Here is a 72089-nt window from a genome sequence, read left to right as displayed (position 1 = left end):
TGTGGGCAGTGGCGAAGCCAAGAATTTTCGGGAGGAAGGACGAAAAAAAGTGTAAAAGGTTAGAAAAAAATTGTAGGCAACAAAATCTTTTTAGATAGTAAACAATATTAATGTTGTTCATAATTTATCAATACAAACAAGTTATAATTGTTACCAGCGTGGTTTCATGTCTTAAAAACATGGTATAGTACCTATGTAATTAAACAATCACAATGATTAGTCCTTAATTATATATTTTAAGGCATTACACCACAACCATCTTGTAATGCATTGTTAACTTCTACTGAATTTCTTCAACAAAACAATTCCACTTAGAATTTCTCTTTAACTTGACACTCTAACCTAATATAGAAAATATATTCTGAAAGATTTTATTAATAGCACAAAGAGTTATATTTACAAAATTTTACGACTTAGCACAGAAAAATAAAAAATGATTTTACCACTTAGCACAAAAAATATATTCCAAAGGCTTATGTTCATTGAAAACCTTTACCAATTAGCACAGAAAAATAAAAAATGAAATAAAAAATTTTATATTTCTCCTAGTTTAAATAAAAAATTCTATTTAACTTTACAATAATTTTTTTATATTTATTTTCTTATAGTTTTCTTTTTAGATGAGACTAGAAGAAAAAATTGATTATATCATGCACAATACAATCAATATAGTTTTTCCGCGTGAAATTTCAATAGATGGTCCTTACAAGGCTACAATCCAATCTGATGGGCACCGTTCCCACTAGCCCGCACCGTATGTTTATTTTTTATTTTTTGTTTTACCATGAATCCATTTTTTTCCCTTTGACTCACACTATGCTGCCTGTGTCACAAACTTTGGCCTCTGTTTATTTTATAAATTTAATTTTGCTTTCTATGTATCTCGTGATAACTCATTACAATCTTCGAATTTTTAATGATCTATGCATGATTATAAGTCGAGAAGAGTGAGCATGAGAAGAATCTAGATTCAACAATTTATAGTGAGTTAAATTTAAATAAATTTGAACATGCGCAATAGTTGGTTAATTGTGGATGCATGGAATGGGAATAATGGATTGGGCTATCTTGCATGTAATTTTGTTCAAACATTGAACACATGGTTAACAACGAATTTTCATTCTCCTTCATCGCATGTAGAAATGAACTAAATTATGTGATTTTTCTTCTCAATAAGGCTATGTTTTATTTGTCAACATAATGCTACTTAAACGCAAAGACTCAACTACGCACATTACTTACCACATATCTCATAGATTCATAGTGGTAAACTTTATCGTTATATACGAGACTCACTTTTCTTAAAATGTTACTAGCGTAATTAGTTTTATGTTTCTAACTATAAATAACAATAGTCTCTCTTGTTTTATGTTTCCATTTTTCTAATTATTTATATACTTTTGTTTATAATCATTATTTGTATACTTGTACTGTTTATGAAGTGTGAGTCTATGCGACATATGAGCTGAAGGTTATAGCTTTATTGGTAAAACACTTATCTTCGCACATTTATAATATAGTATAAATTTCTGATCTAGATATGATAAAAGCTGTAATGCTCTCTTAAGGACCTAAAAATGAGGTCCGGTGAGGAACATTTTAATGAAGGCAGTTAGATTAATTTAAGGGTAAATAAAAAGGAAAACTAATGAAAATGGCTTAAAAACTTTGAGTTTTAATGATAAGGACAAAATAAAGGGTAAAGTGAATAGTACCAGGATTGACTTTTTAGTGTAAAAATATGGTTTTTCGTTAAAGTGAACAGTACCAGGAGCTTTTCGTTAAAGTTCCCTAAATAAAATCATGAAATAAAAATATTCCCTTATGCAGTTCACGTAATAGGAAGGGAAATAACAATACGAAAGCTAGGCAAAAGAGAAGCTGCAGGAATCTAATTCAATGGAGATAAAATTATAAACAAACTTATTCTTTTCATTTTGCATTTGGGTGGGAGATGAATGACAAACTGCTTATTTCTTCTTAATTTTTTCTATGATTAATTCACGTGGCGATATTTAAATAGACTTGTGGGACTTAAATATATGTCACATTAGCACATAACAGAATTTTTGATAGAATTGTGACGGAAGACTACATTGATTTGCAGCACCCAAATTCAAGGGTTACATTTATTTTCGATATAAAGAATCATTTTGACGAGTTGGGTCAGTTTCATGGATCATTTGTAATAAAAATCTTTTAATAAAGTTAATATGTCAACAAGGATTTGCATGCTTTAGAACAACGCAGGTAGGACTCTGAAACTCAAAGTGACAAACAATTCCAAACCGCATGGGCTCTAATTAAGCAGTTACATTTCCTGCATGCAGAAACTAATGTTTCAACTAACATTCAGAAAACCAAAGAATTTCTCCACACACGTGGATATCGGGGATGGTCAATGAATTGGGCCGCACATCGAGGTTGGGCCCATTAGTCTTCTAACCCAAGAATAAGCAAAGCCTAGAAGCCTAGTAAAGGGAAGAAGAGATTGAAAGACAAGTTTTCTGGACAGGAATCATTGAGACCCATTAAAACTCTTTTGGACAATGGCCACAATCATTGAGGCTCAAGAATCATTGGGCTCGTTAACATTAACATCAACTGTTGAGGTTTATCTAACGGCTACAAAAAATGTGAGTGAATTTACACATGTGCACTTGAGATGCACCCTCTATTTTGGAACTCATTGTTTTGGGTTGGCAAAACTTGTACAGTTTACTTACTAAAAAGTGAAAATGATGAAGTATGGGCTAACTTGAGAATGAACAAAATGAAGGAATTGGTAAGGGAAGAAGTCATTCAGATTAAACTATGTCATGTTTACTAACCATCCATACGGCACATTTTAGGTTCGATTTCTGACACTGGTGAATTACACGATGGTGGCCAGAGAGAGACTGAAATACTTCTGTGAGCCTTCTTGGCTCCTAGAAAGGTGGACTGCCGTGTAAAAACCACTAGCTGGTCATTTTAAAAAAAAATAAAAAACCATCTACAACAAAAATAGGAATGAAGTGAATTCTTATCATTATTTACTAAATCTAGTGAATCAGAATCAAAACAACTTGATCGCGAAAATGCAAGTATCAGATAGGAACGAAAAAAATCAATTGCATGTTTTTATTTTTTTATTTTTTGGCTTAACTCATCTGCAGTAAAGCTCATACCGGCAGGTTTAAAAGACTTGTTTTCTCCATCCAAATGAATTACGTAGTAACAAATTGACTAAAAGAAAAAAGAATTACGTAACATACATACTAAGACTACATAAAAATAAGGACTAAGTTAAAGAACCTAAGGCCATCTCCAACCGAAGGGTCCAGAGGGCCAGAGGGCCGAAAATAGCCCTAAAACCGTCTCCAACCGAGGGCTAGGCCAGAGGGCTCTGGAATCTGGGAGGGCCCCACGGGATCGGAGAGGGCTGGAGGGCTGGCTGCTTTCGGCCAGCCAGCCAGCCCCGGGGCTGGCTATTTTTTTTTTAATGTTTCCTATTGCTGTCGGTTAAAACCGACAGCATTAAAGAGCTTTTTTTTTTTTTTAAATAGTTCTACTATTATAACCGACACTAATAGTTTGAAATGTTTTTGAATGTAACGGCTAGTAGCCGTTGGATTATTAGGCCTCTTTTTTTTTTTTTTTTTTTTTAATTAATTTAAACTTCTTTTTTTCCCTTTTTTTTTCCTTTTCATATGAATCAAATTTTTTTTCATATTTTTTTTCCTATAACTTCTATTTCACAAAATTTGTTTCATATTTTTTTTCAATTCTATTTTTTTCGTATAACTTCCTAGGCCATTTATACAACATTAAATTGTAGTTTTTAAATAATAAATTATGTTTTGCCCTATGGCCCTTTGGCCCTCGGTTGGATACGGTTTTTTGTGACAGGGCTAAAACGAGCCCTTTGGCCCTCTGGCCCTCGGTTGGAGACGGAGGCAAATATGGCCCTGTACTGTTCATTAAAATATTAATATCTTGGGGAATCTTGGAGGGCCAGAGGGCTCAAACGAGCCATCTGGCCAGCCCTCGGTTGGAGATGGCCTAATGGCGATGGAATAAAAAGGCAGATGACCACTTATTCTTCGCTTCACTACTCAACAAATTTTGTTTGGTTAGTACTCATGTTATTCAATTGACCAGAAGCCTTTTGTTTATCTAAAATCATTTTTTTCATTATTTAAATAGATTAAAATAAAAAAGTGAGCGACTACTATTTTTTTGAACAGAAAAGTGAATAAACAACACATACAAATAATAAACCTATTTGCTTTTACTCTTGCGAATCCAAAGGTAAAAAGTACAGGAACATCTGAGTTTAAAAGACTTGAGATTCGCATGTAGATGCACAAAAATATTCCTGGAGGATCTGGTAGCTGGCTAGGGTTAGGTACAAGAACACCAGACATGGCCACATGCAAGGGATGGCCCACCATTTCTGACTACTGTCTCTACTAATATCATTATCTTTACAATGTGAGTCTGCAGATCTCCCTCTGGTTTTATCCTTTCTCAAAGTGTTTGAGTGTTGCCTCCACCAAACAACCTAACCCTAGAAATCTACTTAGTTATCAAGATAGTAGCCAGCTTTGCTAGGCCAAAAAAGATTAGCAGTTCAGCTTAAGTTCAGGCCACGTATCGCTAGAAAGAGAAGCCTCGGCGACGATGAAGTCGATGTATTCCATTGGTAAATATATTTGATGTGTAAATTCTGAGAAGCATTGTGATTTGAATTTCTTGTAGCCAGCAAGAAGAGGCATCGAGTTAAAATGAACCCATCATATGTTTGGTAGATGATCTTGTACTCTAGATTCAACATTGTAGTTATTTTAAAATACTTGCATAAGAAACGGTGAATGACAAATTAAGAGTGTGAATAGCATTTCTCTTTCTATATTTTTAACCCAACTACATGAAAAAGGGCATGCATGCTTCTCAACTACAAAGAAAAAACACAAAAAATTCATTGATGTTGTGTATAGAATATATAGTTTGGTTTTTAATTATTAAATTTTAATTTTGTAATTGTAATAAAAAATTTAACAGTTCAAAGTTCAAAGTATTTAATACTCCAAAGCAACATAATAAATCTGAAAGTGAAAGCAATATGATAGAATTAGCATGGGAGAACAGTGAACAATGTGATGATTGCAGATATCTAATTAACATAGAATTCATGATGAGCAAAGTGACATTGAGTGAGAAAAACAAACCGAAAGCGAGAGGTATAGCATTCGCGTATATATAAAATACAAGGGTAATTTTTATTTTATTACTCTCAAGTTTTATAAAAATTGTACTTAAAAACTTTTATACTAAAAATTTGTTTTTTTCTGATACTTTCGTACTCTGGTTAGTTTTCTTAACCCATCAAAATTTGTGGCACTTGGAATAAAAAAAAAATCGAAATCTTAATTGAAAAAAATAAAATCAAAACTAAAATAAAAAAAATATAAACAGAGAAAGAAAGAACAAACCCCACCCCAGCAACCAAGAAATCCATCTCCACCTCTGTCTCATCGCCAGCGTCGGCCTAGGGCTGAGAAATATCAGACCTTAAACCTTCCTTATCCTTCACCACTTCCTCTGATTATTTTCGATCTTCTTATCCCTCATCTCGTCACATTGGAAATAAGTGAAATCAATTTTGTTCCATCCTACTAGGGTTTAGTTTTTCTGGTGAAAGTTTTAGTTTTGCCGATAAATTCAAAGAGTTTCTGACGAAATTTGAATGGAATAGAGCACAATTTCCTCGGATAATTTCGAAAATCGAGCTCATTTCCCTGCAAATCGATTGAAAATTTATCCCTCTGCTGCAAAACTTCAACTAATTGAACTAAGCTTCCTTCACTAAAGCAGCACTAAAACGAAGCACTATTGCCACCCGTCATACACTAAACACTTTATGAGTAGTTAAAGTAGAAGTAGGTTGCATACAGTAGCAAACTTTTAGCCAAGGGGGCGAAACTAAGGCCATCTCTAACCGAAGAAGCTATGTTTAGCTCCTGTCTAGATTATAGCCCTACAATAAATTATTTTTTAATTAACAGTAACAAACCATATTTATATACCATCTCTAATCAAAGGGAGCTATTTTTTATCCCCCTCAATAATTTATTATTTTAAGTTTGTTCTTTAATTTTATTGGTTAATTGAATTAAACTACCATGCTAAAATAAGTTTTCCGAACATATTTTTAGTGCCACTTGAAGATGTGGCCATTTGAAAATTATTGAAAAAATTAAAGGAAAAATTATTAGAAGATGTAAGAGAAGTGCGTGTATGAAAAGAGTGTTTGAGGTAGATAGAATGTGAAGAATTGAAATTAAATAAGGTAAGATAGTATGTAAGGGTGACAAGGATGAGAGACATGGCATAGAAATGTCTTAGGTATTTAAAGGAAAAAAAAATTAGAATTTTAATTTTTTTTAATTTCATCTTAAAAAAATAAAAAATTCAATTGGACCCAACTGAAAGGGCTGGTTGGCTAGCTAAAGATGGCCAGCCCGCTGGCCATATGGCTAGATTTTGGCGAGTGAATCCCAAGAATTTTTGGCCTAAACCTCCATTGGAGATGAGTTTTGTAATACCTTGCCTTGAAATATTTATTTTGGAAAATAATTTCGGTAATAGGCCCAAACTAAACTCTTGTTTATTTAACTACCATTAGTCGCAATTCTTTAATTAAATTCCTTAATCCCTCATATGATCTATAACCATAATTCTCTTACCAACACATACAATTATATTTTCAATTTATCACCACTTTCTTCTCTTAGATCAAAATTCCAACTAAAGATTTATTTTCGATTAATTAACCTCATTTATTTTATGGATGCATCTAACTTTTCGTTAGACTACCTACGTACCCTCGATAAGAATCAAGCCGTTCGTAGTTCACCAGTTCTAATTCAATCAAATTTCAAAATTCATACAAGTGAATCACACCAAATGCTTATCAAATTTGGTTTCAGAACATTAAAATTAGCTTAAAAAGACGGCATCGGCTTACTGGCCACGCGTAGCCGCACGTGCCACCGCCGGTGGCGGTCGGCAGCCCAGGCTTGCAGGAAAAATCCACTATTTCCAAAAATTACCACATTTTACAGAAATATAGATCTCGATGAGTGGAGCAAGTTTCATACCTATGGCCAAGGCCAATTTAGCCGAGAAAAGCCTCAAATCGCCATGAACCCGCCGGAACCCTAGAATTTGGGTGTCCTCAATTCGACTCCTTAATAGCTCCGCCACCCCTAAACTTGTTTAGGCTTTGTTCCAGGCCTCAAGAGGATGCTATAGGTGATGGTGATCGAAGGAATTTGTTTCAGATTTGGTGGATTAACACCTATGAACTCGTGCACCCACCAATGCGGTTTGCACAATTTCAAGGCCAATTTCATCTAATTTATGGTGGAATAGGTAGAGGGAAGGTCATGGAACATTTTTTTAGGTGGTTTGGTTACATAGTTCGCCTGAAAACCAACGAAAAACCATTGGAGGAGGTGAAGAAGGCCGGATTGGGTCAGAACAACAGAATCAGGTCGAAAGGGGTCCAGTTCCCCTCATTTTCCCCTCCCTCATTTCCCCTCCTTTCTTTTGTTTCCCATTCGTACTACCCCCATCCTTTCTCTCCTTTCTCTTTTTTTTTTCATCTCAGTCGTCCATGTGTCATCACAGATAATGGCTTCAGAAATCTGGAGCCTTCTATATCAAGCCAAAATTACAAAAATGTCCCTAATTTTAAACGTTAATTTTCGTTATAACTCCGTTTTACGAACGGTTTTCGTCTACGCGTTCATGAGATTGAGCTCTATTCGAAAATATAAATTGTGACCTCGAACGGTGTAAGAATTTTAAATAATTAATTTCCAAACTTCACTCTTCGTAACTAGTTTAATTAAAATCTAAATTCAAATAAATTAATCTAAATTCAAATAAATTTATATAAATTCTCAAAAAATGATATAAAATCTCAATAATACAAATACGTAAATTATAATAATTTTCGGATACAAAACTTTAAAAGTTCTCAATTCAATTTTTCCATACCCATAAATCGATTTATTTTTTATTTTTCTCCTCATATTCATATATTTAAATTTTCAGGGTATTACAAGTTTTGTGTCAAAAAAAGCTATTCTTTGGCCTATGATGACCTTATGGTTGGCCCGTTTGTAGATGGCCTAAGGGTTTAGCAAGGCCACTCATTTCAGATGTGCATTTTGGCCTATTTTGTTTATTTATAAAAAAAAAATTACTAAATTATCTAACTAACTTTTCATTGGTGTATTGTTTCATCGAGATACAGCCTCAATCGCGATATAATTTTCTTATATCCCTACGAGAAATTATTTTCTAACGGCAATGGAATAAAAAGGTAGATGACCACCACTTATTCTTCGCTTCACTACTCAACAAGTTTTGTTTGGTTAGTACTCAAGTTATCCAATTGATTAGGTGTATTAAAATCGAACAGTGAATAATCACTATGTTTTTTTATCTCAGGAGGGAAAGTGAATAAACAACACGTACAAATAATAAACCTATTTGCTTTTACTCTTGTGAATCTAAAGGTAAAAGTACCAAATATATAGTTTGGTTTTTAATTATTAAATTTTAATTTTTTATTTGTAATAAAAAATTTAACAGTTAAAAGTTCAAAATATTTAATACTCCGGAGTAACATAATAAATCTATGATGTTGAGTATAGAATATATAGTTTGGTTTTTAATGATTAAATTTTAATTTTGTATTTGTAATAAAAAAAATTAACAGTTAAAAGTTCAAAATATTTAATACTCCGGAGCAACATAATAAATTTGAAAGTGAGAGTTATAAGATAGAATTAACATAGGAGAACAGTGAACAATGTGATGATTGCGGATATCTAATTAACATAGAATTCATGATGAGCAAAGTGACATTGAGTGAGAAAAACAAACCAAAATCGAGAGCTATAGCATTCGCGTATATATAAAATAAAAGGGTTATTTTTGTTTATTACCCTCAAGTTTTATAAAAATTGTACTTAACACTTTTATAGTAAAAATTTGTTTTTTCTAACACTTTCGTACTTCTGTTAGTTTTCTTAACCCACCAAAATTTGTGGCACGTGGAATGCAAAACTAGAAATCTTAATTGAAAAAAAAAAGAAAATCAAAACTAAAAAACTAAAACAAAAATAAATAATAAAAACAGAGAAAGAAAGAACAAACCCCACCCCAGCAACCAAGAAATCCATCTCCACCTCTGAGTCTCATCGCCAGCGTCGGCCTAGGGCTGATAAACATAAGACCTTAAACATTCCTTATCCTTCACCATTTCCTCTGATTATTTTCGATCTTCTTATCCCTCATCTCGTCACATTACACTAGTAGAAAAACCCATTTACGCGAACAAACTTTATGCGACGACATAAAACTCATCGCGCAAACTCGTCGGAAATAATTTAATGGGACAAACATCTTGAGCGACGCCATGTTTCGTCGTGTGAATTAGGATATCAGAAGTCGGATATGGTGAACAAGTTTAGGGGTGACGTAGGGGTATTGGTGCGTGACAGATGTGGGATGGATTTGGAGTCTTGAAGAGATGTCCCCTAGGGGATAAAGGTGGTCATGATCGATGCATTAACCACACATGTAAATTATTAATTACTTAAATAATAATTTAATTCTTTAGATAAAATATAATAGTGATATGTGTGGATGCAAATTTTTTCCTCCTCGATCTTGGACGATTTTGCACCTACAAAACAATTAACACCTTAGGTTAAGGCCAAGAACCTCACGCGCCCACGATGAATGGGGGGGGGGCTTTGGCCGAAGAACCTCCGATGCCAAAGTTAGAATTTAGAGAGAAAGAGTGTTTAGAGAATTTTGGGATTTTTGCCAAAGTGTTGGCATTAGCTTTTTGGTGAGAATGGGAGTATATTTATAGGGATAGGAGGTGGTTAGGGTTTTTAGGTTTAATTTAGGTTTAATTAGCCAATTTATTTGGCTATTAAACATAAGATGAATGTTTTGGTGGTTTTTGAATTTATTGGGTAATAAAAAGGAAGAAATGGTGAAAAAGGTAGAAAAAAGTGATGGATTAGGTTTTGAAATGGGGATAGCCGGCCATGTGGTGTTTTAGGGTTGAATTGGATGTATTTTGTAGTTATTTGGATATAATGGATGGTTTAATTGACAATTAATGGGTTAATTAGGCAATAAACCCATTAATTAGCCAATTAACATAATTTAAAAGGAATGTGTTTGGGAATTACCTTGTAGAAAGGATTTGATGAGATGGACTTTGAATTGTTACCTATTTTGGGCACTTCTGTCTTGGTTGAAAGAGGGTTGCCCGCTGCTTGCGCGTAGGAACCTCGTTGTACTACAAGGGTATTTTTGTCATTTTTGTCCAAAAATCCACGTGTCGCCCTGTGAATATTTTTGGCTCCACAAATGCCCCCACACCTGTTGGGCTGCTCGCAAAAAAGGGCAGCAGGTGTAGAGATCTTCTTGCTTTAGGAAACTTAGGACTGCTTCCTATTTTGATGTAGATTCTCTCTTTAATAGGAAATTAGATCCTTCTAGGAAAGGGAAATAAATTTCTCTCAAAGCCTATTTAAATCCACCTTAAGTGGGTTATTAAATCAACTTTGGAGAGCGATTTATTCTACCCTACAAGAGAGAGATAGCTTAGAGGATATTTGTTCCCCCTCATCTAGCAATCTTCTACATCTTGCCCGTGCAAAGGATCGTCTTTCGTTAATTTCTTCGTCTTCTTCGTGGATAGTGCTACCGCGGGGCAGCCGTCGGGGTGGTGCGGCACGTCGACTGGCATGGGCCAAGAGTCGACTCGGCATGGGCCGATGAGGTATTGTGGCAGGGACCACTACTTTAAGCTGCTCGACTTGGCTAGAACCAAGGGCAGCTTGTGTGGCTGGGACCTCGGATTGTGGCACTGGGGCGCAGTGTTAGGCAAGTCACATGGCTCATGTCTTTTTAGGCTTTTGGACATGACTCGAGCTAGGCTGGTGATTGAGAGAAATGAAGAGGTTGCGAACCTCATGAACTGCTGGAATGTTGGGTTGAACTTCCCTGCTAGGTACCACGAATGACGTTGGCTACTTTAACTTTTTTCGTCAGGAGAAACGTGGGCTGTTCCCAAAAGATGAGGGGAATATGATCAAAGCGGATGCACTGGCTCGTCCAATCACTGTTGTGGATCCTGCTGCAAGTGAAGGTAGGAAAATGGATCTTCTCTGCTTGCTCAAGAGATGCCGACTGAGAAAAAACCAAAGACTTCTTTCGCTGCTCATAAGGGTCCGCTTGCTACCAAGAGGTATGTGATTGACATGACTTCTTCCAATGGGAAGAAATGTAAGGCTGCTAGATCTGAGCATGTGGTGTCTTCCATGTTGAGAATGGCTAGTACAATTGTGGATAAGATTACTCAGCGTAAAGGTTTTATCATGCCCCCAGTGCCGAAGTCTGTACCAGGACGTTCTTTGGGAGCTAAGTCCGGTTCACCTTTGTAGAGACTTGCTATTATGAAGAGTGGTAAGGTGGACTCTGCTGCTAAAGTGGCGCCAAAGCCTGCTCCCTTTGCTGCTGAGATTGATTCGCCTCAGATTCAAGATCTTAAGCTTGCAATTTCTGAGCTTCGTTTCGCTACTTATGCTAAGAAGAGAGTGGATGAGCTGCAGCGCATCCGTGTTAGTCTGCTTAAGAAGAATGAGCAACTGAAGGGTGAGAAGGATGGGCTTGAGGTTTTAAGACCTTCTCTATTTCTCCGGAAGACTTGCTTGCTTTTACTTTTAAGGCTTCCATTGGTGAAGTAGTTGGAGAAGTTAGTGCCCAGACTAGGGCAGCCAGGGGTGAAGCGTCGGATGATGCCGCTGCTAAGAGCGTTACGGCTGTTGAAGGTGTGGCGACCGAGTAGTCGTGGGATGTCCAAGCTGCTGTAGTGTAGTATTTTAGGTAGCCTTTAGGATTTTCTTTGTTTTTCCTTGTAGCTTTTGTTTTGCTTGAACTCCTTCGGCCTTTGCTAGTTGTTTATAAACATGTTTTCCTTCGTTTTTCTTCATCTTCACTTCTTTTGTTCATGCCCTAACCTTTAGACTTGATAGACCAGTGGCAGGCATGCAACTTTTTTATAAGCAGACAAACTCGCGTAGCCTATGCAGCCGTAGGTGTTGGTGTAGAACTTTGCAAAGTTGTTAGCCATAGGGTTGGCAGCCGGATGCCTTACTTACAGAAGCAGACAAGTCCACGTAACCACTAGGCTGTTAACCTTGACTTTCTTCAATTCCGTAGGTTGCGTAGCAAGTATCACAACACTTTAGGACTTGGTGTAGGTTGTTCCGCGCTTGGCAGAGGTGAAGCTTATCGACTACGTAGCATGTCGGCAGTGGATAAAACTTCGTATATGCGCGCTAGCTTGTTTAACCTTTCACAAGAATGTGCGGTTGTATAAGTCTAGTGCAGCTTCACTGCTCGAAGGGCAAGGCGTAGGCAGTCTTCCGGAATCCGTAGGCTACCTTAGTGCACTCGGTAGCAGCTTTAGGATTCCAGGGCAGCCGTCCATCGGATGTACTGCGTAATGTGCCCTCTCCGTCTCTAGGGCCCGGTTCCCCATGGATTAGGCCAAGAGACCCAAATCCTTCAATTAGCTAAGCCTTGAAAAAGACCATTGCGGCTACTTCTAGGAATCCCGGCGCAAGCCATCGTGCATCTAGTTATACTAGGGCAGCCAGGCTCATCCACGTCTGGATATTCGGAGTGTAAAGTTTATCCTCCCGTCTTGGAGAGCTGACCCATATGGATGTCGGAGAATTGGTTTACCCTCTCGCACTGGAGAGCATGGTTGGTCCCTCGGGGGGCGCAATTCCTGCGATGAGTCCCTAAGAAGGGCGCAGTCTTCTTTTGAAGTGCAGGAGTGATTAGTTGTTGTAAGCATGCAGCCAAGCCAAGTTGTGATTACTTCTAAATTCCTCATTGAAAAACGAGTGAAACGAACGAGAACTTTAGCTGTAAGGTAAGAACTGCATAACAACTGGATAGTCCTCAGCTTGTGAGGTGGTGCCCGTCGAGCTTATTGAGTCTTCGGGTTTTGATGTAGCGGGATGTCACACATGGTACTTCTTCAGATTGTAGGCCATCCATTTCTTTTCAATCTTTTTGCCGCTTCATGGTGGTGAAGGTGTAATTACTCTTGCCCCCTACTCTGCTGTTCTTGTACGGACCTTCCTAGATGGGATCCATCTTTTTGGAGCCTTCTCTGCCGGCAGTGATGAAGGTTTTTCTGCGTCGTCAACATGCAAATGCCAGAAGTCTCCATCGGGTGGAGTAGGCGCAGCTAGAGTGTGCTCGGCTACTTCTAAGGCATTGTTGGGCCGCTCTGTTGCGTCACCTAGGCTCGGCGTGAAGACGCAGTAGGGAGCTGTGGAGATGGGGCCATGTCATACGTAACAGGAGATGTTCAACTGCCGGTATTGGGCCACTCTAGAGTTGAATCATTGAGCAAGGGTCGGCTAGGGCCGTGTGATGCGCAGCAAGAAATGGTACTCAACTGCCGGTACATGTTGCTCCTATGTAGAATCTTTTAGGGTGACGAGGACAAAACTTGCTTTCGAGTGTGTCCTTCCAGTGTTGCGTTCGTCAGAAAACTTTACATCCGCCAGGGTCTACGCCTTTATCGTCGCGCGTCTGGATTGGGCAAAATAGTACGTCATTAGGATGATTGCATGCGTTTGAAAGTAAAACTTGTGCTTCTGGGTTGCAACAACTATCGCCAAGTTAGCTTTTGAATTTTTAATAACATCGAGGAGAGCTTTTGAACTGTAGAATACAGGTAACTGTGGAATACAAGTAGTCGGGCCCCCATCTCTTCTCGCATGATGGTAAAGCTTATTGCTACTTTAGATACCGTCAAACATGTTAATAAGTCCTCCGCTGCTTCTAGGGAGGTGATGTCAGGTACTTCTTCAAGTCATTGAATGTGCATTGGCGAGCCTCATCCCAAAGTGCATACTTCTCTGCCAAAGCAAAAGAGTCTGCCAGAGTTAGATCTTCTTTCATGATCAATTTTCTGAATAGCGGGTGGTCTGCTGGAAGTCCTTTTTGGAAGGCTGCTCTAGCTATCGAGTCGTTGCATCCGACTATTTTTACCTTCTCTACTTTGAACCTCCTCACATAGTCGCGAAGTGACTCCTTTGGGTTCTTCTTGACGTTGAACAAATGATCAGATTTCTTTTTGATCGAGCGATAGGATGAATATTCTTTGGTGAAAACCAAAGAAAGTTCGTAGAAATTCCGGATGGATTGTGGCGGCAGGGTGCAGAACCAATCTTACGCCTCGCCTTGTAGAGTAGTGGTGAATATCTTGCACATAAGCTCATCGTTGTTTCGATAAAGGATCATTGCGCTTCGGTAGCGCTTTAAGTGTCTCTCCGGGTCTTCATCCCCTTTGAAAGATGTGAAATGTGGCATGCTGAACTCTCGTGGAGGCTCTGCCTGCTCGATCTCGCCCGTGAAGGGTGACCTGCTTATGTTGGTCATGTTCCGTCGTAGTGCCTCGTCGGTGACCTCGTTGCGTTGGAAATCATGCAATCGCTTGGTCAAGAGTCTCTCTACTTCTTCCTGAATTTGCCTTTGTTGGGGTAGCGGAGCTCTCGGCTGCCCCCAGCCATGACTTGCTGGTCTAGGCTGCTCTTCTATGTGTTTGGCTCGTCTACGCCGCAGATGCAGTGCATGTGGTGTGTTCCTAGCAGGCGAACGAGTTCTTCGCAGGCTGCTGGTTGAACTTGAGCTGGATTGAGTGACTGCTTCTCTCCGTCCGTCGTGCTGCCTACTCTGATGTGAGGTGGATGATGCTCTTTGTGGGCTTAGCGGCGAATGAACACTTTGTCCAGAAGGTTGCTCATGTTGACTATCGGAATGTGACCCCAACCGTGAATGTATGCTCATCCGTGGGCCTAGTCGAGAGTACACGCTCATCCGCGCGCTAAGACGGGAGTATACGCTATCTCGGGGGCCCAATCGGGAATGTACACTGCCTGAACGTTCGGCTTGTGGCTGGTCGAATGGCTGCTTGCCGGGACGCTGCTGGAAAGGTTTGTCTGCCCTTGTCCTACTTCGAGATACCTCGTCCGGGGCACGTTGGATCCCGATGCGTTGCAAAAGTTAATTCACCAAAGTTGTATGTTGTGCAAGGGCGCTCGTCAACTCTATGACTTGTCGAGACAAGTGTTGTTCGCCATTTGGATTGGAAGAGCTTGGAAGGAATGCGTCTCCTTGGGCAGTGGAAATGTGGTAGACTCCGAGCGCGAGATTTGAATTGGGAAATGTCAAATCCGCGAAAAAATATGGTGAGAATGCCCCCGGCTCGATGGTAGGTCCGGATGGTTGAGATAGTCTTGGGTCGACTTGGGCTACTTGGAAAGCCACTGGAGCATGATGGGCCGTGAGAGTGAGCTGCTCGTCGGGAGCAGGCTGGGTCACGAGAGCAGGCTGCTCTGCAGGAGCAGGTTGGGCCGTGAGAGTGGGCTGCTAGACGGAAGCAGGCTGGACCACGGGAGTGAGCTGCTAGTCGGGAGCAGGCTGGGTCACAAGAGCAGGCTGCTTGGCAGGAGCAGGCTGGGCCACAGGAGTGGACTGCTCGACGGAAGCAGGCTGGACCACGGGAGTGGGCTGCTCGTCGGGAGCAGGCTGGGTCACGAGAGCATGCTGCTTGGCAGGAGCAGGCTGGGCCACGGGAGTGGGCTGCTCGACGGAAGCAGGCTGGACCACAGGAGTGGGCTGCTCGTTGGGAGCAGGCTGGGTCACGAGAGCAGGCTGCTTGGCAGGAGCAGGCTGGGCTACGAGAGTGGGCTGCTCAACGGAAGCAGGCTGCTCAACGCGCGGGTGCGTGTGAATGCGAGGCTTGGGCTTGGGTCCATGTAAACTTGGATGGCACGGCTTGGGTTATGGTCTTGGTACCGTGAGCCTTGGATGGCACGGCTCGGGCCGTGGTGAAAGCTCCATGGACCTCGCCACGAATGGCTACCGAAGTAGCCACCGCGGTGGTTCCCATGGTGGCCGTGGTGAAGGCACCATGGACCTCGCCGTGGGTGGCTACCGAGGTAGCCACCGCGGTGGTTCCCATGGTGGAAACTCGTGGTGGTGATGCTGCTCCCCTTATTGTCGCATTTTGCCTCACGGATCTCCGCACTCCCATTTCTTGAACATTAGAATTTTCACTTATGGAATTTTCTAAATTTCTAGCCGTTATATTTTGCTTATACGTTTTATCAAAGAACCTTTGCAAATAAAAAATTCTAATAATAAGAACGTATGAAAAATATTCAAATGGACTAGAAAATAAAGAAAAAACATTTTTTGTGCGAGAGTCTTCTACGAGTATGGATTTCAACTCTCAATGAAAGCACCAATTTGTGCGTAGGAACCTCCGATGCCAAAGTTAGAATTTAGAGAGAAAGAGTGTTTAGAGAATTTTGGGATTTTTGCCAAAGTGTTGGCATTAGCTTTTTGGTGAGAATGGGAGTATATTTATAGGGATAGGAGGTGGTTAGGGTTTTTAGGTTTAATTTAGGTTTAATTAGCCAATTTATTTGGCTATTAAACATAAGATGAATGTTTTGGTGGTTTTTGAATTTATTGGGTAATAAAAAGGAAGAAATGGTGAAAAAGGTAGAAAAAAGTGATGGATTAGGTTTTGAAATGGGGATAGCCGGCCATGTGGTGTTTTAGGGTTGAATTGGATGTATTTTGTAGTTATTTGGATATAATGGATGGTTTAATTGACAATTAATGGGTTAATTAGGCAATAAACCCATTAATTAGCCAATTAACATAATTTAAAAGGAATGTGTTTGGGAATTACCTTGTAGAAAGGATTTGATGAGATGGACTTTGAATTGTTACCTATTTTGGGCACTTCTGTCTTGGTTGAAAGAGGGTTGCCCGCTGCTTGCGCGTAGGAACCTCGTTGTACTACAAGGGTATTTTTGTCATTTTTGTCCAAAAATCCACGTGTCGCCCTGTGAATATTTTTGGCTCCACAATATGTATAATTTATTTATTTTGGCATATCAGCTTGATTGGGACATTGACAAAAGTGATGCAAATCTGATGAAGTTCATCGTCGTCGTGTTCAAGTATCGTTTTTAGGAGTTGAAATTTGATGTTGAACGTGACGCAAAGTGGCACGGATAGTTTTTTTGGGATAGTTTTTTTTTATTAGTCTATTTATGGTTTATTAAATAATGACACTAAATTATTATTAATATGGAAGAATAAATTTATATGGACTATATTTATTTTTTTTCGTTTCGAGAACAGATTTCAAAAATATTATAATATTGACATTATTTTGTTGAGAAACTGTTTTCAGGACGAGATAAAATAAATATTTTCAGTTAATCGCGCAAGGCTTTACTTGACAAAACTTTTGTTGCTAAAACCTTTCCGGGATGAGATTTCATCGCTAAAAAATATTGTGAAACAGTTGGTATTTACTGTGTATTACCATTTAATTACGCGACAAAATTTTGTTTGCGCATAATGTTGAGGGACGAGACTTTGTCGCGCAAAGCAATGGTCGGTGGCGTTGAAATTGTGGCATTTATTACATATTTATTTCATACTTTGCACGACGAAGGTTTTGTAGCTCAAGGATTATGCGCGATGAAGGCTTCGTCGAGTAAAGTGTTACGTGTTCTTTATAAGCACATATTGTTTTGTATATCTGATTGCCGATAATAGGGATACTAAGAGAGCGTCGGTCCGGAATCAAATGGTGGAAAGAAACAGCACGCCCCTGAGCCCCTTGATATAATACAATATGTGGAGTTTTCGCATTTGATTCGTTCAGCAATGCAGAACAATTGTCTTAGTGCTGAGTAGCGCTCTTGGAAATTTATGCCCGAGGACGTGAAGAAGGCGGTGATGGATCAACTATTAGTAAGTGTGACAAATGTTGAAAATAATTAATTTTGTGAAATTGTATTTTTATATGTTGTAAATAATTATTTGCATATATGTGTAACAGTGTAACTATACTCTTGATGATACGAATGAAGAGTTGATTAAGTTGATGGACGAGGCATTGAAGAGGGGTTACAAGCAGTCGGGTTATAACGTGGAGCGGAATGGAAGACTAGCGGAGTAGTTTTAAATTTATATTTTTAAGGTTTTATTTTAAGTTATGTATTTGGACTAAATTAGCGTTTAAGTCATGTTTTGTTGTTTAAATAATTGAATTGGTTAATTTACTTTATTTAAGTTTTCTATTATTTTTAGAATAAATATTATAATTGAATAAGTCTTTGTAATTATGAAATTTACGTAAATATAGATTATAAAGATCTATGTTTACGTAAATTTCATAATTATAATCAATTACGTATTTGTTCATCACTAAACATTTTGCGCCACAAAATATTTGACGCAATAAGTACGTGCGATGAATTACTTATTTGTCTCGCATATTTCCTTCTGGGACGAAGTATTCGTTGCATAAAGGCCGTAAAAAGTGCGGTTAAATTTATCGTCAAATTTCGAGTTTGTACGTTTTGAGTGGCGAAACGTTCGTCACATAAGGGTGAAATCAAAGGACGACGATGCCGAAGTTTTGTGCAACAAACTTTTGTTGCGCAAGATTTTTACTCCGGATGGTCAGTCATTTGAGTTAGAGGATTCAATGCTATTGAAGAGAATTGAGTTTTGCGCGACGAAGCTTTCGTTGCGCAAGGTGGCCAAGGTTCCTATAAATAACCAGTTTCGGTTTCCATATTTCTGAAACATTTTTCCAGATTACAATTCTAATTATTATTCAAATTTAAGCACGATTGCTGACTCAGGTGCTCGTTCGTCGAAGAGGATGGAGGGCGAGAGTTCTGGAAAAGGTAATACCCACTAAATTAATAATGTGTTTTCTATACAATTTATACTTTGCATTATTATTTTTAATATAATTTTTTTTTAGTAGACAAGAAAAAAAAAAAAGCTGCACCCATGGTCTGATACAATTTTGGAGAGAACTGCTACCGAATCAATTATGAAGAATTGATGGGAATTCAGAAGTCGGATATGCACAAAAGTTTATGGCAATGTGCAGGTATTAATGCGTGACAAATGTAGTGCAGATTGGGAGTCTTGGTGAGTCGTCCCTGAGGAGATAAAGACACACTTGGTCGATGAGTTAGAGCTTGATTAGGACATTGACCAAAGTGACCCAAATTTTATGAAGTGCATTGACAACATATTCAAATCATCTTTCCGAGAGTGGAAGTTTGATGTTGAACGTGAGACAGAATTGAACCGAATACCAGAACCATTAGTGGCGGAATAGAATTTTATTTATGTTTTTTTTAATGTTTAATTAAATAATAACATTTGGGTTTTAAGTTTTTATTTATGAACATTACTTTTTAATATGCAATTTTAAAGTTTTTGTTGAATAAAATATTATTGTAATAAATGATTATATTAATTAAATATGCATGACTGTTTAATTAATTTAAATATTTGTAGCTTTGTTTGGGTGTAATTTAATACTTTGTTTATTAGGTGTGTATGTGATTTAAAATGAATAAAGTAATAAATGAAAAAAAGCATTTAAAAAAAAACAAATAGTGATGAAATTACTTTTTTGTCACTCAAAGTGGAATTGTACGACACTACACCATTGGCACGCAAAGGTTATTAGAAAATGCGGGACTGTCCATGAATTGGCCCCATAATGTGGAACGCATATGTTTTACGCACATGGTGGGTAAAAAAAGGCGGTAAAGGAGAACAGATTTAGTGCCATATATTCGAATGCATAGATTTTGCAGGAAGAATGCTTTGTCGCGCAAGAGTGTGAAATTGGAAATTCATTGCAGCTTTGTCTCTTATCCCTCAGCTCACTGTCTCTCCTCTCCCTTAGCTCGATCACTCGGTCTCGTACTCCCGCTCTTCATTACCTATATATCATTTGGTAAGCAAATTTGTTGTCAATATTTTTTTTTTGAAATTACGCAATGAAACTAACAAAATTAAATTTGTTGTGTGTAGATGCTATTATTAACGACTATCGGCGAGGAACGCATAAGGAGGTATATTTTCTTTGACTATTTCATTAACATTAAATGTAGTTTATTTCTGAAAATTGTTATTGGCACTCCAAAAATCTCATTTTGCACTCCAAACTTTCTATAATTAGTAAGAAAATTACACATGTGAGAAGTGTAGAATGAGATTTTTGGAGTGCTAATAACAATTCCCTAATTTATTTATTTTTTAGTATTTATGTGATACAATTTATTTGTATGCAAACATTTTTGTACGAAGTTAAGTATTAACTTCATACGTTATTTTCATGAAAACTTAGTTTCCTGTTTGAGAATTAGTTGGATTTAGTGCACGGATGCGAAATCATGACTGCGGTCCAATTAATTCTTGAATTGTCTCAATTTTTGGACAATTTGGAAATGCACAGTTATGTGTTGTAGTTTGCGGTTCACGGATTAGATTTCGATAAGGAGAAATTTGGTAGCATGTATGTGCGTTCTTCGAGTGTTGCACAAGTATTTAGTACACACATGCTGCGCTTGAAGAACTGCAGGGATATGATGCCAAATTTTTCAACATCAAAATCTAATCTGATAGAGCCGTAAAATACGACATGTAGCCATGCATTCCTGAATGGGATATGACCCTTACTAGAGGCTTAAGGTGGCATGTTATAATTCAAGTGTTTGTAACCATTGTGATTTTGTTTTTTTTGCAGGTGATATGGATAAATAGTGGATATAGAATCCTAATAGATGTGCAGATGAATACTTGGATGGAATAAATTAGTTCATTAATTTTGCAATGGCACATAACCAGGGTTCACCTCCAATTCGGTGTCTGTGTAGGAGCAGTAACAATTCAATGGTTAAGTATTATGAAAATGTTCGATACCTATGACATGGTATGATGGAGACGTATACCACTTGGAAAAATCATGGGGAACGATGAGTACATCCTTCATCTTCATTTGTGACCCCATTAGTTGAGGCAGTTAAATCGGATGTTGATCTAAACGAACAAATTATTGATATCCTAAATGATGCTTTTCCAGACGCCTTTACCAATTTTGATCAAGAAGGGGGAGATGACGTCCCTCGAAGCATGGATAGTGGAAGCTTTAAAAATTATGAAAAACTATTAAAAATGGCAAAAAAAATAAAATTATACTCTAGTTGCGAGGCTTTTTCAGTAATGGAGGCTATTGTGGAGCTAATGCATGGAAAAATAAAATTTTGTATGTCCAATAAGTGCTTTGATAATTTTTTGGTCTGAATGCTTCCAAAGGACAATTGTTTGCCTAAAGATCACAAAAGTGCAAAGAAGGTGTTGAATGGTCTGGGATTGGGCTATGAAAAAATTCACGTGTGTAAAAATAATTGTGTATTGTTCTATAAGGAGAATGAAGAGGTAGATATATGTCGTATATGCAAAGAGTCGAGGTTTAAAATGACAGCTCAAAACAGAATGACAAAGATTCCACAAAAAGTTATGCGTTACCTTCCAATAAAGCCTAGGTTTTAGCGTTTGTATATGTCGATGAACACTACTAGCGACATGACATGGCATAAGGACAGATGGGTGGATGACGTTTTGATGGGGCATCCAGCTGATGGTGAGGCATGGAAAGAGTTTGATCGTTTATACACCAATTTTGCGTGAGAGCTGCAAAACATAAGATTGAGGCTGCCCACAAACGGATTTAATCTGTTCGGGGTATTAAACCAAAACCACAACAGTTGGCCAATCTTCGCAATTCCATATAATTTTCCACCTTGGAAATACATGAAGAAAGAATATATGATGATGACTATATTGAAAACCGAGGATTTGGGCAAGTCTATCGATGTTTAGTTGAAAGATTTGTGGGAAAACAGAGTTTCGAAATACGATAAATCAATTGGACTGATGTTCACCTTGTGAGCAACACTGATGTGGACTATAAACGATTTTTTTGCGTATGCTATGATGTCCGGGTGGAGTGCTAAGAGTTATCTGGCATGCCCAGTTTGCAAGCAGAACACAACACCCGGGAAAGTTTGTTACCTAGGGCATCGTAGATGGTTGCCGTGGGACCACAAATGGCATTTTAATGAGACAACATCTTCGACGGAATAGAGATTCAGCCAAGACTTGGGGAATGGTCTGGAGAAAATATTTTAGCGCAATTGAATCGTTTGGAGACACAAGAGTATGTTGTTTGAGCTACCGTACTGGTCCAAATTGAAACTGTGCCACAACTTCAATGTTATGGATATTGAGAATAACATGTTTAATACGCTGGTTAGAACTATATTAGACATTGAGGGAAAGACAAAGGACACGATCAAAGCTCGCATCGATTTGGAGCAAATGGGAATAAGGCCATGTTTATAGATGATGAGGGAAGGTGCGATAGCCAGAAAGGGGCTAGCTCATTTTTTTCAGTAAAACTGGAGAAGAGGAAAAAGTTTTTAAGGTTTCTATCCTGCGTAAAGTTTCCAGATGGGTATGCTTTAAATATTGAACGATGTGCAAACGTAGATGGGGGAAATTTTTCTGGGCTTAAGACTCACAATTGTCATGTCATACTGCAACGCTTGCTCCTGATTAGTATTTGACACCTATTGCCAGAAGATGTGGTGGAGTCAATTCTATCGTTGACAATATTTTATTCTCAATTATATGCTAGGACGTTGCGAAAGTGTGATGTACAACAATTACGCACTCACATTGTTGAAGTCCTATACATGTTTGAACAAATATTTCCTCCTTCTTTCTTTACAAGCATGATCCACGTGATGATTCACTTGCCTGATGAGGCATTACTTGTCGAACCTGTCAACTATTGATGGATGTATCCAATTGAAAGGTATAAAGTCCTTAGTCATTAATTAATTTCTGATTAATTGATGATTTAACTTATTTGAATCACCACAATTTTATTTTTGCAGATTACTGGGTGAGTTAAAAAAGAGTGTAAGGAACAGGGCTAAGCTCGAATGATCAATTGTGGAGGCTTGGGTGGCATTTGAGACGAATATGTTTTGTGCTATGTACTTACAAGACGTTGAGACGACATTCAATCGACCACACTGTAATAATGACGGTGCTGTGAGAAGGTAAAAACTATCTGTGTTTGCCTAAATCGCCCGACCATATAGCAAACCAGTACGAGGCAATTCGTTCTCTGAAAGGGACATGCAAGTAGCTCATTGGTTCGTAGTTAACAATTGCGACAAGATAATTGAGTACCTATATGAGCATGAAGAGTTAATGAAGCAGGAACATCCTTCGCATTTATATGCCATGAAGCACCGTGACCTGTTTCCTCGTTGGTTTTGCGAACAATTAAGTTGTTTAGGTTTTTTTTTTGTTGGTTTTGTCCTAAATCATAATTGCATGTTAGTTGTCTTAAATTTTGGTAAAACAAACATCTCAATTTTTTGGTATAAATTAGGTGAAAAAAAAACTAAAGGAAACCAATTCTCCCGTGTATACTGATGAATTATACAACTTGGCTATTAGACCTCTATGATTGGAACTGTACTCAGGGTGTCATGTGAACGGCATAAAGTTCTTGGGAGCTGAGCGTGATGACAAGCTTTGTACTCAAAATTGCAGTGTACATGTCCCAGAAGCGGAAGATATTGCATATATTGATTTCTATGGCAAACTAACAAAAGTGTGGTCAATTGCTTTACAAAGATTGTTGCCAAGTCATCGTTTTTAAGTGTCGTTGGTTCGATACAGACTCTAGTAGAAATGGGAGTATTAAGCGGGATGATGGTTTACAATCGGTGAACACTACCCGATGTTGGTACAGTGAAGACCCGTACATTTTGGCAACTATGGCCAATCAAATTTTCTACATCGATGATCCAAAGGTTGGGAGGGGATGGAAAGTTGTTCAGAGAATTGATCACAGAAAGGTGTATGATATTCCAGACCAAGATCCTGACGACAACGATGATGACAACAACTTTGTAGACCAACTCCTCGAAACTTTGACACAAATTGGTGCAGAAACGCTTCGGGATACTAATATTGTCCAAGAGCCATTTCAGGTAGATTGAGGTTTTCAAAACAAAATTCCTATAGATTCAATTACAATTGATCTTGGAAGTCTCCCAAGATACAATCTACCTTAGGGCGTGGATGATGTTGTTGATGTACCAACAGATGAGGATGAATGATAGACTAAAAGTGATCAAAGTGAAGATAGTGAGATTTATTGTACCGATGACGAGGATTAAGGACTTTTAACTTATGTGCAATGCAATTAAGTGTATTTAATTTTTTGTATATAAACAAATTTTAATTTATTAAATCTGTAATTGGATAAAGGATTAAAAAAAATAATTAAAGTCAATTCAAAGTGACGAACACTACAAAGTCATCGCACATAACGTAATAACACGACGAAAACAAGAAAATTTGTTGCTCAAGGTAGGTTTGCACGATGCAAGGGACACATTTGTCGCATTTGGTGGTTTGCGCAACACAAAAGTCTTCAAAATTTGCCCAACGCATATGGGCACCTTTTTTTTAATTGTTCATTAAACATTGGGTGATGAATGAGGGTGAATCGTTGCGTAATACTGTATTACGTGATGTATGGGATAACTTCGTCGCTACAGGTCCTTCAAATTTTTCAAATTAAAATGTAGGCACCTTTTAAAATAAAATTCATTAAATATTGCGCGACGAAATGTGCTATATTTATCACGCTTTTTACTTATACACGACGAATGTTTTCCTTCTGTCACACATTGTTCTCAAATTAACCAAAAATAAGGGTTTATTTATTTATTTTTAAATTCATTACAACTGAGTGACGAATGTGTTCATTGTGCAAAGTCCTTCGCATTATTAGTTCCAAAAAGCCTTTCTTTCTCTCATTTTCCAAAACCTCTCTCCCTCGAACTCTTTCACTCGAATCGTCTCTCTGCAACTCTCTTGCTCCCTGCAAGTCTCTCTCTCTCTCAACTATAAGGTAATTCATTTTTTTTTCTTCATTTGTTAATTATTTTAGATGTATGGTTTTTGTGGATTGATTACATATTAGGGTATTAGGCATTAGGGGTTATAGATTTATGGATTTTGTCAATTTGGGGATTTAGGGTTTATCTCATTTTGGCGATTTAGGATTTATCTCAATTTGGGGATTCAAGGATTTTGAAATTGGGGATTTAGGGATTTCAAAAATAGGGAATTTAGGGATTTCGAAATTTGGGAAGTAGGGATCAGGTGGGCATAAGGGATGGATGGTGAGGGTGGGGGTTGGGTTGGGGTGGCGGTGCTTGAGTCATTGAGGGTTGGGTCAGGGTGGCGCGGGGATGGGTGGTGCGGGGTGGGGGTTGGGTAGGGTTAAAATTTTATAATTTTTATGCAAATTTCATTTAATTTTCAATTTATTCAATATGTTAACAAATTTCATTTAAATTACTTAAATTTGTTAAGTTGTTAAGTTTATAATTTTTTTGTTTGAATTTTGTAACTTTAGGGTTTTTTTTATAATGTTAGGATTAACATATTAGTGTTAGGGATTATTTTATAACTTTACAATTATGGGTGTAGAATTATTTTATATTTTGTAAGTTTACTTGTTCATTTGTTAACTTTAAAATCATAGGTTTAGAGGTTTAGTTATATTTTTTAATTTTGAGAATTAAGATTTTAGTTATAGATATAATATTATTAATGTAGGGTTAAAATAAATAAAAAAATTGCATGAAGTATTTTTTGTTGGGATTAATTTGTTAAATTAGTTAAATTTGTTAACTTAAACATTTGTAGGTTTACACTTTTAATTTAATTTTATAAATTTAGGATTAATATTTAGGTTGTAGGTATAAATTTGAAATTTTTTGTATTAATTAATTAATTTTATGGTTACTTTTGCAAGTTCATAAATTTTGTGTTACTTGTAGAATTATAAGGTTAAATTTTAGGCTTTTGTATTGATTATATAAATTGGTATTAATAACATAGTTTTAAATGTTGGTCGTTCAATTAGATTTTGTAGATGCCGTAGTTGATTAGGCAGTGTAGGTCAGTCAATGGATCCCCTCGACACCTCCACCTCATATTACTACTGCCGCTACCGCTCCACCAGCACTAGCCTCGACGTCGAAGGCTGTCGTATATCCGCCCCAGGCCACAATGTCGGCAATGCCTGAGTTATCGACTTCTTTGGTGACTCATCCGCTACTGAGCGCTCGACGCTCTCATCGACGGCCCTGGCCTATCGACGAGGTTGATGAGTCTGCATTGGCTTCCACCGCAGTAGGAGAGAGAGCCGACGCAGGTAATATATTGTTTTCTGCAAATTTTTAATTTAATAAATTTAATATACTTTTTTTTCAGTCTCTCTATATGTGAATTGTTGTGTACTTGTGTAGGTTGTGTTGCTTATTTGTTTGTAGGTTACGGGAAATGTTGTATTTTTAGGGGAAGTTCTGTCAAATTTTCTGCAAATTATTCAAATTCTTTTTACACTAACTTATTTCATTTTATAGGTTGTAAACAAACTAGAGGTCCATGCAGACTCATGGGCACATCACATCTCACCTGCACCACCTAAGAGTGTATAAAGATTTCGTGGGATGAACGACATCGAGCGGCAACAACAAAGGAGCAACACAACCGTTTAGTCCACGATGTTGGCTTCATTGTGCGTCACCACTGCCACATGCAATGGGAGTCTTGGAGACTTGTCCCACAGGAGACCAAGGACTCCGTTTTTCATGAGCTAACGGTTAGTAAAGTTTTTTTTTTCATTATTTTGTAAGTTGTGAAATTTAATAACTGTTAACTTTGATTAATTTGTTTCGTATTTGCAGCATCACTATGACCTCGAGGACCTTGATGCCAATCTAGCCAAGTACATCCAAGAACTCTTCATTGGCTGGTTCACTCAGTGAAAGAGAGATCTCCACAAGTATTTTGAGAGATTCGATGATCCGGCTGACGCTCTAGCACGCGGGTGCCCATTCGAGTTGGTGAAGCGCCCTGAAAATTTGGCTATGCACGCATTTTCAGGACGAAAAATACTTGTTAAGCGAATTATATAAATTGTTATGGATTAATAATATTTTATTAATACTTCAATTCCGTTTATTAACTTATTTTAATACTTTATAATTAATATCGGCATTAATACGGTTGATTTCTTTTTAACAGAAAAGAGCCAAGGCCAATATAATAAATAGGTTGAGGAAGAAGCTTCTCCATAACTCCGGCTCCCAACGCTTTTCATATAGAATGGAGGAACAACGTTGGATAACCACATTTTGTTTCAAAAAAAAGTTATTACTCTTACTCTAAATTAAAGAACTAATAACTAATTTTTATTATTTTTTAATATGCAAGGGGGTCGAAGTTTCTGGAGATTAACACGTTCAAGGAAGTGTAAGTGTGGCCTGGGGATGTGTTCACATAGGGGCTCCATGTAAGTTTTTGTAATTTTTAAATTTATAATTCTTATTCATTTTAAATAAATATATAAATTTTAATTAACTTGCGTTTATAATTATCGACTACTATGATGGAGAGGAGCCAGACTATCCTTAAGGAAATGGCTTCCCAACTTCCCCTTGACACCCCGATGAAGGAGGGTCCCCCCCTGGGAGGATGCCGGTCTCCGTATCATGGAAGACACCCTGGACCAGAGACTCGATCCTAGGCCAGGGAAGGTGTATCGGGGTATGGAAAATGCCTGTCATTGTGAGACGGGAGTCTTCTCTTCCACCTTTACCTTGGAACAGGTCGCATCATTCACGGAGAAAGTAGCGGAACTCGAGCAGCAGGTGGCGGTTCAACATAAACACATTGCGATGTTGTTTGCCCGCATCACCACCCAGGAAACTCATATTGCTGCCCAAAAGTCTAAGATGGCCCAAATCATTGCCACGCTTCAGCTGTCTGGCTTTAACATCCCTGCCGCTACATCTCATTTTACTGCTTCAACCTCCCAGGCCCCCGACCCAGCACAGCTGACCGCAGAAGTTGACTCTGATGACTTTTTATTGTAGTTTTTTTTTTAATTAAACATTCGTACATTTTAAATTTTCCTCACTTGTAAATACATTTTCCATATTTATTTTAAATTAATATTCTTCTTTATCAATAAAGCAGCACTAAAAGGAAGCACTATTGCCACTCGTCATACACTAAACACTTTATGAGTAGTTAAAGTAGAAGTAGGCTGCATGCCATAGCAAACTTTTAGCCAAGGGGGCACAACTAAAGCCATCTCCAACCGAAGAGAATATGTTTAGCCCTCGTCTAGATTATAGCCCTGCAAGAAATTATTTTTTAATGAACAATGACATGTCGTATTTATATACCATCTCCAACTAAAGGGAGCTATTTTTTTTTATCCCCTGCATAATTTATTATTTTAAGTTTGTTCTTTAATTTTATTGGTTAGTTGAATTAAATTACCATACTAAAATAAGGTTTCTGGAAATATTTTGATTGCCACTTCTCACTAAATGAATAAGCCTTTAGACATATTTTGAGTGCCACTTGAAGATGTGGCTATTTGAAAATTATTGAAAAAATTAAAGGAAAAATTATTGGAAGAGGTAAGAAATGAGTGTGTTTGAAAAGAGTGTTTGAGGTAGATAGTGTGAAGAATTGAAATAAAATGAAGTAAGATTGTATGGAAAGGTGAAAAAGGATGTGAGACATGGCGTATAAATGTCTTAGGTATTTATAGGTAAAAAATTGGGATTTTTAATTTTTTTAATTTCATTTAAAAAATAAATAAAAAATTCAGCAGGGCCCAATTAATGGGGCTGGCTAGCTGGATTTTGGTGTAGTAGTTATATTTCGATTCGTCCTCTTATTTAGGGGTTTCATAATTAGACATTGAACCCATTTCATATGATTGGAGTTGCTATGATTTTGGGCACTGCTATGTTATGCGCTATTCATGGTGTACGTAGAAAATACTTTATTTGAAGATAGTGATGGTGCAAATAAATTTCTCCCTTTACCGCAAAACTTCAACTGATTGAACTAAGCTTTTAGTTGAAGGAGACATCTCATTCGCCTCGGAAAAACGTCGAGGAGATTTGACATCTAAACCAGGTAATGTTGAATTTGAGAAGGGTAACGCAAGTGAGGTGGAGATCGAGAGAAATAGAAAAAGCGGGGGACGAGAAGAAAGAGAGAAAGGAAAGAATATCGGGATGTTTACGCCGAAGTTGGGGCGAATATCAGCGATAAGGAGGTTGCATGGTAACGTCAGTGGAGTTACGCAACCATTGTGCACGAATATGAGTGATTTCTCATTTGAACAATATGACGACGAAACGAGTTTATTTTGACGAGTTCATTTTGAAGATAAGATGAGTGTTTAAGAGACAGAGGGGGATGGGTTAGAGAGGTAGTGGGAGTCGAAGAGAGAGACAGAAGGCTGAAAGAGAATTAAGAAAAGGATAATGTGCTTATGTCCTCCATGGAGACTTATTTGTCCTTCTACTTACGATTAACAAGTCTTTACAGTTCAAACATCATAATCGAAATTGTTCATTCTCTTTATCCCATCTAAAGATCATAAATGCAAAAGATCATTCAACCTTGAGATTGTTTAGCCATCCATAAAAGTTGAACCAATCAATGGTTTTGATATCAAGTAGCATTCTCATGATGAACCGTTTATTTGTTTATGCATATGAATATCTAAAAGATCCCCAAATTGAATAATTTTTTACACATATGATCTTTAGATAATGATGAAGACAATTAACAATTATGATGTTGGGATTGTAAAACTTCGTTAATCGTAAATAGTAAATAGAGATACAAATAAGTCCTCATGAGGGTGACACAAGTATTATCCCTAAAAAAAATTATCATTTAATATTTATTTCCATGTGGCAAATTTGGTGGATCAAATCAAGGCCACATCATCACTTAATAGACTGCTTGACAGGAAAATTAATGAAGGTATGAAAGTGTTAGAAAAACTAAATTTTAGATATGAAAGTACGAGAAAAAAAATAATTATAGTAAAGTGCGATATTGACGAAACTTAGAGGTAAAAATTAGAAGATGAAAGCTCACTCATTATGGTAACTAAAGACAATACCGAACTGCAGGCCATAAAATTTAGTAACACCCAAACTTATAGCCCGGGTTCCTTCTGCAAGAAATTTTTCTACTTAAATTTAGAGGAATTGTTTTGTTCCACAAGCAAATCGTGGGTATACAGTTTAGAGCAGTGAGCCACACCTCTGTCTTTTATAATTAACCAGACTAGTGCAGGCCAGTAAAAGGTTGTTAAGCTAACTAGCTGGAGGTAAAAAAAGATTTAAATATAAGAATTAAGATTAGTGGTTTATCACCAAATATAATCATCATCATGCCCTCACATGTCGAAAGTATAGCTTGACCTTGGAGACCATTTTGCAATTTGCCTTACAATTAATGCAAGTGGTTGCTAATTTTCCCATTAAATATGTGTTAATTCTGTGTTAGTCTCAAGAGATTGATATGAATCTTAAGACAATATCTGACAAGCAAGGTTGGATATGGAATTTGATCTTTTAGCTTGCCAGCAGACAAGTTGCGATGCTTGGTTAGACCTAACGGCAGGCAATTCCTGCATAGATTATCGTAGTTTTCATATATATTATGAAGCAAGATTTGGCACTAAGCCCGTACAAATCATGCTTTTTAAACATGCTCCCTGACTGATTAAATTAAAATAATATGCAAGATGGTACAGTCTTTGCTTGAATGTACAAGATGCTTAGAGAATTAAATAATTTAATCATGGTTGGATTAGCTGGCCTACCTGTACGTTAATCTGATCCTATTAGGGCCAAATAAATGCCAGTGAGCGAGCTCACCAAATTGCCTACTACTATTAGTTAGTGCTTCAATTCATTAAGTTTTCCCTAATCAAGTTGCACCTTCAACTTTAAGAATTAGGCCTTAAGGTTAAAAGTTGAAACGTGCATGAAAAGTAAAGCAATATAAAACGAGGTTGCAAAAAGCAATATATATCGACAAATTAACTTCAATAATTGGGTGTAGATTTTTATATCTTTCATGAAGAATGAAGTTCCAAAGGCATGCCTAGCACCGGATATAGTCCATGAAGGTAGTCACAGCTTATTATTTAAAAGAACAATGACATAGTTGTGGCACGAAGATAAATATATCTGAAAGGGATATCTGCATGGATGATTTCGCAATAAAAGTGAGCATGAAACAAGCTAATTTCAGACGTTCTAGGTTTGCAGACTCATGCAACTGTTGAGAGTCAAACTTTGCTCTCGAATATACAAAACTTTGAGTCTCTCCATGAATGTATAGAATAAAGCTATTCCATCCAATAGATAAAGATTTTGAGTTTTTATAAGGGTAATGCTAAGGAGACTAAATTTGGAAATAAAATTTACAAACTAAATGATGTGTTATTAATAGGAATGAGCACGTTTATTACCACTTAAGTAATAACAAATCATCACTTTTCATGTCCTTTAGTTTCTAAAATTTAGTTTCCTTAGCATTACCTTCTTTAAAATTTAATCTACAAATTTAGTTTTTAAAATTTAGTCTACAAATTTGGTAATTTATTTTAAAATAAATGCGCACGATACTTTTCAGTGAGGACCGAGGACACCCTCATCTAGCTCGTACATAACACGAATGATTTATCATTGAGATGTAAGATCATAATCACAAGCAAATTATAAGCCCAGTCTTTGTGTATCTGATAATAGACAGATGGTGAGCAAGGTCAATGTGATTGTGATATGGCCTAGGACTGAAAGGCATGTTTGGATGCAAAGACAGAGAGTGAGACAAATGAAGGGGGTGGTGACTTGGTGTCGGGGTGAGTGAGGAGGGTTTGGCCCCTACCCTCTCTCTCTCTCTCCCTCTGCAAATGAATATATACGAATTGAAGAAGATGATGGGTGGCATATGGAGCTTTGGCTGTGTGTGTCAGTGTGTCTGTTGGGCCAGACGTGTCTTGGATGCATCAGACACATGTCAGAGGCAGTTTGACAAAGAACACCTCGGTGCACACCCCCACCCACTTGGGCTCAAATGTTGCCACCCCTCCTTTTTCTCTCAGCTGCATCTAAACCAGATTCCAGCCCATCCTGCTTGGCTGGTTGCATCAGCCTCGCCACCATCCTCCCCCAACTCTCTTTGTCAGATCGTTTGTCCTCTCTCTCTCTCTCTCTCTCTCTCTCTCTCTCTCTCTCTCTCACACACACACACACATACACACACACACGAAAGAGTTTTCCATATCATTTTATAAATGATTGGTCCCTCCAACCAATTATTTACTAACTTGGTATTATAGGCCTGACAGCGATCAAGGAACCAATATGGAATTTGACAGGGTAATATTTCTGCCAAAAATCTTTTTCTTTTCCTATGTTTAACCTCATTAAAGATTTTGTTAACCAAACCCTAAGGGAGAGAAACTTAGATTTGTCAAGGTGATGACTACCCTTTTGATTCCTTTAGCACGTCATGTTTCTTCTGTTTTAAAAGTATTGACTAAAAGATAATATTTGACTCCTTATCTACGTCTAATACATGATTAAAAGAATGAACGGTTCAAATTATGCGTTTATATCATACAATAATGTCACGGCGTTGTGTAAGAAGAAATGACTTATAAAGAGTCCATCAATGTCCTTGCCTAAATACCAAATATATCCTACAATCATCTATTAAATATACGTGTGTCGAATGTATATATACTTTTTGTCCAATTTATTTGAGTTTATATAATGCGTTTTATGTGAGATTAAAGAAAATTCATCCTCTAAGAATTCTTATTAATATTCTACTAGTTGTATATAACTACATTTATATAGAATTAGTCCATCAAGAGTTAGTCTATTACCTATATGGTGGATGGGTGTGCATTTATGTGTGTGGACGTGAGGAGATAAAAAGAAAGTGATGGTTACCTTAAGGTTGTCTCAAGTCAAAATCACAAGGCCATATTATATGTTAGTGGTGCCCCCATTTAACATCCCATTTAAGATGGGACAATGACACTATGATTTGTGAAATTATTCACCACTACTAGTCATGAGACTCATGACTAAACACTTCTTATCCTGATTCACTTGATCTATTTATCCTTAATGTCTACATTAGCCCCACTTCATGTCTGTAGCATTTGAGCACCATGATTTCCTTTCCCTTTTTGGCCCATTACTAATAATTCTTTGATATGATCCCCCTAATCATCAACCATCAAACCATTTTAATAATGATTTTTTTAATATTATACAACAATATATTTACATTAGGAGATAAGAGAATAAATTAGTATCGAACCTACCATCCACAAATTTTAAACTGAAAACATCTCATTTACAACTAAAAAAGAATATCACTAAACTATATAGTACTAAGTGATTTTAATGGCTTTAACTTTTAATTATTACTACATATGGCTTTACTATTACTTAGTTAAGCCAGAAAAAAGGTTTAATTATCACTAACTTCATTTTGAAAAATGGTTTATCCATTATTAAACTATGAACCCTATCGAAAACATTGATACTTAGCTATTCATAGACACAATTTATATCACCCTTCAATTCGAATTAGCAAAGCAAAGTCTCCTTGCATAAATATGGATTCCAAAACATTGTTTTTTTGTGATAATACTGTATGATCACTTTTATGAGTTAGGGGAGCCGACACTATGTTTCATGGAAATGCCTCTTTCAAATCGTAGGATTTGCGACTCATGTGTAATCATAAAAGGCAAGTAGTGGTAGTGCCTTGTTCCTTATTCCTTGTACTTAAAGGCTTTATAAGTTATAATTGCACATTGTTTTAATCTTCTAATATAAATCATAATTGTACATTGTTCATTGTTTATATCTCTCGAGTACCTCAATGTATAGGATCCTCAACTAATTCACTTCACTAGCAAATTATTTCTAGCACTTAAGTTTTTTTATTTCTTTGTTTGTCAAAACACAAGTAAGTTGTTGGCTCCAACTATTTTGTGAGAGTAGAATTTGACAAAACAGGACCAAATATAGAACGAATATAATTGTAGCTTTAAACTTGTGAAGAATTCTCTCCATTGCAATCTTGTTTTTCTTTTGTTCAATGAAAAAATACTACACTTTGCACCCATATTAAGTTCAAAATTCTTGTTCAAAAAAAAAAAAAAAAAAGGTTCAAAATTCAATCTTAGTATCATGAGCAATTATTATCTTCAGATTGTTTTACCGCTAGATTCTTCTGTCACTATGTCATGTGTTGATCACATTATAAATGATTCCAAAGTTTTGTAGTCATCATTTGTGGAGAGGAATACCAATGATTTAGTAATAATGTAGTTCAAATTCACTTTTGACGAAAATCGAACCTAAGACCTCTCACTTACAAGTGAAGAAGAATATTACTAAACTGTTAACTTAATTAGTCTTTCATGAATTAATAAGAAATTATTAAGATGGTACTACAGTCTAGCGGTACGGTATTCCTTTTCACCTATAAGTGAAAGGTTTTATGTTCAATTTTCGCCTAAGGCAAATTTGAACCATATTATATGGCTCGCCTATTGTAAGGTTTAGACAACTCTCTCATTTCTTAGTGTAAATAATATCGATTGTTAAAAAAAATAAAAAAATAAGGAGAGGTGTAAACAAAAGGCAAAAAGCTATTTTAACGTCTACTATATGTACAAAATACAAACGTGAAAATTGAATACAATTTTGGTGGTGTGGTATTTTGCGCAAAGTTGAAGGGCATTAATGCCATTTTACACATCGTCAGACCCTCTCCATCTCATCCTTGGCTTTATAAAACCATCCTCTTCTACTCTCCACATCCTGTCTCTTACTCTTCCCCTCCCCCTCTCTCTCTCTCTCTCTCTCTCTCCCTCCCCTTCTTTCTCTCTACAAAATACACAGATTTAAACAAAAACCCAGTTCGTATCTCGAAACTCCACAGCCAAATCACAACCCAAAACATCAAAGCTCGAAGCTTTCCAATGGGGTTTCCAGTTGGGTACACAGAGCTTCTGCTCCCAAAGCTCTTCATCCACACACTCACTCTGCTGGGTCTAATCCGAAAGCTCATCTCCACCTTCTTCTCCCTGCTGGGTCTCCAAGATTTCATCGAGCCCGACAATGCCTGGTCCGATCCGCCAATCCGATTCCCGGAGTTCCACTCTGTCTCCGCCGTTCTGATCCGGGAAATCCTTCCCCTGGCGAAGTTCTCGGACCTGGTCGACCCGCCCGAGTCGTGCGCTGTGTGCCTGTACGAGTTCGAGAGCGAGGACGAGATACGACGGCTCACGAACTGTTGTCACGTCTTCCACAAAAGGTGCGTGGACCGGTGGGTCGGGTACGACCAGAAGACGTGCCCGCTGTGTCGTACGCCGTTCATATCGGAAGATATGCAGGGCGATTTCAATGAGAGACTTTGGGCCGCTTCTGGGATCCCCGATTTTTACGACGATTATTCTCACACTAATCTTGGTTTTGAATTGTAGCACTTCCAAATTCAAAGTCTTTTACTTTTCTTTTTACTTTGAAGACAGAAATTTACGAGAGGATTACTAGAATCCAACTCATGGTCTTATTGTGAATGTAGATTCTACCACGGAGTTAGTTACCGGAGCTATAGGAAACTCCGAAGTTGATGTTAATATGTAAATATAGGATATTGTTGGATGAAAAAGAAAAAAAAAAGAGAATTGAGTGCAAATGAGATGATTTTGTATAGTTTTTGTTTTCTTTGGTGTGGAAAATGAGAATTTGGGGATGGCAAATTTGTGTTCTATGTCGTAACTTAGATTCCCAAAAAAAAAAAAAAACCCCAATTAGTTCTTGATCTCATGATATTCACAATTAGTTCTTGATCTCATGATATTCATCTGCCTAATGTTGGAAGAGATTCAGATCCTTGTGAAATGTTAACATTTCGGTTTTGGAACCTAATTTTTTGAGTGATGGTAACTGTTGTGAAGTATTATTACGTGTAGTTTTGTTTCACAAGACAGTATTCTGTATTTAAATCTAAATGGATAGAGTTATGCCAGACTGTTCTAATTAACTGATGTATGCCTACAATTATGAATAGTAACTAAATTAACTAACTGACTTAATCGACATATACGACTATTATGCAAATATTATCATTACCTAAATCAAAATTAATTGACTTAATCTACATCCACGAATATTAGGCTTATTAGGTAAGTTAAATGTGATAAAATTGGTGTAGGGTTGGTTTGGCTTTTGGCATCTATTGTAACTTGTAAGGTTGGTGATCAACGGGTTATTATTTAATTATGAAATGGAGCGTGACATTGTCAGTTGGTGGGTTCACATTGGACAAATTTTTGGTCATTGAAGACATTGTTGGAAAATATTACTATTTATGTTTATTTTAGTATTTGAGTTTTCCTTGTTAGTTTAGGAATTGGGTTTAGTCTATCCGAGTTAGGGTTTCTTAGGTTTAGTTTCTATAAATATTGCTTTTAATTTAGTTTGAGAAATAAGTGAGTCAATATGTAGCATTTTCAGTTCATGTAGCCTTCTTGACAATTCCGTTTAATAAAGTTTTGTATTCAGTTAGTTCGTTTGTTCGTGGCGTACTTTGATATCCAACTTGGTATCAGAGCAGGTTGGATCCTTCGGGATTTAATCTGTTGTTGATGGGTGTCAATTTGTTTGTATTAGTTTTGGTTTCGTCATCTTCCGCTGTTTGTGTTTCCGTTTTAGATTCATCTAGGAAATTGTCGTTGTTCATTGTGGTAAAAATCTGTTTGCTTGTTTGTCGTGCAAAGCATCCATAGTCGAATCCGTTCTTGTCGCCACCACCACCCTGCACGAACCATCTGTTGCAATCCCTTTATGTTGCTTGACTTGGTTGCTGCATGAATTGAAGAAAGCATGAGTAAAGAAGGAAAAGAGGGAGGAAAAAAAAAATGAAAAAAGAGGGAAAATAAAGGACAAAGGAAAAAAAAAAGTTTTTGAAAAAAAATTTGTTAGGTTTTGAGGCCCACACAACCAAGGAGAAAAGATTTACTTTTTTTTTTTAAGTCTCTGAAGCACACATAGAGGCTGTTGGTTTATCTGAATGATTTGGAGTCTGTTGTTGTCCTCTATGGCGATTGCTCGAGTGTTTGGACTTGTGACTACTCGAGTGACGTTGTGAAAGTTGGGTTTTTTGCTTGTTTGTTCAGGTTTGTTCGGAGGCTCGCAATTGGCATGGAAATCTTGCACAGGCACTGGAATTTGGAATCTTGCACTTGCACCGATGGAATTTCGTATTGAAATTGGCATCGGAAATTAGCATAACAAGCTTGTATTCACATCGTCTCTTGGCAAACTCATGTTGTGTACCGACATGAGTTTGACGGGGGGGTGTTAGAAAATATTAGTATTTATGTCTATTTTAGTATTTGGGTTTTTCTTGTTAGTTTAGGAATTGGGTCTAACACATCCGAGTTAAGGTTTCTTAGGTTTAGTTCTCTATAAATATTGCTTGTAATTTAGTTTGACAAATAAGTGAGTCAAGATGTAGCATCTTTGGTTCATGCAACCTTCTTGACAATTCCGTTTAATAAAGTTTTATATTCAATTAGTTCGTTTGTTCCTTGTATACTCTAACATTCAACTGACATGAATGTATTTGCAGTCCTCCAAGCATTTCAAATGCGATTAAATCAAATGGGATCTACCAACTTGAAAAAAGAAAAGAGTGCAATAAATAAAAAAACAAGTGGAGAGGGTGCAATTTGACATGAAGAGAAATTTTGATAAGATAACTCTCAAATGTACGGAATATGATACACGTAAATGAGTGGTCCTTTACATATCGCACACTCAATTGGGTCTACTAACTTGAAAAAGAAAAACAGCAGAAAAAAAAAGAAAAAAGAAAAAAGAGGATGAGATGATGTAGTTTTGTATTAAAAAAAAATTTGGTACATCAGTTCTCACACGTACGAAATTATATACACATAAGTAACAGGTCGCCTACATATTATGGGGTCGTCGCTTTTACTCATTTTTTTTTCTCTTTTTATTATGGATGGGTGTATGTGAACTACACTTGTCAGTATACACGAGAAAAATGAAGACTTTTAAAAGATGAAAACATCATCAGTTTGGACTTCAAGGGCTTTACTACTAAAAAGAAATATCCAGGTTTCCGGGATCTTTTTTTCTTTTTGTTTCCCGGGAATCTTCTCTTTTCTCCCCTTTTATTTCCAATAACATCAAGCATGAAGCATCAATGGCCAGCCTCAAATTAATTTAGGAAATGCATGCTTCGTTCAAAATATATACATGCAGTGAAATAGTTTATGCCCTAATACCAAGCACATCCAAGATTATAAAATGAAATAGCTTATGGCACTTTGCAACAAACTTTTGCCGGCACCAACAAATATGGTTTAAAATTTGGCCGAGTAATGCTACACGTACTTTCCTTTTATTTGTATCATCTCTCTAATAGAGTTAAGGTCCGTAAATGCAATTGGGTCCTATCTCTACTAGAGATATGGTACAAATGACAGTATAAGTAGGGGGTAAAAGTTGTTGAATATATCACTGCCAACTCATTTCTGCCAGCTCATCAAAACAGTTGTAAATGATAACTTTTTTGAATTTAGTCAAGATATGTCATGCTTTGATTTCGAGATACGCCAAAAATCGACATGTATCAGCTGAAAGTAATAGTGCAATAATTACATAGAGTCAACTGGGACTCATACATAATATATATCAAATATTTTGTGAAAATGAAAACTACAATAAAGGGCACAAATCCTACTTTCGAGTGCCTCTTTCTTTAACTGCTACTTGTACTATGTAAGAAACAGCCCTACACTGGGCAAAGCAAAAACCTGGATACGCTACAAAGCTCTTGTGTGTGACAATAATACGATATGAGTTATGGTAGGTAGACTAAATTTGTAGAGTATATTTGCAAACTAAATGATGTGTCACCAATAAGAAATAAGCACATTAATCAACACTTAAATAATAATCCAATCATTAACGTGTATGTCATTTAATTTACAAAATTTATTCTACACATTTAGTCTCTTTAGCATTATCCATACAACATATGTGATTTAAAAGTTTGATCTCAGTTATAAAATATTTCACAATCCTTTTCATATATAAGATAACCTCACTCACAAATCTCAATTGAATACCACACATAAATTCAAATGACTTTTCATGATTGATCCCTACAAGCACTCAATCACCTCTTTCAAATATTGAATAAAATAACATGGCTATAGTGAAAGAGTCCATAAGTTCTGCATTCCAGACCTACTCATTGAATCGGATAACGGGAACAAGCACAAGGTTCCAGACTTGCTCATGGATCTAGAAAGAAATAAGTAGATATTAGATTTCACATTTTCTCATGCCAGACTTTCTCATGGCTACATAAAGAATTATAGGCCCAGACTTTCTCATGGCATACCTAGAATGAAGATATTAGCAGGGTTTTCAAATCAACTCATGAAACCAGAAAGAATATAGAATCTATGGTTCCAGACACACTTATGGAACTAGAAAGAAAGCATAAAAAGATAATAGTTTATTATATAATATTAAAATCACTCACCTGAAGTCAAAGATACTACAACTCTAGCACGAAGATCAAAGCACTCAGACACGACCAACACCTAAGGAAACACACAAGTCTTAACTCATAATTCTATAGATAAACGAGAAATTGGAAATGTGTCATAAAGCCAATCATGGGATGATACTTTATGAACATTTCACATATTAAACTAATCTAGTTTAATGTAAGGGCAAAAATTATTGTTTAAAGCCGTCTCATTAAATGTTAGACGCTTAAACAATAAGTCCATGGAATATGTAATTAACAAAATGTAATCTAAAGAAGTTAGATTCATAAATGTAATCTAAAGAAGTTAGATTCATAAATGTAATCTAAAGAAGTTTGATTCATAAGACCATTCTCTTTTATGCACATATTCTAAATGTTCTTGATTGTAAGACTACCAATTAGGTATTGACAATTAGTAGATCAATATATACTATGTCTTTCTCCCTGAAGAGCGACTGGTCTTCAGTCATTGGTGTGAAAGGCACCAAGATAAGTATGTAAGTGCTCAATCAAAGTGAGTCCACTGAATGCGGCCGACCAGGTGTTCTCATACTCATGTCATACAAGAACTCACTAGTTGGATAATGCAAAGTAGTCATTTGACCTGAGACATCATAGTTGTCTTGTGGTTGCGACCTTAATCTTTAATTATGTGAAAGGCATTCTATTAGAGAGTGTCCACGCAATAGTTGTTGTTAAGCTACTTAACCATGTAGACATGTGAATGCACAACAATGGATCTCTAACCTTCAAACCATTGATGGAGAATACTCTATGATATGATTAAGAATCTCTAGCCAAAAGTATGAATGAGATATAGGAGGTACGTTCCAAATCACATTCAAGGTAACTATATAGACAAGAGAATCACATTGGATAGTATGCATGAATAAACTATCACCTAAGCAATGTGATCAAGAGTATTGATCTAGAGAAAGACCGTATTGCATTGTAATCCCTAACTGATTAGGTTCTCCAACCTTTTCTGCTTAGCTTGAGTAGCCATGACATATTACTACGTGTTACTCATGATTTGTGGAAGCCCTGATAATTAACAATCACTAAGAGATAATTAGAAGTATTATGTTCACCAATCAATTGGTAGCAGTTCTAACCGCCTACTACCTCGCTAACTAGAACCTAATGGATCATACACTGTGTAAGGTAATGGTTGAAGAATACAACGTAATGGTTGAAGAATACAACGAAGTTGAGTAAGGACAATTAAATGGTTTAATTGTTTTATGACCATGATTAATTAATATGTTAATTCATCAAACAAATAAGTTCATTTTAGACCTTGAGTTAGTGTTAAGCGCAATGGGATTTGAATAGTCAAGCCCATTAACTTAAGTTGTGTGACAACTTAAACCACAATGAGACTCAAGGCCCAAATAGGTTTCGAAGAGTCAAGCCCATTAACTTAAGTTGTATGACAAACTTAACAACTAAAACTCAAGATACATAAAAAGGGTTTTGGGAAGAAGGCTACAGAAAGAGAGGGAAGGGTTTCACTTAAGTGTGAACCCTTTATAAATAACTTTATAACCTTTCCCTCACTAAGGGATTTTTTATATAAGGAAATATGAGAGAGCAAAATTCTCTCTTCTCACTCTAGGAGGCAAACTGCATTGGAGAAGATAACTAGTAATATTCTTCTCTCATGTCACTCATCTTCTTCCTCAATTATCATTGGTGTCGAAAGTTAAAGGTCTTCTACTTTGGGGGCTTTTGGAGAATCCATTCAAGCATCCCAATCCAAGAACCCAAAGATCAAAGTGATGGAGATAAAGTTATAAAGTGTAACTCAAGGAGAGGAATGAAGGCCCTCACTTTGGGTAATGATCCATTTCAAGGCAAAGAAGATCTTTAAAGGTATAAAAAAATATCAACTCTCTTTGTGAATTTGAGTTGGGTCTTTGGTTCACAACTATTAGGCTTTGAGTTTCTTGGTTAAGTTTTGTTTTTAAGTGCATACAAGTATGTTTCTGCCATGAATTAGCATATTCAAAAGTTTTCCTTCACGAGACACCAAAATAATTTAGGGCACGTTGACTAAAAAGTTACTCTTTGGTTAATGTGGAAGATCTAAAGGTCAGATTTGCTTGACAATCTAACAGTCGGATTGTAGTCAATTACGAAAATTGAACGACAATACAATTATCTCAAAAATTGAATAATCAAACAATCGTATCGAGTTTCAACAAACGGGCCTCGAATATGGGCTCATGGCATCAAGAATATCTTTATGCTTGAAATCCATGTCACTAAATTTTCCCACACATTGCCACACGCACCGCATTGCGCGGTGGTTTCTAGCGAATGGAAACTTAAGTTTTTGACTAACTCCAAATTTCACCAAATTTTATATGCTAATAGATTTCAACACGAGGAACAACTTTTATAACTACCACGAAGTCTAAAAGTTGACGGAAGATGGTTGATTTCGCCTATAAAGACCATGGGGTGCCCTTAACATGACAACGGTGATCCATCTCTTATAATGGTCCAACGAGGCCAAGTTTGGTTGTATTTTACTCATGGGATAATGAGATAAAAAACTCAAGTGGTTGTGTCGGTCTCCACTTAGCCAATCCACTGAAAAAAGGAATAGGGTCGGCGGAACCCTAGAACTTTGCAGCCTCGCACCGCCATGTGTCATGATCTATCGAGGTGATTGTTGGGTGGGTTTCGTAGAGGCAAGTGAGGCTTCAATTCTAGGTAAGTGGTGCCCGTTAATTCCACTAGAGATGACCATAATTCACGTCGTAAATTTTTGAAGGGAATAGGTCAGTAGGCCAGTGAGTCTAGTTTTCTAGGTCGATGCTATCTGGATTGGGTTTCTAGAAATGAAAACTTTCTATTTTGGAAATCTTTAGGTTTCCCAAAAAAGAAACCTTCTATTTGTAGTAAGTGCAATTTGAGCAAAATGCCATTCACTTTCAAGGCTCATAACTTCTTCGTTCTAACTTTAGGTGTTGCTTTGCGCTTATGCGCTCGTGGGATTCAACTCTATTCATCTATTCTAAACCCACCTCCAAACAAGAAAGTAAAATTTAAAATGACCAAAACGCTCGTAAAATGTTTTTCCCGGAACTGTAGAATAAATAAATCAATAAATTTCGAGACGTGATATCAAAAGTTATCTAGAGTAATATGTTTCACCTTCTGTATCCAAGTTTGAAATCTCTATCTTATTAAGTTCACTTATCAATAATAGGAAAGTAAGGAATCAAATAATTTAGGAATGACAGAAAACAAATAATTAAAAAATGGAACTTTCATGAAAAGGGCTTGGGCAAAGTTTATTTTAATAAAAAAAAACCATGCTATAATTTTATTTAATTAAAAAGACTTAAAATTTAATGAAAAACCCTTAAATTTTAATAAAAAGGACAAAAGAACTTAAATTTTAATGAAAAAGACATAATTTTAATATTAAAAAAAAATCTAATGCGCGCACAAACTGTTTATGAAACTTTCTACATTATTTATGAAACTTACGACACTATTTATGAAACTTACTACACTGTTTATGAAAACTTACGACATTGTTTATAAAACTTACTACACTGTTTATAAAAATACAGTCAGAGTTACCAACCATCTAGAACCTGTGATACCATGGATTATCAGAATTTGCAATTTTCTCAAACAGTTCACTTTGTATTGAAAAAGGCAGTTAATGGACTTGATTTTATTTGATATTGTTCCCTTCTATTATTGGCAAACCTTCCCTTATGCAACCTTGTTCCATCAAGCTAAAGCTTTCAAAAAAATGAGGCACGGAGGAAACTGGGTTTGATTTGAAGGTTAGGCAATTAAGGTATAGGTTTGCTAGGCTTTGTCTTGGAAGGAGGCGTGGAGACAGAGAGGATGGTGCGTTGGTGGATGGAGCTGACGATGAAGTGTTGGGAGGATGGGTCGTAGGCGAAGCTTTATGTAAAGGCTGGGGGATCGAAAATTGATGATGGCGAGGAGTAACAAGCGACGGGCATGGAGGATGGGGGTGATCTCATAGCGGAAATAGTGGTATTAGTGAAGAAGGGATAGACGATACATACTGTGGGAGAGGGGATTGTTATGGGGTTTATAGAGGAGGGTGAGTTGGTGTTAAAGAGGGGGGAGGGGATGTGAGGGACGTGCGCTCAGCGCACTTGGATTTTTTTAAGTTTATTTATTTATTTTTATTTTTTTGTCCTTATCATTAAATAAAATTTAGTGTATGATTTTTTTATTAAAATGTAAAGATTTAAAGTCATTTTCATTAGTTTTTCTTATAAAAAAATTAAATGTGTGAAATTGAATGTATGCTTATGTGTTATTGATAAATGTACGGGACACATACGTATTTCAGAAATACTAGTCATCAAAGCTTTTGACTCTTGAGGTGGTTTTAGACACAATATATTATAGGTTGTTGGTAAGATTATTTTTTGAAAAGCTTAGATAGAACCACTATAATGGTAATTTGTTCGAATTCTTCTATGGATTTACAAGAAGCGTTTACGGAAGGGCAAATAGTGCTATCTAGAGTTTTCTCAATTTTACTGACCAAATTATTTACATATTATAGTTTGACGTACGACGTTTTCTGCATTTTGTCGTATGCGTGCAAAAAAACCTGTTCAATCTTATATACATCATTTTTTGCATTTCATCGAATTCATACGCATGCAACCTTCTACGAAATTATAAAATACAACAGATTGTATCATATTAATTAACGTCTGATTCATGTTACACTGTTATTACATGGTATTTTCATTTTCTGGAAGAAGAGGAAACCTACACGAAAACTATTAGTTGACAAATTGATCACAACGACAATGAAATCTGCACGCTAAAAATTTAATAAGAAAACAGTCAAAAAGTGAGAAATATAATCAAAACATATACGTACGTACGCAGGACTGCCAAGACTAAGTAGTTAAATTATATTATTTGATCCGAGGAAATTTCAAGGTGGTTAAAGCTAATATAGTTTAATTATTTGGTCACGATGCGACGAGGTATAGTTCGTACTTGAGAGACTAGATTAAACGTAAAGCATGAGCTAAAACGATGGATTTGGTAGCTGCATCAGCATCAACTGGTTGATGTGCGTGTTCAAGATTTTGAGTTATCTCATATGGGTTGTTGGGTTAGTTGAGTTATAGGGCTTGATAAATGCTTATTTAGTCCATGTAATTGCTTAGAAAAAGAGAGAGAGAAATAAAACCAAAGTCGCACTTCTATTGAGCTCGTGTTGGCAGCTTGACATAATTGTTAAGTTCCATTAATAACGCGTATAGAAAATTTGGCTTATAACTTTCTCAGTTCTAATTCTGTTTATTGACATAATTGATTATTTAGCTTGTGAATTACTATATCGAGCTTAGGTTTTAGATGTTTAGTATCATATTGGTGAATCTCTCAAAAAAAATTTATTTAAGAAAGGTACGATATTCATTAAGCAACTTAGAATATGTACAAACTGAGAATAGTGTGCATAATGGACCTCGATAAAAACATTGTTGGAGATTTCAACCCGGACAAAGGAAAAAAGTGTCCCACACAACAATAGACCTATCCTCAAATGAACAATAGAAGTGAAAATTACAATTCCTCCTCAACTAAAATGTCTTGAATCAAATCCGGAGTCTCCTCGAACCACACAAACTCCTAAGAGCTACTAAGGCCCATCCGAGCAAGTCGATGCGCTGCCGAGTTACCTTCTCGCTGAACATGGTTGAACACCAACCTCAAATCATTTATTATAGGACCAACCGATGAGTAGTCATCCCCTTGACCCTTCATAGCAGCCATCACCAAGCTAGAATCTCTTTCAAAATTAATCTTTAAACCTTCACGACAGTGTCTCATAGCCACCAATACCGCACAGCGTGCTGCAACCAACTCAGTTTGGAGAACTGATGTTGGCCTCTCAATTGGACCTGTAGCAGCATCAATAAACTCTCCCAAATGATTGCGAAGCATGACCCCAAACCCCCTCCCCCTCCCCAGGAGGCCACTTTGAATCCATGCCCCATCAAAGTTGTATTTTATCCAACCCTCCTCAGGTTTCCGTCACTTCTAGACCTCTTGAGAAGCCTTATTTGTAGTAGGCTTATGCTATTTGTGAAATTCATGCATCCATCCCTCCCTCGACTTTAAGCACAATCTCATGTGGTGGCAGCAAAGTACCATTCCATAACACATCATTCCTATGCTTCCATAGTGCCCATAACAACATCAGACATAGCTCAAAACCGAATGAAGGACATTGCATAGTCATATTGGCTAACCATTGCATTAGAGACAATTTGTGGTCGGTATCCTCCTTTATTCCCAGGCTTCGAGATCACACCGCCCTCGCCAAGCTACATTATCTAAGAACATGCTCCATGGATTCAACTTGCACACCACAAACCATGCATGACTCTTCACTCATCACTCGCCGTTTGCAAAGATTCAAGCATGTGGGCAAAGAGTCCAAACACACACACCAAACATAGATCTTTACCTTCCTCAGAACACATGCACTCCATAATTTGTTCCAGAACTTCTCCACTGCACCACTAGATGAAGAGGATGAACCAGCTACACCATCACCGTTATTCACGTTTATACCCCGTGTGACATGATAGGTGCTCCGAACTGTGAACTTGCCATTTCGTTCATAATGCCATATCCGACGGTTGTCAACATCCCACACACTAAGTGGCAAGCTTCGAATTAATTCCACTTCCTCTGGGGAAATAGATCATTCAACAACTGAAAATTCCAATGCTTTGACTCATTCCAAAAAAGACCGTCTACCGTGGCCTTAATATCACAATGCCCCGGTAGTGGGGTCAAAATCCAAAAGTAAAACTCTTGGCACCCAATTGTCTTGACATATACGAATTTTCTTTCCATTCCCCAGTTGCCAACGATGTCCTTTGTGAAGCACCGGTCACGAAGATGCGATGCTTTTCCAAACATATGAACTATAGGCATTCACCCGTGCTTCCAGGAAACCTGTCATAGATAAATACCAATATTTGAAGACACGAAAAGTAAGCGACTCAGGTTGTTGAAGAAATTGCCATGCTTGTTTTGCCAACAAAGCAAGGTTAAGCGCATAAAGATCTCTAAAACCGAGACCTCCCTCGTTCTTAGGCTTACACAAACATCTCCAATTAAGCCAATGTATTTTCAGTTTGCCTGAATCACCACTCCACCAGAATTTTGCTATCATCATATTCAACTTTTCACATAAAGATGTAGGGGGAAGAAAACATTGCATGGAGTACATAGGCAAAGCTTAAGCCACCGTTTTCACCAATAATTCACGTCCCGCATTACTCAAAAGTACACCCCGCCAACTTTGTAATTTTTTCCAAAGCCTATCTTTCACATACGGGAATGTTTCCTTCTTCGATTTCTAAATTAGCACTGGCAAACCCAAATATTTATCATGAAATTCCACCCTCCTCATGCCGAGGTAGTCGGCCAACAACTGCTTGTCATAACTCGTAAGATTAGGATTGAACGATACGCAACTCTTTTCAAAATTCACTGCTTGTCTAAAGGCCACCTCATACGTTTGCAACACCTGTTTAATGTTCTGACACTTGCTAAGAGTACCTCGAGCGAAAAGAAAGCAATCATTGACGAAAAACAGATGGTGGATACTAAGAGTATCATGACAAACTTTAATCCCCTACAAATCCCCCATTGCTTTATGCCTTCATTAGTAAAGTCGATAGACCCTCGGCACACATAACAAACAAATAGGGAGAAAGGGGGTCCCCTTGCCAAATTTCTTTTTCTGGGTGCACATATCCCTCCGGGTCACCATTCAATTTGAAAGAATAGGATACCGTTGTAATACATAACATAACCATACGAATCCATCGATTTGAAAACCCCATGCGATGCATCATGGCCTCAAGGAACTTCCATTCCACGTTATCATATGCCTTACTAATATCTAATTTCAGAGCCATAAGCCCATTAGACCCTGATGACCGCTTATGCATATAATAAGCAGCTTTAGCGGCTACCAAATAGTTATCGAAAATTAAGCGCCCCAGAATAAAAGCACTCTGAGCCGGAGAAATAATACGTGGGAGGATAACTTCCAACCTGTTCATAAGTACCTTGGCCACAATTTTGTATCGAACATTGCACAGACTAATAGGGTGTAGTTGTGTCATCATCATCGCATCCTTAACTTTGGGAATTAAAGTGACATGTGTATAGTTAATTTTTCGTAGAATTTTCCTCATAAAAAGCATAGTCCGAACACCATTACATATATCCGCCCCAACCACCCCCTAATGTTTTTGGTAGAACCAAGGGAACATACCATCAGGTCCAGGCGCTTTTGTGGGATGCATTTGAAATACTGCACATTTAATCTCCTCATCCGTGAAAGGCTGTCAAGAGATGTATTCATCTCCTCTGTTACCGAGGGAGTGATGTGGCATAAGATTTCATTAAAATTCTCTACCCCATTAGAAGTAAACAGCTTTGAGAAATACAACACCGCAACATCTTCCATACCACTTTGGTCTTCACGCTAAATCCCATTGTCATCCATTAAACCATACAAACAGTTGCACTTTTGTTTTCTATTTGCTTTCTAGTGAAAATATTTGGTGTTGCAATCACCACGTTTAACCCAATTTTCCTTTGACGAGCCATCAACAGCATGTTCCCACCCATTTCGTACCGTTTCAGAACATCCCTCCTGCAAATGCCAAAATTCCTCATAACAAAATTGCTTTTTACCTCGAAGTGGAGTGTGTCTCGACCAGTTAATCAACACCGGAACATGATCAAACGTAGACTTATTCAAATGTTGCATTGTAAACCGAGGAAACAAATCCATCCATTCTTCGTTACCTAAAGCTCGATCCAACCTCACCTTGATCCCACCCCCTTTCGTCGTAAACCACGTAAATTTGTTCCCCGAGTATCCAAGGTGAATCAACCAGCAATGCTCCACCGCATTACAAAAACACTCCATTTGTCTATCTTGCCGAATATTACCCCCTTCTTACTTGTTGGCTTAGAAGATTTCGTTAAAATCACCAATACACAACCAACGTTTGGACTTATTGCCATATAGAGACTAACAGCCGCTAAGACATACCCATCACTCGTAGCTGGAAAGCCATAAAAAGCAGTAAAGCGCCAATAAAACATATCCCCTGGAACACCCACATCAAAATTGACATGGTTCTGTGAATAAGACCTTAAACATAAGTTTATTTCCTCCTTCCATAAAACACACAAACCACCTGAGCTACCTTTACTATCAATGGTAAAACTACGAGCAAAATTCTACTTTAAACGTAAAAGTTCCATGTAGCAAGTATTACTTTTTGTCTTGCACAAAAACACTACAGTGGGATCTTGATTAGAAATTAAATGTTGAAGCGTATGAACCACCCGGAGGTTCCCAAGCCCCCGGCAGTTCCAACTTAAACAACTTATTGCTGGCGGCAGGGTTGAACCCAGTTAACCTCTACCGATGAACAGAACAACTTTAAGCTATCCAACAACTTCTTTCGACCACCAGACCGTGCCACCAATTTTTCTTCTTCTCGTACCAACCGTTTCTTGAGTTTCAATAATGGTACACCACCAGAAGCCCTAGCAGTGGATTGAATGCTGCTTGAAAAGAGGCCACTAAAATGTTTCCCTCTTCTTTGTTTCCTCTTCCTAACCCTCTGGTGATGCTCTATAATTGGCATGTGGTTGAACAGATCCAAGCCAAATCCAAACCTCTCACGATCTGGAAGACTTGGACCCAATCTAAACTACACAAAGTTCATATTCTGCCCCATCGTATCTAGCTTTCATTGACCACCCATGCGACGAATCCAACCTAAAATATTTGCCTTGCGGTTTATGATAATTATTACCCAAAACATTATTTTAAAACCACTTACCATACGGCTTCGAAAGATCATCATCGTTTTTACCTTTAAACTGCACACATTATTCTTATATGTGTCCAATAATCCCACATAAGAAACAAGTTACTAGAAGTTTCTCATAGCGCAAATCAATCCCCACCTCGGTGCCCTCGATTGATAACAGTAAGCTTCGTCGTAAAGATTTCGTAATATCCATTGCAACACGAATACGCAATATAATTCCTTGAAGATCACCCTTCCTATTCTGATCAATTAAAACATGTATTCTTATCTGATTCCTGATGAACTATCCATATGGCAAGTCATATATGCAAGGTGCAATCATTTAACATGAATCCAAAACTCCTAAGAACACAATGGAATATTGGTTGGGTGCGCCAGGTTATCCGCGTTCACCAACACCAACAAGGCACTATCATACAGCTATGGAAACCCACTCTGCACCATTGCCCTTTTACGTTTGGTATTGAAACCAAATGAAAACAAGCCATCATCCAAGTCCACAATCGTAACCCTAGCCTTGGGGCGCCAAAGATTCAACATTTGTCGTTTGAACCTATCTTTGTTGAACGCCTTACGTGTAAGCACTCTCCCAACTAAGAAAACCTTAGTGGCTCTGACCAAAGCACTTTCCTTATCATCGATCACCACCACCCTTTGCTCCTCGGCAGTGAGAGCCAACCTTTTTGCAAACTTCAAAACCATGTCATCCATCAGCCTTTGCATGACTTGCAGACTGGTTCGATCAATCCAATAGAGTTTTCCCCCCATTTGTCGTGCTATTCGGAGAAACATACACTCCTAAGTAGTCGAGTCCACCGACTTTGATCCCCGCAACGCCTGGAGCATGGAAAATTAAACAGAAAACTCTACAGTTGCCGTCATAATTTCTAACCCCACCACTTTCATAAAGAAACCCTAGAGAGGAATTTAGTGTGAATCTCTTAAATTTTTAATCTATAGAACCATTCTATACACCAAAATAAGGTAAAATTAGATTTACCAACATATTTTTTTCTCATTTTTATAATTAAACATTTGTCTCTTTTAAAAATTGATTAAAGTGCTTTGAATCTTGTCCACGTCAATATTTTTAGGTTTAATTTATTTTACATGTCATTTGTGTGCTGTCTTTTACTCAAAGTGGTATATTAATTTCTAATTTTATCCTGTTTGTTGTTTGAGATTTTTTTTTTCTGGCGTGGATTTTGCAGATTTTCTTTGTTTGAATTTGGTTGGGTCTCTTTCATTTTTTTTTTTTTTTTGCATGTTCTGTATTTTGTTCACAATTTTATTTTAGTTTGAGGTTCTTTCTATTGCTTGCCTCAATATATATTGTCATTGGTGGTGTGTATTAAACATGATGATACACATCCATGCCCCTAACATACCTAAAGGTTGTAATGAAACTCTATTATGCCTTCAAATGTACCTAAGCTTTTGAGAAGAAATGCACCCAAGAATAAAATAAGAAAAAAGGTACCAAAAAAACATTGCTGGAAGCTATAGTTTGATATGTTTGTTGGAAGTATTGATACGTTTGCTCTATGGTTGGGTAAGCTTGTTGCAAGTTATTAGTCCGTTTGTTGGAAGTTATTGGATACGCCCTAGATATTTGTATAGGTAGTTTTTCTAAATGGGTACAATAACAATGGTATATATTTTTAGTGTAGCTAGTGGGTTCAGTATATTATGAAAATGTGGGTTTAATTGTTGTCATATATGGATTTAATTGTTCAAAGGCCATTGATGAGTAGATTTTATATTATATATTTAACCCTATTCTTAGTTTATTTTCGTTATTATTTTAGAAGAATTTTGATATTTTGAATTGTATTTTCAATATAGGACTTTCAACTTCCTCTAGAGCAAAACATGATCAAATGGATGAATTTTGGAGTAATTTTAGTTGGAAGATGTTCGTGAATCGCTTAGCTTGATCATGTCAAAATATCAGATTTTTCCACCAAGCGGTTATTTTCTGGAGATAGAATAAAGGAGTAGTGCACGGTGTTGGAAAAGTGATGTTTTGGGCTTAATTGCAAGTTTTGGAGCTCAAGATGACCGATTTTTGATTCGGCCCCTTCTGGAGATGTGTCCAAAATGTTATGGTCTTTAAAACAAGCTATTATGGACCAGATTTGGAGGGGATTTAAAGCTAAAATGTGGCTGGACAGTTCCCTTGTAGATTCTCCTAGCTTAATTAGGACTTTATTTTCTAGTATATTTTATTATTATTTGGTTTCCTAGTTGGGAGAAAAATTTGTATGGGTTTTGACTTGCCACTGCATAATGTTGAGTGGCGTTACCATCCACTCAAACCATGCCACTTAGAAGCTTTATCTACAATATTTGTTATAATTTTATATTTAATTTTTTCATAATAGAATTTTCTATTAAAATATTACACCTCCCACTTTTTTACTCAATTCCTCCTCTCCTTTTTCTTGTTAGATTTTCTTCCCATTCGCGTATTGTTTCTTCTCTTCCCCTTACTTTTCATTGAAAAATTTGAAATAAAATAAGAACCCACATTCTCTAACTTTTCATATCATGGAAACTAGAAAGCAACCGATTTTATCCTTTTTTTTTAATTCGGCAACATATTTTATCATATGAACTTGACTTGATTGATTAACACACAAATCTATTATATCCAACAAAGATGATACAAATTGAATCTACCATTTTCAAACCAAAATTTTCTTGTAATTTGTTGTACAAAAATTCAAACCCATAAGAAGAGATCCATGATTCTATTGGTTCATTCAAAATGCATTTAGGCAATGGTTTTATAGGGTGGTTGGTTATCTCAATCAAAACATGGTTGATGGTTTTTTTGGTTCTAAAGTGAATTCTTTTTTTTTTCTCCTTATTCCTGCATATATTTATAAGAAATGCAAGAAAAGGAGTGGGACAAGCTGAGAAGGAAATGAGACAGATAAAGAAAGGAAAATTATAGAAGATTAGATGAATTAGAATATTAATTAGGAATATTTATTATGAAAAATTTAAATATAATATATGGTAAAAATTATATTTAAACCTTACCACATGGCAATTTGAGTGGATAGTAGTGCCACTCAGCATCGTTCAGTGGCAAGCCAAGCCCCACACAAGTTTTTCACCCTAGTTGGATCCAAAGACTTTTATCGAGGGATCGTTTATGTAGAGCAATATAAGGCTTTGGCCGGCCCTAGTTTTTTAACTCTTCTTCTTTTATGCGACTTTAGAGATAGGAATTGGCTAGGGTTCTTGGAGAATTTCAGATTTTTACTTTAAGGTGTTTTCGATCTTTTTCTTCATAATAATATTTTCTATGATTTAAATTATGAATATGCGTAACTAATCCGTTTTGCTAGGGCTTAGCCTTGAGCCTTAGCATGAATATGTAATTATTTGATTACTTGTGATTGATTACATGCATGCTTTGAATTATTGATTACTGTTTTAAACTATCTAATTGTTTTAATGCTTGATCACCATTAGGATCTTTAGAAAAGTAATTTGATGCAAATTTGGTCTGAATGTTCCTTGAAATTGACAATGGCTTCTTGTGGTTAATAATTGTAATTTCATTAAGATGAACACCACATCTTAAGGGGTTGCATGGTTTTTCAAAAGGTTTTCACAAAACATAATGAATCTCTCATATTCATATTTGATCCGAACTTCCGGACGGATTGTATGTTAGACATACGTTCTATGTTGGAGGTTCCAAGTAAAATATATATTTGGAAAACCTAACTTTCAAAGTGGGACGTGTAGATCATAAGTAATTTGTAAAAACAATACATAGGATTGCTAAGTGATGGCGGAACCCTAGTGCTTTTATAAATTGGTATTAAAAAGCTCTTTTCTTTTATCTTCTTAATTTTGACCAAATTTGCTACTTTGGTTTTTTAATTAAAATTCGTTTTTAATATTACCCAAATTCAAAATCTCCTTTCCCAATTTCTAGATTTATGTAATTAATTAGGAATTGGCTTTACATAAATTATTTAAATAGTCCTTGTGGAGAACAATGACACACCCCGTCCCGAAGGAGGGCGTGCTGGCCGTCACGTGAGAGTGACGTAACCATTTACACAGTTCGGAAGCTCTTAAAATACAATTACTAAATGGAAACCCCCGAGGGTGAGTCCTACTTTTGTGAATTATGTCAGAACGCCGTTGGGTTCCTCGTGGCCACCAAAGCTCTGCTAACTTAAACCTGGAGGGGCGAAAAACAAAATTGAGTGGGTCAGCAAAACAAAGCTTTTCGAAAATCTTTCATTTAAAACATTTCTAACCCCTCGCTGTAAAATCTGTAAACTTTCCCAGAAAATAGCATATATATAAACATATATATAAGCAAATATCTCAAATCACTATCCTTTAACACTTTTCAGAAAAATATGCCATGCCAAGTGTCCAAAAACATAATATAGATGCATCACTATAAATCAGGTGAAAATAAATCAATCGGAGACCCTGAAGTGGTCCTGTACGGCTGATTCTAAAGCTCAACATCCAATCCAACCGGAGTCACCTCGGTGACCTGTACGGTTCAACTCTGCACGTCACTCGGAACTACATATAGTAGTCTGTACGATGACAAGTGTATGAATACGCTCTAGTGCTTCTCTCATCAATCATCGGCGCGCATAAGTAAGGTCACCCACTAGTTGGAATCACATCTAGTGATCTGTACAACTAGCATGTCGGAACCCTCACATGGTCTGTACGACATCCACCTACTTGGATCCAAGACGAGCGTGCGGTGTGGTGAATAACAATATAAGCACTATCACCTAGGTGCAGGTTATGAACTTTCAATGCAATTCATATAAATAACTCAGCTGAATAATAAATAAACTCACCTGAGCGTCCACCGCGTCAATTCACATATATATGCATCAATAATCAAACTAAATATCTCAATAATTTTATGCATGGCAAATAAATTCATAACTTTCATAAAAACGTATTTTCTGGGAAAAATAACTGTATATAGGTAATATGAAATCAAAACTGCCCACTCACCTGGAGTTCGTCCAACAACTCCCTAGCACCACACATCAAGGCGTCATGACGATCGCCGCCTAGAACAGTAATCAAATCCAACCTCAGAATTCATATCGATAAAATATATAACTTATATAAAATACGTCATTACGTAGTTTGGTCCGGAAGATCTGCCACTCAGATTTTAAATCCATAACTTCCAGAGGTCCATAATATATCTCTAGGACAACATCCTAAAATTTCATTACCATCCAACGGTCGGATCTCCGTCAATTAACAAAACTAAGTGACGGTTTACATTCTATTTTATGAACTTACAACTCCAATTCCGGAAGATCCGTAAATCGGATTCCCAATCCGTAAGTTCCTATAATCCTCAAATATTACGTATTACAATGTATCAAAGTTTGGTGACGATCCAACGGTCGGATCGTCAATTCACATTTTCACCTAAATGCGAAAACTATAAAACGTTACTTAAACACCTAACCAACAATCCTTAATAACTTCTCATACGGTACTCAATTTGGGTATATGAATATACCACATTGACCTACTCGACGTCACGGACGTCGAAAAATTTGGAAAATAATTTTTTGATGTGGCACGCGCCCCCACGCGCCAGGAAAAGCACGGGTCCACGCGCACCTTCTTCCTCGCGAGTTCGCCGGACTGGTTTTTCCGGTGGCCGGAAAACTGGGGAATTTTCAAATGCTTCGTTCTCCTTCGTTTCTCAACCATTTTCTTCGTATAATATATCAATTTGAAGCCCTCAACATTTAGAATCACAATAGACTAGTTTCAAGGTCCAAAATCCACTAGATTTTACCTGAGGAAGAACGATAATCCGGCCAATTTTGAAAAACTCCGATCTCGGTCCTCCGACGTCCAAATTCTACCAACGAAGTACTCCTAGACTCGTGAGGACTCCCTTAAGCTTCCTACAAGCTTGAAATTTCCAAAAACACAAGTTTTAACGTTCGCATGAATAGTACCCCCAAATCGGTTTTACTGTTTCAACGTGAATACGAAGCTATCCTTACCTGAAAATGGTATGGTTGAGTTCGTGGAGTCCTCACAAGCACGATGGTGCCTTCAAAACCCTCGATCCATGAAGTTTCAGGGTTATATGGTGGTGGTCCGTACGTTCGAGAGTGAGGGAGAGAAAGGAAGAACTGAGAAGGGGAGAGAGATAGAGGGCACGGGGAAAGGGACAGGGTGTCCCGTGTATGTGTGTGGTCCCTCAAAACTATTCCATCCCTATTTCCTAACCACATAAATTACAACCCAATTTTACTCCAACTTAAAATATTTCCAAAAGTTGAAATATATGAATTTAGTCCAAATAATGCGTCACACACACATACCTTAATACCGTCAAGGGTAATTCTATTATTTCACGTCCCTGAAATAAAGAATCCCGGAACGGGCTGTGACAAACAATCTTGCATGAGCATATATACTACAACAACATTGTACTTTTGCAAGTATTTTGTGTGATTTTAACCTTCTTTACATAGGTACTAAAAATCCTATCAAGAAATTGGCACCTCGGCCAGGGATTACTTTACATAATTTGTGTTTACACTTTTCTTGATTAATTATTTTTAGTCAAAAATATAAAAAAAATTAAAATTTTCATTTTGTTGCAGATTTTGCAACTTGCATGGTCTAGACCAAATCAGAAACTGCCCAGATTACAGAGTTTGATCCAGAATCGGAGCACACATTACGAAGTCGGTTGCAGGAAAGTAATTTGGAGTGGGACTGTTCACTGCAAGACACTTTTCTGCATAATTTGTTTGCTGATTTTGTGGACAACGAGGGTACTATAGCATTAGCATTACCTACAGCAGGCAGGCTACTCAAAGAGTCATTAGCTACTCGTGCAAACGATGTTCCAAATTGTATTGTATACCCCGCACAGGAATAGTGTAATGCGTTTGAGATCAAGCATCATATGCTTGAAATTTTACCAACATTTCGTGGGCTGCCAAACGAGGATGCGAATATACACATTGCAAAGTTCATAGTGGGCTGCAAAAATATTTTAATCAAGGTTTCTCTACTGAGGCTATTAAACTCCGTCTTTTCTCTTTCACTTTAAAGGATAAGGCAGAAACATGGTTATTCACGTGTCAGCTAATAACATTACTACTTGGCAACAATTACATACAAAGTTCCTGAACAAGTATTATCCAGCATCAAGACATTGAATTACAAGAGAGAGATTATGACATTCACTCAAAAGCCTAACAAGGAGTTTCATGAAGCATGGGAGAGATATACAGATATGTACGTGAAATGTCCACGTGCTAATATTGATGCAGATACACAAATGAATATTTTTTTGTGTGGACTTAATCCTACATCTAAGAGCCATGTTAATGCATCAGCTAGAGGATCATTGTCAAATAAATCTACAAGAGATGCGTTTGAATTGTTTGATATGATGGCCACAGAATATCAACAGTGGGCAGCAGAGCATTCATAAAAAAAGGGGCATCTTTGAGTTATCAGTAGGTTCTTCTAACATGTCTGCACAAATGGAAAAAATGGAGAAGAAAATTGATGCAAAATTTGACATAATTCTACAACAGATAACAGGTTTTACATAGCAGCATCCATCTGTAGCAACATTTTGCACTATTTGCAGCATGGCTACGCAGGATGTAAACAAAAATATGGGTTTTCTCGACACTTTCGTCCCTTACATAGGAACAAAAATTCAACAGAGAAAATCTATGAGCACGCTAACAAGTAAGTTTTCTAATTCGTCTTCATCTTATAGAACAAACCATATGATTGTTGAAAAGGGCATGGCAAATGATCGTTTTCTCACCACTATAACATGCAACAATTTATAGGTAACATGGCGAGGTCAATGGTGCTTATGGTGGAAACGACTTGTGTCGAGACTGAGTCTAATTGGGCCATCAAGTGCTTTGTTTGGGCTTTTATGTCCACTTGCCTATTTATAACTTGTTTTTATGTTTATCTCTTGTAACAATTTTTTTTTTCAATCAAAGAAGCTTATGTAGGAAAAAAAAAAAAACACATCCAACAATTTAAATCACCCATTGTAAGCCTTAAATTACAGTATAGGCAACAATAACAACGTCGAGGTCGGGCGGATTGAGGAATGATTTGCTTGCTTGTGGATTTATGCTCTACATATTTCGTTATTCTATGACTCACAAATGCTTACATGCGCACTTGCGGTTTGCACATGATCCGTATTTATGGTGTATCCCATTTTATTAACAATATATGATTGATCACCCGAATCTGACAGTCCAAGTTTCTGATTGGCTTAAGTATATAATATCAATATGGTAGGGATATGCTGTTAATACACATCCACCTGGATTATGCACACAACCCAAGTGCGCAGGTGTGCAAACACCTCTTCTATACATATGTAACGAAGACCCAAAAAAGAAAAGATAATGGTTTGGGAAAACCATTTTTTTATAGTTTTATTTTACTTTTAATTTTTCTAGAACTAGTAAACACTTGAATACTCGTAACCGGATTTAAACTCCTTGATTTGATTCCAATTACAAATAGGTAAACACGTGATAAGTATGAGAGATGATTTCACATATTTAACAAATCCACACAAACACCCATGAGTAGGAAAGAAGTAGATGAGAGATGGACGAGAAGCTCGCATTTGTATTTTAGGGTGAGCAAGTTTTAAATTTTAAATCATAAAAAGCAAAGCACATATAAATGAATAACAAATACATCAGTCAACCCTCTTGCAAGTATATCTAAGAAGACACAAAAGTTGGAACTTCAAAGTGACAATACTTGCAAACCAACATGTAACACAACACAACAAAACGACCGCCATAGATTGGATGCATAAATGTGTTAAAAATCAGCTAGACTTAAAGGCCAGATCGTGGATATCCAACTGAGGGTGGAACTCGCTGATCAATGCGAGACATCTGCAGAAACTGAGGCACTACCATAGGTTGCGGTCCAAACTGGCCATCTCGTTTGTCCATTTCAATCTTGTGCTGTGTCTGCAAAATCCCAAGTCAGAAGTCAGCTGACGATGATGTTCATCTGATTTTCGTTCTAGTTTCACATTTCGGAATTTTAAATTTGAACTACGAGGAAAAAAAACCACTTGGTTACCTGCATACATGCACAGACCCTGTAGAAAAAAGCAAATGCAAAATTAGTAACTTCCAATCAACGTTGGTTGAGAATGTTCAATGGAAAAAGAAAGGAACTTACGTGCAGTACACCATGTCAGACAGACAACTCAACAAATGAGATGCCCGTGAGATTTCTTGATTTCCAACAATCATCGCAACTATGGAAAAGATGCACGCAATTTGTTTTAGGAAGAGCATGAAACCCTGTTAACAAGGAGAAATGTAATTAACAGCTGAATAACATATTACTATAAATTAGAAAGCACAATGGAGCTCTGCTACAAAGATTTATAAACCAGAATATTGTGTTGCAAGAGAGATTACAATGATGCAATTATCACACTGTGTTGTCTGTATATTGAATTCATCTTGCAACAGATGGCGGGTTGAGGCCACTGAATTCCCAAAGCACAGGAAAACCTGGAACGTCGAGCATAGGATGAAAATTAGAAACTACGGGAAGAGAAGCTATGTGCAGCTCCAACTTAAAGTAATAAAATAATGGCAACCATGCAATTGACCCTAAATAAGATTGTCTGCGTACACAAATGAAAGAAAGAGTAAAACACCTAAACAAGTCCATTGCAGTCTGTCCACTAAAATTCAATCCCTAAGGCAAATTAACCTTCAAGGCTTCATTTACTCTTTCCATATAATTGATTGCTTATGGAAAACTCCATGAACTGAAAACCCTACTTTATTGGGCATAAATTGAACTGCACTATAGCCGCATTTGAGCAAAGTCATTATATTCATGACCCATGAAATTCGGATAACATATGGATTGGTTTGTTTGTACAGCATTGAACAAATGAACCAGATTCTGATCACGCCATTAGAAGACAGGCACCAATAGGCAAAAGAACCAAATTTGAGCAACTTTTTATGATTTATTTATTTATTTATTTTTTTTTTTTGCACTAATTCTCATTATATTCTATCATTCTATGTTTCGGAGGAGCCTAATTAGCCAAACCACATGTGCCAAGAGAATTTATCAGAAGATGGAATACCAGTTTGCTTAGAAAACAACCAAGGTTCTCTAAAAGCCAAAGATTAAACACATTCGAAGACTTCAGTCAGTCCAAAGTGAAACGCCGTTGGCAATAAAAAATACAAAAAATATCCATCAATTTACATAATCGTTGAATAAAATTTGGATTCAGTCTATTTTTAGAGGTCACTTAAGAGTTAGTGATGTTATTAAGAGCAAATGTAGGTGTGATATTAAAAACTTATGTTTTTTTATTTTTTTTTAAGAGCTTCTACTAGTTAAGAGTCTTTTAGTATTTCTAAGGGTCAGTAGGGATTCTATTTGAAGCATATAAACAAGAAATCTCATCTAAAAGTTTGAACTTGGACGAATTAAACAAAACAAAGGTGTTGTTCAAGGCTTGGTTTGGTTCTGTTGATATCTGCTTCTGTACTTACTCTCTTTTCTCTTCCTTATTCTTCACTCTGCCTATGAATTCTCAAAAGTTAAAAAAAAAACCTTAAATCTTCTTTTTCTCTATACTTCTTCTGATTACTAATAAATTTCTGTCTAAAAGCACACGTTAGGCAAACTCACCTAGTGCTATCCCATACAGCTGAACTTTGAGCATTTTTAGCTACATGGGATGCAACCAAATTAAATCTAACAATTTTCAGATGCATAAATTTAGCTAATCAATTCGTTGGACGACATCGGGATCGTCACCGTTTTCTATCGGCCGGTCTCCTATCAGGATTTTTGGACTTTCAGAAATACTCAACTTATATATAATTAGCTATTAATCTGTCCGTTCTATACAAAAGGCATGAAGCTAAGATAGTAAGAAAAAAACAAGAATGTGGTAAAATCTACCAGAAAAAGGACAAATACTATGACACAAAGGGCATAGATGTTAAACCAAGGATTTGACGAAGGCTACATAAAAAAATCATAAAATTACATTCATTTTATATATACCTCAGTTGCCAGGCAGAATTCAGGACATTTACTTTCCCCACACCTTCCGCTACAGGGCATATAACCAGCACAGCAAACATATCTACGATAAACAAAAGCACAATTATCACTGTATTCATATCAAAGGAGGGTCACTCAGTTCATATTAGGGTTCAAGCAAAATCAAAAGTATAAACCACCTTGACATGTCATTATAAAGTGCTCGTTTCCGGAGCAAGTATGATGCACATGGCGCACTACAGCAAAACAAAGTAAATTAATATCACCACAATGGGATAAAAAACTCGTTGCCTGATCGAATGGTCAAAATCCTGGGTGATTTAGATTTTAGCCCTTACAATTTATTATTTCTAAATAAAAACTCATATTTCTTTAAAAATCCAATATAAGCTCAAATTTAAAATCCGCAACCACATCAAAACACTATTGACCTATTAATACAATTTATTTACACCCATACCACTTATATTTTATGGTCTGTTTCCCAAATTTCTAAATTTATGCCAAATTCAAAGTAGTAGAAAAAGGGAAATAAAATATATAAAATGTTTGCATTAATTGTATCCATGTCATACTAGAAATTTATGTTTTTTTGTGATATTAGTTTGTTCCAATTATTAAAAAAAAATGCCACGCCTATATTATATATTTTGAATCAAATAACATTCTTGTAACTTGTAGGTAAATTAATTTGTTCCAATTATTCAAAAAAAAAAAATACTACACCTATATTATATATTTTGAATCAAATAACATTCCTCTAACTTGTAGGTAAATAATTTTCCATGACGTTTTGTTGTTGTATAAACATGAGTGTTACATAATATTTTTAATATTATGCATCAAACTGCATTTCTTTTGTTATAGGTAAATTATTTTCCGAGTACTAGTACATATGTTAGGCAGGTTTTGTTGTTGGTATATACAATATTTTGTATCGTTGTAAAGAAAGATATTACATTACACCCATGGTATAATTGTTGCAGGTAAATTATTGGAAATTAATTTGCAGGTAGGTAATGAACATTTTGCATCATTGGATATAAACATTTCAAATAGTAGGTAGGTAAATTAATTTTTTTTCTAAATTATATAAAAAAATTATACTACACCTAGTTATATTTAATTTGTTCCAATTATTTAAAAAAAATTATACTACACCCAACCAAATAACATTTCTCTAACTTGTAGGTAAATTATTTTCCATGTATTGTTAGATATGTTAGGCATGTTTTATTGTTGTATATACATGGGTGTAACATAATATTTTTAATATCATGCATCAAACTACATTTCTTAATATAGGTAAATTATTTTCCATGTATTAGTACATATGTTAGGCACGTTTTGTTGTTAGTATATACAATATTTTGCATCATTTTAACAAAGAGATATTATATTTCACCTATGGTATAATTGTTTTAGGTAAATTAATGTGCATGTAGATAATGACATACAGTGTTCTAATATATTTGTTTGTACCATATTTAGGGCCTCCGTATTTAGACCTCGTATAAATACTCGGGGGACTCAAATGTAATTATGTAATAAATAAAGGGGCAAATATGTAATAAGTGAGGAGCCCTTATTCTATAAAAGGACTCCTCACTCTCCTCATTAGGGGAGGTCAAGGTTTAGGCCATGGGAAGAGAGAAAACATCTCAAAGAGGGTAAACACAGAAAATAGGCTAGAGAGCACACTGCCTCTAGCCTCCTTGTATATTCACCATTCAGAGTGAAACAATATCAACATCAGTGTGGACGTAGCCCAACATTGGGGGTGAACCACGATACATCTTGTGTTCGTTACTTTCTTGCATATTCACGGTTAGATTTACGTTGTTCAAAGACCCCTCCGGTTTTGTGCATCAACAATATTAATAAAAAAAAAGGATAAAGTCAAAAGAATTCAAAAGTAAGGGAAAAAAACTGAATCAAATTCTAGTTTTATGACAATTCAAAGCCTTTTTTTTAAATTAATTTGCAATGAATTTTTAAAGTCTTTTTTTTTGTTGCAAAATCATTAACTCTCTCCCTACAATTAATTGTGTACTTTAGGCATGTGAAAATTTTAAAAGGTGTAAAGTAATATTAAATTAACTAATTCGTTTATGTGGATCCTAAAACAATTAGGTACTGTTTTTTTAAGGGCTAAAGTTATATTTTCAATTCAATTTAATTTATTGGGGGTTGCTACTTACACTACTCTTGTTCATTAGCCTCTATCCAGTGCAAAAGAACTCGAGCCACACTATATGTATAACGATTAACTAGTATTCGAGTATAGATAATTTTTTTTTTAACAAACGATATTATCTACACTAAGGGGGAGGAAGTGGACTTATGGCTGGTTTGGTATTGCTGTACTTTGGAAAAAAAAAAAAAACTGCTTCAAAACTGTGAAAATAAGATGTTTTTAAATGTTTACCAAACACCTTTTTGAGCTCAGCTTTTTATGATACTCATTTTTTATAAAAGCACCTCAGTACCAAACTAATATTTAGTTAGCCTCACAATAAGCTAGCAATAATGGTTCAAATTCGTCTTTGGCGAGAATCGAACTTAAAACCTCTCACTTACAAATGAATAGGAATATCACTAGACCGTAGTACTAAGTGGCTAGAGTATGAATAATTTATGATCTGGTTCCACAAGAAAATAATATTCTCACATTACATTGAGAAATCCAGTAAAAAAATTAACAATGCAAAGTAGCAATGAAATAAGCAAAGCTCACCAGAACGCCGCAAAACAGCAATCTGCAACAACATTCACAATACCATATCACATACTAAATCAATCGAATTTAGAGAGAGAGAGAGAGAGAGAGAGAGATTTTTACAGGGAGTGTCGGCCTGAATGGTGCCCATGAGGTCGGAGTGCCAGAGATTTCGGTAGTTCTGGCGAGCCTGCAACTTGTCCATGTACTCCTGCGACGGCATGGCTATTGATTCTGCTGGTCGTCCGAACACACCTCACTCAGAAAATCAGAGAAGAAGAAGAAGAGGATCTGGAAAAGCGAAAAGCCAATGGAAAATTGGAAAAATTGTGAAATTTAAAGTCTTCCAGGTAGAGTTTTATAGTTTTATTCCGTTTTAAGAAGTCAAATGCACGAGGACAAAAGAAATGTAATAAGCCAAGTAAGAAGATTACATGAATAATTATAATATTATTATTTATTAATAAAAAATAATTAAATGCTCAACCGCAGAAGTTAATGACGTGGAAATCCGATGAATCCTATGATACAACAAAGAATTTAGTTCCAAGATGGATTGGATTACTTTATTGGTTGATGACATGTTGTCGACGTCTTTTCTCGTTGTCCGGCCGGCCGTTTTGTTTTTGTTTGTTTGTTTTAAGAAACCGGCATTCATGTCGTGTTTTTCGTGTTCATGTCTTTTTCGTATTATACTCGATATCTTAGATGGTCGTGTCATGTAACACCTGTTAAAATAAACAGGTAATATGACTCGACCCGAACTCGACTCGGGTCATATTACATGTTAATATTAACTTATCGATTTCGGGTCTAGTCATATTACCCGTTCATTTTAACGGGTGTTACACAACACGACATGTTAAGATATTGTATATGACACGAAAACGATACGAACATAGGAAACACGACACGAATGCCAGGTCTACTTCCACAATAGTCTGAAAAAATTGAGTAAGATACTAATAGATTGACCTCATTAGAAATGCTAAGGAGACTCTTCTGGACTCTCTACTAACTCATGTTTATGGCACAATATTTTATAATGTTAGTATGAGAATTGACATTAAACTGTGAGGTGGAAAAGATGTTGAATATTTCAAGAATATATATATATATATATATATATATATATATATATATATATATATCATGAATATAATAATATATATATATGTATATAATATTTCATGAATATGTATATTATATTATATATATATATATGTATGTATATGATTTGGTGCTGTATTGTTGTGCATCATGTGTACAGTCGGCACAAAAGGTTGGGTTTCATTCAACCCTTGTATATTTTGTTGAATGGTTGCAACTTTTGGTTAAAAGATATGATGCTTACTCAAATTATATGAGTAGAATTAAAAAATATAATTAGTCAATATTTATTTTCTGAAAATTCTAAATAAAAGATATGTCTTTTGGATCAACACTTTTAAGAAGAGTTGTATATCTTCAACTGAATTGAAATGACTCAATGAACGGGTGCATTAATGCCAATAAATACCTATTATGGCATAGTGTTTCATACACAATTTCAGAAATTTATTTCTACATTCCTTACTCTCTATTTTCTCCATCACATTCATACAATTTCTTTCTAGTTCTTTCTAAGGGAATACAATTCGGTTTTGCTAATTGAATATTCCATACTTTGTTGTATCCCGAAAGTGATTTGCCAAAAACCCTTTAGCAAACTCATTCGAGTGGGAGCAAATAACACTTTAAGGAAACGATTCAAGTCGCACCTCAAAGTCATTATTTGGATTATTCTCTAAATTTCTACATTAACTCTAACAATCTTAAAGTGTTATATTCGTCATGGAGAACAAATCTGATAACATGGCTTTGAAGATTATCAATCAAGATGTCTACAAGTTAGACAAATTTGATGGATCAAATTTCACCCAATGGAAGGACAAGATGCGTTTCATGCTTACTGTTCTAAATGTTAGATATGTGTTGGACCCGAAATTAGAGTCTATTTGTGAACCAAGTGACAAAGACTCGGACAAAATAGTTGTAAATCGAAAGAAGCGTGAAGAAGATGAATTGGTATGTCGATGACGCATCTTAGGCACATTATATGATCGTTTATATGATATGTACGCCCACATTCAATCTCTGAAGGAAATTTGAGAAGCACTTGAACACAAGTACACAACGGAGAAAAGATGTACCAATAAATTTTTAATGTTCAAATATTATGAATTCACTATGTTTGATAACAAACTCATCCTAGACCAAGTTCATGAATTATTGGTCTTGATCTCAAAGCTTCGTGAACTCAAAATAGTTATTCCAAATCCTATGATAGTTGGGGCGATTATGGCAAAATTACCCCAAACATGGAATGACTATAGAAAGAAACTTCTACACATGGTGGAAGATATTAGTTTGAAGGATTTGCAAAAGGGTATTCAAATTGAAGAGGAAACTCGAAATCGTGATAAGAATTTTGCAAATCAAGATTTCTCTAAAGTTCACATTGTCGAAGGAAACAAATATAAAAAGAACTTCAAAGTCAAAATTGACAAAGGGAAGTTTAAGAAGACCAATTCCAACAACAATCAAAATAATGCAAATGGTGTCTGCTACCATTGTGGAAAGAAATGCCATTACATTCGTGATTGTAGACACAGAAAAGCAAGTGAGGAATATGCCAATAAGACCAATAGCGCAAATATGGTGGAAAACTCTAGAATTGATAACATTGTTGCAATGGAATCAATGATGCATATTGGCATAATTATCGAACTAAATATGGCAGCAACAATAAAATCATCCGATTGGTGGCTCAACTCAGAGGCTACTATACATGTGTGCAATGACAAGGCATAATTCACGACATATGAAGCATCAACGAACAATCAAGAGATTTTAATGGCGAATCATAATTCCGCCAAAGTTCTAGGAAAATGAACCGTTGAAATTTAGTTTACTTCTGGGAAGAAATTGACGTTGCTCAATGTACTACATGTTCCAGAAATTAGAAAGAATCTTGTGTTTGCAAATTTATTATGTAAGAATGGTATAAAGACTGTTCTAAAGTTCAACAAGTTAATAATGTTGAAAAATGGAATGTTTGTTGGGAAGGGGTATTCTTGTGATGAGATGTTCAAACTAAGTATTAATAATAAAGTGAATTTTTCTGCTTATATTGTTGAATCTTCCTCTCATTTATGGCATTTACGTTTAGCACATATAAATTTTAGATCTTTAAAATACATGCATACACTTGGTTTATTTGCTTGCAATGATGATTACAATGATAAATGTAAAACATGTATTCAAGCGAAAATGACTAAGAAACCTTTTCTAACTGCTGAAAGAAATACAAATTTATTAGACATAATACATTTTGACATATGTGAATTTAATGGTATTTAAACAAGAGGAGGAAAAAGATATTTTATCACATTTATAGATGATTGTTCTAAGTTCACTTATGTTTATTTATTGTCTAATAAAGATGAAGCTTTTAAGTGTTTTAAGCGCTATAAAGCTGAAGTTGAAAACCAAAAGGGAAGGAAAATTAAATGCTTTCATAATGATAAAGGTGGTGAATATTATAATTTTTGTGAAGAGCATGGTGTTGTACATCAAAGAATTGCACCCTATACACCACAACAAAATGGTTTGGCAGAAAGAAAAAATAGGATACTCACTGAAATGATTAATTCTATGATGATTAATGCTAATACTCCAAAATATTTATGGGGTGAAGCATTGTTTACTGCATGCCATATACACAATAGAATTACATCTATGAAGACACATGTGTCACCATATGAAATTTGGAAATGAAGAAAACCAAATTTGTCATATTTGAGAGTATGGGGTTGTGTAGCTTTTTATAAGGCACTCGATCCTAAGAGATCCAAGTTGGGTCCAAGAGGAATTAAAAGCATATTTGTAGGATATGCAGAAAATTCAAAGGCATATACGTTGCTTAATTTAGACTCGAACACAATAATTGAGTCTAGAGATGTTGAATAATAGATTCTATAATGACTACTCAGTGTCTGGAAAAGAGAATGATCAAACACCTTTCTCTAATCCGTCTACTAGTCATTCTCAAGGTGAGAAAAGAAAACAGTCTGAAACTGTTAATGAACCAAGGAAAAGCTAAAGGGTAAGAAAAGAAACTCAAGGCTCTAATTTTATTTCGTCTCAATCTATTGTATTTTTAGTCGAAGGAAATAGAACAAAGGTTGTTAAGAAAATACCCATATTGTTGAATGCTGAGGATGATCCTAAAAGTCTAAGCGAAGCATTGACTTCAAGAGATGCAGTCTTTTTGAAATAGGCTATAGATGAATTTGTATCATTAATATCTAATCAGACATGGGTTTTAGTAGACTTGCCCCAAGGATCAAAAGTAATAGGTTGTAAATGAGTATTTAGAAGAAAATACAATATACACAGGTCTATTCAGACATTTAAAGCCAGGTTGGTTCCAAAGGTTTTAAGCAAAAAAAGGGAATAGACTATTTCAATACATATTCACCAGTAGCTAGGCTCACATCAATTAGAATATTGTTTGCATTGACATCTTTATATAATTTGCATGTGCATCAAATGGATGTGAAAACGACCTTTTTAAATGGTGATTTAGATGAAGAAGTCTATATGGAACAACCAGAAGGGTTTGTTCTCCCTGGGAATGAAAAGAAGATTTGTAAATTAGTAAAGTCATTATATGGATTGAAGCAAGTACCAAAACAATGGCATGAAAAGTTTGATTTTGTCATTTTATCATATGGATTTTGACATAACAATGCTGATAAATGCATATACTCTAAATTCACAAATGATTATGGTGTTGTTATATGTTTATATGTCGACGACTTGCTAATTTTTGGTACAAACATGAAAGGTGTATCTGAAACCAAAGAATATCTAAATTCAAAATTTAAGATGAAGGACTTGAATGAAGTAGATATTATCTTGGGAATTAAAGAAAAGAAGCATAATAGGGGTTACGCTTTATGTCAGTCACATTATATAGAAAAATTGCTTCTTAAGTTTAAACATATACAAATAAAAGAAGCAAATACCCCTTATGACTCTAGTGAAACTTTGCTTAATAATTTTGGTAGATCCATTGCACAACTTGAGTATGCTAGTGTAATTGGAAGCATGGTCTAAAATATCCATAATATCCCGATATTTCCATCGAAATTTCCGTGTTTTAGGACTACTGATATTTTTTTGGACTACCGATATTTCCAATATCATCGATATTTTAGACATTGCTAAGTCACTCATGTATCTTACCATGCAATGTATAAAGTGTAAAATATTGTACTAATTCATTATATATAAAAGATTATGGTGTGTTTAAACTTCTTTCATTAATTACTACATATTTTCTACACTCACAATGTTTGCCAGCTCACTATATAATCAACTTAAATCAGTTATATCTATCATGCAATGTATTTCCTTCCAATTTTTTGTGATAAACTAATAGATAATTGACTAAATAAACATCCTGCAAAGTTTCAATAAAAATTTCCAAGTTTTTCTTACAATTTCCGTGGTTTTTATTCAATTTTTATCGATATCGATAATATCCCGATATTTCCATCGAAATTTCCGTGTTTTTGGACTACCGATATTTCCGATATCATCGATATTTTATACCTTGATTGGAAGTTTAATGTATGTCATGCATTGTACCAGGCCAGATATCGCATTTGCAGTAAGAAAACTTTCTAGATACACTAGTCATCCAGGTACTGCTCATTGGAAAGCAATAAATAGAATTTTTTGTTATCTTAAAAGAACTATTAACCCAAGTTTACCTTGCTCTGAGTTTCCAGCAGTATTTGAAGAATATTCAAATGCAAGTTGGATAACAAGTGCTAATGATAATAAGTCTACATTATGGTGGATTTTTACAATTGCCGGAGGAGCAATTTCTTGGGCTTCGAAGAAGCAAACATGTATAACACATTCAACTATGGAATCTGAATTTATAGCATTAGCAGCAGCAGGTAAAGAAACGGAATGGATTAGAAATTTTGTTATTGGAAATAGAGTTGTGGTCATAACCAATGCCATCCATTTCTTTATACTGTGATAGTGAAGCTACTTTGTCTATAGCATACAATAAGGTATATAATGGAAAGTCTAGACATATTAGTTTGAGACATGAATATGTCAAGCAATTAATAACTAATGGAGTTATTAATATTATTTATATTAAATCAAGTAATAACTTGACGGATCTGTTAACGAAAGCACTTTTAAGAGATTTGGTAGTTAGTACATCTAGTGGAATGGGGCTAAAACCCTTTACTGAAATTTAGCCACCAATAATGGTAACCCAACTTTCTCTAGAACATCACTAGTTTAAAAGTTTAATGGGTAATAACAAGTTATTGTTAAGTGGTTGTGAAAGCACTGAAAATTAATATATGATATGTGCTACGTTTAGGAGGATGAGTTTTATCTCTTAACAAGGTTATTTGTAGTTATGTCTATAGTAGCAGCGACATGGGAAGGAACCTCACCTATATGAATATAAGAAGTGGTGCCGCTTCTACCAAGAGTTGGGTTTTCTCTTGTAAATGTTTATGAAACCAGGATGAAGCACAAGACCATAATAGTGCTTAATTAGTTCAGGGATTTCTTTAAGGAAATAAGACATAATCATGTGTGTAGTGATTCCGGTTTTAACATAAGAATAGGTGGTTTAAATTTAGGTCACCATCGCATTCATTATAACTTTGAATTACTTACACTAATTAAAGGTTTAATTCGAAAGACACCTTTAATGTATGCATGATTATATCGGTATGCTTGTGATTAATTTAACAGAGAGAAGTATTGTAATACCATTTATTTTATATATATATATATATATATATTTCATGAATATAATAATATATATGTATATAATATTTCATGAATATTATATATATATATATATATATATATATATGTATATGTATATGTATATGATTTGGTGCTGCATTGTTGCGCAGCATGTGTACAGTCGGCACAAAAGGTTGGGTTTCATTCAACCTTTGTATATTTTGTTGAATGGTTGCAACTTTTAATTAAAAGACATTATGCTTACTCAAATTATATGAGTATAATTAAAAGATATAATTAGTCAATATTTATTTTCTGAAAATTCTAAATAAAAGATATGTTTTTTGGATCAACACTTTTAAGAAGAGTTGTATATCTTCAACTAAATTGAAAGGACTCAATGAACGGATGCATTAATGTCAATAAATACTTATTATGGCATAGTGTTTCATACACAATTTCAGAAATTTATTTCTACATTCCTTACTCTCTATTCTCTCCATCACATTCATACAATTTCTTTCTAGTTATTTCTAAGGGAATACAATTCGGTTTTGCTAATTGAATATTCCATACTTTGTTGTATCCTGTAAGTGATTTGTCAAGAACCCTTTAGCAAACTCATTCGAGTGGGAGCAAATAACACTTCAAGGAAACGATTCAAGTCGTACCTCAAAGTCATTATTCGGATTATTCTCTAAATTTCTACATTAACTCTAACAATCTTAAAGTGTTATATTCGTCATGGAGAACAAATTTGATAACATGGCTTTGAAGATTATCAATCAAGATGTCTACAAGTTAGACAAATTTAATGGATCAAATTTCACCTGATGGAAGGACAAGATGCGTTTCATGCTTACTGTTCTAAATGTCATATATGTGTTGGACCCGAAATTAGAGTCTATTTGTGAACCAAGTGACAAAGACTTGGACAAAATAGTTGTCGATCGAAAGAAGCGTGAAGAAGATAAACTGGTATGTCGATGACACATCTTAGGCACATTATATGATCGCTTATATGACTTGTACGCTTACATTCAATCTTCGAAGGAAATTTGGGAAGCACTTGAACATAAGTACACAACGGAGAAAAGAGGTACCAATAAATTTTTAATGTTCAAATATTATGAATTCACTATGTTTGATAACAAACTCATCCTAGACCAAGTTCATGAATTATTGGTCTTGGTCTCAAAGCTTCGTGAACTCAAAATAGTTATTCCGAATCCTAAATAAAAGATATGTCTTTTGGATCAACACTTTTAAGAAGAGTTGTATATCTTCAACTAAATTGAAAGGACTCAATGAACGGGTGCATTAATGCCTATAAATACCTATTATGGCATAGTGTTTCATACACAATTTCATAAATTTATTTCTACATTCCTTACTCTCTATTCTCTCCATCACATTTATACAATTTCTTTCTATTTATTTCTAAAGGAATACAATTCGTATTTGATACTTTGTTGTATCCTGGAAGTGATTTGTCAAGAACCCTTTAGCAAACTCATTCGAGTAGAGGCAAATAACACTTTAAGGAAACGATTCAAGTCATACCTCAAAGTCATTATTTGGATTATTCGCTAAATTTCTACATTTACTCTAACAAAAGAGTATGTCGAGAGTCCCACTTTGAGAGAGTGTTTTCAGCATTCCTCTTGAACTAATATAGGAATCACACTCTTAGACCTTCCGCAATGGTTTAGGTGAGTGTCATACCTATATATAGGAATTAGGCATCCTGAATTGATTTCTATAATACTACTGCTACACTAGTTGAGTTCAATATATTGGTACGATATTCACGAATTAAACATATTGAACTCAAG

The 72089-nt window shown here is 36.1% G+C and overlaps 2 protein-coding genes and 1 long non-coding RNA gene across 3 annotated transcripts; 1 reads left to right on the top strand and 2 right to left on the bottom strand.

The window, feature by feature from the left end:
• Window positions 1-34879: 34879 nt before the first annotated feature.
• LOC126626945 (brassinosteroid-responsive RING protein 1-like) lies at window positions 34880-35818 on the top strand. The gene has a single exon (XM_050296348.1). It carries the CDS (start codon window positions 35036-35038, stop codon window positions 35537-35539), a length of 504 nt encoding a protein of 167 aa, XP_050152305.1. The 5' UTR covers window positions 34880-35035; the 3' UTR covers window positions 35540-35818.
• Window positions 35819-53552: 17734 nt separating this feature from the next.
• Window positions 53553-55733, bottom strand: LOC126626946 (uncharacterized). Its single transcript, XR_007624827.1, has 4 exons — window positions 55619-55733; window positions 55405-55523; window positions 54594-54652; window positions 53553-53781 (listed from the first exon to the last, which is right to left on the bottom strand). It is a non-coding gene; the product is annotated as an uncharacterized LOC126626946 (long non-coding RNA).
• A 2738-nt stretch (window positions 55734-58471) lies between these two features.
• LOC126625513 (uncharacterized) lies at window positions 58472-63640 on the bottom strand. The gene is made up of 8 exons (XM_050294586.1): window positions 63541-63640; window positions 63436-63457; window positions 60878-60934; window positions 60699-60780; window positions 59072-59167; window positions 58827-58951; window positions 58725-58743; window positions 58472-58609 (listed from the first exon to the last, which is right to left on the bottom strand). The coding sequence occupies exons 1-8, from the start codon at window positions 63638-63640 to the stop codon at window positions 58472-58474; spliced, it is 639 nt and encodes a 212-aa protein (XP_050150543.1).
• Window positions 63641-72089: the final 8449 nt, after the last annotated feature.

The sequence above is a fragment of the Malus sylvestris genome, chromosome 6 (genome assembly GCF_916048215.2).
Source record: "Malus sylvestris chromosome 6, drMalSylv7.2, whole genome shotgun sequence".
NCBI lineage: Eukaryota > Viridiplantae > Streptophyta > Magnoliopsida > Rosales > Rosaceae > Malus > Malus sylvestris.
This window is presented reverse-complemented; position numbering and strand designations above follow the sequence as displayed.

What these genes read in the sequence shown, in the direction of transcription:
- LOC126626945 (XM_050296348.1), top strand. Translation starts at nt 35,036, where the DNA reads ATGGGGTTTCCAGTTGGGTACACAGAGCTTCTGCTCCCAAAGCTCTTC.
- LOC126625513 (XM_050294586.1), bottom strand. Translation starts at nt 63,640, where the DNA reads ATGCCGTCGCAGGAGTACATGGACAAGTTGCAGGCTCGCCAGAACTAC. An exon ending in CATTCAGGCCGACACTCCCT is followed by an intron (nt 63,458 to 63,540) that starts GTAAAAATCTCT and finishes ATGTTGTTGCAG; the next exon opens with ATTGCTGTTTTGCGGCGTTC. An exon ending in TGCTGTTTTGCGGCGTTCTG is followed by an intron (nt 60,935 to 63,435) that starts GTGAGCTTTGCT and finishes GTTTTGCTGTAG; the next exon opens with TGCGCCATGTGCATCATACT.